Source organism: Chiloscyllium plagiosum, unplaced genomic scaffold (assembly GCF_037043375.1).
Source record: "Chiloscyllium plagiosum isolate Xiang-an unplaced genomic scaffold, Cpla_swu_hap1 HiC_scaffold_4, whole genome shotgun sequence".
In the NCBI taxonomy this organism is placed as follows: domain Eukaryota; kingdom Metazoa; phylum Chordata; class Chondrichthyes; order Orectolobiformes; family Hemiscylliidae; genus Chiloscyllium; species Chiloscyllium plagiosum.
The window spans coordinates 64,548,907-64,620,995 of record NW_028270142.1 but is presented as its reverse complement, the minus strand read 5'-3'; positions in this window follow the sequence as shown (position 1 = coordinate 64,620,995).

Below are 72,089 nucleotides of genomic sequence, written 5' to 3'. Positions count from 1 at the left end.
TTAGGTAAGGAGTAAATGTAGGGGTATGGGTGGGTTTCGCTTCGGCGGGTCGGTGTGGACTTGTTGGGCCGAAGGGCCTGTTTCCACACGGTAATCTAATCTAATTATTTTCTGACGAGGTTGTGTCTTTCAGGTCCTCTAAAAGCACATGAAACATCTTAATGAACATTTGTGGATACATAAAATTAAATTGAGCCAATATAGCCTGCTCCAGAAATATTAGCATCTGTTTCCAATTTGTCAGAACTCACTGAGTTGCCACGGACTCATTTCACTTCAGGAGGCCGGAATTGCAACCCAGCCCAGAGGAACCAAAAACTCCTTTCAGAGATGTACACAAGAGTACTTACATGAAATAAGTCTCAACTAATTGTGATGGATTGACACTGCCCAACTGGAATGGCAAGAAGGAGTGAGAAATGTTTCATAGATCTGCAGATGTTATTCTGAAAGGTTGAGTCAAGGATTAGATGTGCAAATGTAGCTTTGATTTAGATGAACACTTGCCCAAAAAGTCCAAAGGTTGGGCTGAGTTCTCAAAAATATCAACAAACCACTGTGGATGCTGGAAGTCTGAAATAAATACAGAAAATATTGGAAAATGTCAGCAGGTCTGGCTGCAACTGCAGAAAGAAAAATAGAGTTCATGAGTTTCGAGTCTGATCTCTCCAAAGATGCTGCCAGACCTGCTGAGTTTATCCAGCACTTTCTGTTTTTATTTCTGCTTTTGGAATAGTGGAATGCTGAATGGTGATTTTATGTCAAACCATGCCCAGCGATAATGAGGACTTGGGAATGATATATCAAATTGGAATCTACAAATCCAAAATTTCACCACCAGTACACTCGAGTTCCAGTTTTCAATTCCATGCAAATGCAATGGAAATTCAAAGGCTAGCATTCTTTACTGCTGATGCTGAAGGGAGAGAGAAATCTTGAGCTCCAAATATGCGTGCTCACATTCACAACCTCAAACTCATCATGATGTCAAATACTGCAACAATCCATCAACCCACTGTCTGTATTGCTCCTCACTTCTAATGTATGCAGTGTGATTTTCATACGGATCCGACTTCAGTTTGTACACAGCAATTGCTCATCTTATTATAAAAGTTTGGCAATGTTATCATAGCAGTTATCTTGCAAATGCTGAATCCTTGTATGCTAAAGTCAAATTTTGGATGTGGACTTATTTTATAACAATTAATAAGCTGAGGGTAACATCAAGGACACTATGTTGAATATTTGGGAACTTTTAATACTGCTCAGAACATGGAAATACAATTCAGGCAGTGTTATTGCTTGAGATGTGCTAAATCTGTAGAGATGCTAGTTTCAATCTGGATGGAAATGACAGTGTAAATTAGGCCATAGGTGGAGCTGTGAAAATGCCAGGCAGATAGCTTCATTATCACATAATGTTTGCATTGTAACAAATCTAGAAACACCTCAGTGTAAAAAGGGTTTGAGGAAAAGCTTCTGATTTTTTATTTGTGAGCAATTTTGATGAAGCCTTGTGAGAAATTGCTTTTACATTTAATATCAATTATGTGAAATCGGCAATCATGTAATCGATATCAATAACATACTTAGGCAATCATTTCCTTATACCCAGTCGTAGATGAACCTCCAGCTCATGATATCCCACAAGGGGACATCTGCAGACAGCAGATGGACAAAGCAGATGTGTTCCATTATCACCTTCCAAACACTGGATTCTGGGAAAGAATTACCTCAACTGATTCTGTCATAAGCAGAATGCCAGCACTTATACAAAGAAAACTTGGAAAATGTTTTCAGAATTTTTTTTATAATGAAAGCTTTAACATGATCGTGAATGGTGCATTTTATTGCCTTAAGAGACACAATAGTGTCATTGGCCAGGATGATAAATCAACCTTTGAATACGTTCACTTGAATAAAATAATTATTTCTAAGGAGATTTGGAGAGGATAGCATCATTTCTCAAAGTTCACTCATTAGTAATAATTTTTTTACTGTTGCTGATAAGAGTGTTGTTTAAATACATGGAGAGGGAGCAATCTTTTAATTACTTTTTATTGTAATTACCAACGTAAGAAATAACAGTGCTGAAACATTGAAAATGTTTTTATTTCAGGCATCCAGAAATTTCTCAAACCACCTCCACAACATTGTCTTCCATCTTTTGTTTACAGTACAAAAATTAAAGCTTGCATCTCCGTATGATAGTCTTATTCAGAATGACTGCTGCATTATCTTTGTTGAGCTGAAAATCCATGCTAAGGACTCATTCAATCATGTGACATGGCAATGAAACTGTGTGTAAATAGATTTAACTGCTCAAACCCAGGTGACAATTAGGCAGTGTTGATCATAATTGGCAGCAGAATTATATTCAGTTGCAATCGTTAAACAGCATAGGTTCACCATGTCCCTCACTCTGCCATTAGCATCAAGTTGTGGGACAAAAGTGGTTAAATGGAGAGCATAAATGATCACCACCTTACTCCTTAAATAAGGTAACAACCGACTGAAATAGCAACACAGAACCATATCCATGCTGAACAGCTTGAGCAGAATGTCATGGACAGAGCTAAGCAGTTCCACAGGCAATGCATCAGATCAAAGATCTGCAACCCTATCTAATCTACTGGTAGACAATTGAAAAAATTAACAAGAGGAGAAGCTTCCTGTGCATTCCCCCCCCAAGTCCAAAGAAACAAATTTAAATTGTTTATAAATACCTGCTGCCAGAGGAGCTGATGGATGATCTATTTCTGTCTCTTTTTGAGTTTTCCATCAGCATAGAAATCAGTCTTCAGTTAACTCAGTTCATACCATATGATGTGAAGAAATAGGTGTGTGTATTGATGCAGCAAGGACTATGGACTCTGACAAGACACAAGTTGTAATGATAAAGAATTGTGACACGAAACAACCTTGCCTCTCATCTAGCTGTGCCAGTACACTTATAACACTGGCATCTACATGACAAAGTAGAAAATTGCTCATGCATGTCCTGTCCACAAAAGGCAAGACAAATGCAATCTGGCCAATTACAACCCCATCAGTTTAGTCTCAGTCATCAGCAAAGTGGTGGAAGAGGCCAACAACAGTGCTATCAAATTGCATTACTCATCAATAACTTGCTCACTAATGCAAGTTATTGCATTAGTTTGGTTTCTGGCAGAACCTCTCAGATCCAGAAATCAATATAGCCTTGGCCCAAATGTGAAGCTAAATTCAAGAGGAGAGGTGCAAATGACTGCCCTTGACATCGAGGTAGCATTTGACTGGGTGCAGCACAAGAAGCCTAAGTTGTGAAATTCTATGATAAAGTAAGAACTCTGTGCTGTAGCTAAAACAGTATTGGTGCATTGATTCCAAAAATGTCCCGGCTGAAAGTGGGCACCCATCAATTTTGCTGGATGTGACAATAGGAGAGGATTGCAATTTGCACATCCATTATTCAAGAGTAAAAAATGCATTCTACATTACTCCATAATAAATCATTTGCTGTTAGAAATGATTAGGTAATTAAATGAATTTTCTTTTAATGAGCATTATATTCTTGAAGGATTTAAAGAAGATCAATACTGTACTCTGCAATAGACACCTAAAGGGGCCTAAATAATGTGGACTATGGTGAGACATAGAATCATAGAGTCATAGAGATGTACAGCACAGAAACAAACCCTTCGGTCCAACTTGTCCATGCTGACCAGATATCCAAACCCATTCTAGTCCCACCTGCCAGCACTGGCCCATATCCCTCCAAACCATTCCTATTCATATACCCAACCAAATGCCTTTAAAATGTTGCAATTGTACCAGCCTCCATCACTTCCTTTGGCAGCTCATTCCATATACATACCACCCTCTGTATGAAAATGTTGCCCCTTAGATCTCTTTTATATCTTTCCCCTCTCATCCTAAACCTATGCCCTCTAGTTCTGGACTCCCCCAACTCAGGGAAAAGACTTTGTCTATTTATCCTATCCTTGCCCCTCATAATTTTGTAAACCTCTATAAGGTCACCCCTCAGCTTCCGACGCTCCAGGGAAAACAGGCCCCAGCCTGTTCAGCCTCTCCCTATAGCTCAAATCCTCCAACCCTGGCAACATCCTCGTAAATCTTTTCTGAACCCTTTCAAGTTTCACAACATCTTTCTGGTAGGAAGGAAACCAGAATTGTACGCAATATTCTAAGAGTGGGCTAACCAATGTTGTGTACAGCCACCACATGACTTCCAACTCCTGTACTCAATACTCTGACCAATAAAGGGAAGCATACCAAACGCCTTCTTCACTATCCTATCTACCTGTGCCTCCACTTTCAAGGAGCTATGAACCTGCACTCCCAGGTGTCTTTGTTCAGCAACACTCCCTAGCACCTTATTATTAAGTGTGTAGGTCCTGCTAAAATTTGCTTTTCCAAAGTGCAGCGCCTCGCATTTATTTGAAATAAATTCCATCTGCCACTTTTCAGCTGATTGGCCCATCTGATCAAGATCCTATTGTAATCTGAGGTAACCTTCTTTGCTGTCCACTATACCTCCAATTTTGGTGTCATCTGCAAACTTACTAATTATACCTCTTATGCTCATATCCAAATCATTTATATAAATGACAAAAAGTAGTGGACCCAGCATCGATCTTTGTGGCACTCCACTGGTCACAGCCTCCAGTCTGAAAAACAACCCTCCACCACTACCCTCTGTCTTCTACCTTTGAACCAGTTCTGTATCCAAATGGCTCATTCTCCCTGTATTCCATGAGATCTAACCTTGCTAACCATGGGGAACCTTGTTGAACACCTTACATATAGTTGTATTCTGCAACAATGCACACTGATCCTGTTTGTTTAGTTTGCTGGTCAGCTTCTGTTGTAATGGATCCTGCATTGGAGGTTTGGTTGGAACATTTGGCAGGATCATGCCAGAATTCTGGCCAGGCCCATCTTGACATCTGGAGAAACTTGTTGCATCTGAGCATCGAGACAAGATTCTAACTAGGCAACTGTGACTTGCCTGTTAAGAGAGAATTATTGCTTGTAAATGACTTAATTAACTACATATCCCATCTTCCTAAAATGCAGTTTCCTCTCCTACCACTCGCCATGAGCAATCTAGATGCCAACAGTTATTGACATGTAAGTCAGAATGGGTACCTGGCAACATTAGCTCGTTGATTGCTCAAAAGAAACCCCATGGTGGACATAGAAATCAACATCTCAATTCGTGATCCATGTGCACTGGTCTTCTGCACACCATGTATGCAGATATTGGCATTCAATGTGTACAAACCTTTGAGAATCCTCATGGCACATCTCCAATTCACTTACAATACTTTTTTTTTACTTCGCTAGTATAGATGAATTGTCTTATGAGCTAAGCTTAAACAGGTTGGGACTCTACTCATTGAAAATTAGAAAAGTGAGAGATGATTTCATTGGAACATATAGAATTAAGTGGCTTGACAGGGTTAATGCTGAGAGCGCTTTCCCCTTATGGAAGCATCTCAGGCCTGAAAGCACACTCAGAACAAAGGGACGCCTATTGAATACTGAGATGAGGAGGGAATTCTTCTCTCAGAGCCTTTGGAACTCCATGTCACGGACAACTATGGGGGTGGAGTCTGTGTGTATACTTAGAACTGACCTAGATAGATTCCTAATCAGTGAGGAATTAAGGGTTATGGGCAAAGGGTTAAAAAGTATATTTGAGGAGTGCCAGATCATCCATGATCCTACTGAATGACAGATCAGGCTTGAGAGGCTGAATGGCCTGCTTCAGTTCCTGTCTTTTATAAGAACATAAGACCATAAGAACTTGGAGCAGAAGGTGGCTGTCTGGCCCTACGAGCTTGCTCTGCCATTCGGTAAAATAATGGCTGATCTTTTTGTGGCCTCAGTTCCACTTACCCACCCTCTCACCATAACCCTCAATTCCTTTACTCTTTAAAAAATTATCTAAATTAACTTTAAAACCATTTACAGAGGAATGCTCAACTACTTCACTGGGCAGGAAATTTCACAGATTCATAACCCTCTGAGTGAGGAAGTTCCTCCTCAATTCAGTCCTAAATCTGCTCCCGTTAATTCTGAGGGTATGCCCTCTTGTCCTTGATTCGCCTGCCAGTGGAAACATCCTCTCTACTTCTATCTTACCTCTTGACTTCATAATTTTATATTTTTCTAAAAGATCCCCCCTTATTCCTCTAAATTCCAATGAATATAATCTCAGTCTACTCAGTCTCTCCTCAAAAGCAAACTCCCTCAACTCCGGAACCAATTTAATGAACCTTCTCTGCATCCCCTCTCGTGCCAGTACATCCCTTCTCAAGTAAGGAGACCAAAACTGCATACAATACTCCAGGTGTGGCCTCACCAGCACCCTATCCAGCTGCAACATACCATCCCTGCTTTTAAACTCAATCCCTTTGGCACTGAAGGACAGAATTCCATTTGCCTTCTTAATTACCTGCTGCACCTGCAGACCAACTCTTGGTGATTCATGCACAAAGACACCCAGGTCCTCTGTACAGCAGCATGCTGCAACTTTTTTACCATTCAAATAATAGTCCTACTTACTGTTATTCCTAACAAAATGGATGACTTCACATTTATTAATATTGTACTCCATCTGCCAAACTTTTGCACACTCACTTAAACTATCTATATCTCTTTACAAAGTTTCACAGTCCTCTGCACACTTCGCTCTACCACTCATCTTAGTGTCATCCACAAACTATGGTACAGTACACATGATCCCCAACTCCAAATCATTTATATAAATTGTGAATAATTGCAGTCTCCACACTAATCCTTGAGGCACACCACTAGTCACTGATTGTTAACCAGAATAGCACTCATTTATTCCCACTTTTTGCTTCCTGTTGGTTAAACAATTCTCTATCCAAGTTAATATGTTGCCTGTAATGCCTTGCATCCTTGTCTTATGCAGCAGTCTTTTGTGCGGAACCTTGTTGAATGCATTTGGAAATCCAGATACACCACATCTACTGGATCTCTGTTGTCCACTGTGCTCATAATGTCTTTGTAGAATTCCAGTAGGTTAGTTACGCATGGGTCTGCCCAATTGGAAAATTTCTATCTCGATACCTTGATATTTGTTCTTTGATAATAGATGCAAGCATTTTCCTCACTGCAGAAGTTAAGCTAACCAGTCTATAACCCCCCATCTTTTATCTATCTCCTTTTTCAAACAGTGGTGTCATGTGGGTCTTCAATGCCACACCCCAGGGCATAATGCCAACTAACATTGTAATGTTGCCTCAAGGACACTGTGCACTCAGGGACACATTGTGGACTGGGATAAGTTGCATCTCCAGGCTCCATCACTTGCTGTTAAAGTACACATTCACTTTGAGCCTACCAGGATGCTCTGAGCATCTCTGCTTTTGCTTTGTCTTGTCTTGTCTTTTTGCATTTTTCCCCTTCAGCCGGAGATACCAGGTTGATGGTATTGTTGTCTTGTCATGATGACTAGTGCAGACACAAAGCCAGGAAGCTTGTCCTTTTTGTCAGCAGGCCTCAGTCAAGTTAAAGGTGATAGCCTTTGCTCAGGGGTTCCTGGCACAGTAAGTCAAGGGCAGCCTTCAAATCCAGCCCAGATTTGATCACTCAGCCACTCAAAGCAACCAGAGTCAGTGTTGGCTCCTCATAAGGTGTGAGGAGCCAAATGACAGGCATCGCATCGCCTGTCTGGACTTTTTCTGCCCTATTGTGGACTGGTTTCCTCCTGGAATATCAGAGAGGAGGTATTATAGGAGATGAAATGAGGTAGTCCAGATGATGCAGGCAATAGTGAGAGTGGCATGGCATGGTCTGGTGCGTGGACTTATCCGTCAGTCCTGAGGGAAGTGGATGTCCTGCTGGTGCACCACCCTGTCCAGCAGGATGACTAGATCTCCTTTGGCAAAGTGGGGTGATAATTTTCCCTTGCTGGACCAAATGTCAGGTACTGTGAAGGGCACTTCCAGTCTGTCAGCATCTGCAGAAAGAAAAGCTCAGCTGACATTTCGAGTCTGATATTGCTTTTCTTCAGTTCTGACTTACACTTCAGAGATGCTGCCAGACTTTCTGCTTTTATTTCAGATTTCTAATTTCTGTAGCATTTTGCTTTTATTTCATGTAAGGTAAAACACTGTGCATGCTTTTCCAGTTCAGCAGAGGATATCCTGGAAATCTGGTTCAGGAGTGAGAAAGCACCTCTGCAAACACATTAAGATCCTCGATCAAAATATCTCTGAGTTTTCCTACTCACTGCTGACCACTTCAGCCCTGCTTTCTGAATGCAACAGTGATTTGGCAATATCTATGCTCCTGGACAATTTCCATCCTCCACGCCTCATTTTATGACTATTTCCCAGGCTCACTATTTGGAAAGTGATGTTTGGGACGTAGTAATAAAGACATTAGGGTCCCTGGAGGACAAAACTGTCTCTCTCCCACCCTGTCCCTTTCTTAAATACCTGGTGAAGGCTTTGGTCTTGGCTGATGCCTTCAGTGGGAACTTTGATACCAGCTTTGGGGCACCTCTGCACCTTTAAGATCACTCTGTGGTTTCTGTGGTGCTGGGATTACGCGACACATATCAGTCTTTTCCACTTGTATAAAGCGAGGGACTTCATATTTGAAGTGAAGTATTTGTACACAGAATAAATCTTGACCCAGGAAAACCCAGTCAGGTTTTGGACGAACCTAGAAGTATAGATTCCATTGCATTAGAACTCTACAGATTGAGACAAATCCCCACCCTTTTGTAGAAGTGTTGCAGAATCTTAAGCAGTTACAATACAGGCCCATACAGGGCACAGAACAAATCTTCCTCATTATAATGGACCTTAATCCATTCCTCATTAGAAAATTCCCTATATCTGTCGTGCAACACTGTGCTTAATTTTTCCCTATTGACCATCTATCTTGTGTTGTCTGGATGAATTTGCCAACTCAAAGTTTTGAATAGCTTTGACTCTTGAGGCATGTTGTGTAAAATCAGTATTGCATTTTGAGACTTACCACTGAGAGATAATAGTGACATTCACCTCATCCATTGATATTAAACTTAAAAGACAGGTTTGAGACATGACAGGGCCACCTGCTGGCTCAGGGGACACCTCATTCCTGTTCATGTATTCTTCTGTCTAAATTTAGCCTGGCTAGTTTCAATAGACTTTAATTTAATCAGATTGTAATTAAGTTACAACGTAGAGGTTAGAGAAATTTCCAACAACTAAGATTGATTCATTCTAGGGTGTGGATTTTTCAATCCGCAGAGTCGAAATACATGATAGAAACTAGTCCTATGTTTCTTACAAAGAGCATGATTGACTGGCTATTAATGCTGTGATCTATTGCAACCCAGTGACAATGTTGTAAGTAGGTCATGGATGCTTTAATTACAACTCCTGACGATAACTCCTCTGGGAGCAATCAATCTCTGAACGACAAAAACAAAATGGAGACTTATCAAATTTTGTATCAAACAATGATTATAGCTGTGTGTGAAATGGAAACACACAAAAAGAGATACAGTTTTGATATTGTTGGGAGCCATGAGGAAAATATTACAATTTGTCAAGCTCAGAATTTATACTTCGTGTGTATTAAAAAGTGATTGTAGAACATAATTATCATGCAGAGCAGGATCATACAAATCTTTCACTTTTTTTGACAATTTTTGCTGCCCAAATACACATCATAAGCCTTGAATTGTCCTCTAATTTTTTTTTAAATCATTCTTTTACTGATGGTTCTGGCAATATGCAGAAAGGTGTTATTTTCACTGTTACTTGATACCATTGTGTTATGAGATTGATAATGACTTCAGTCATTGACAATTACTTTGCCACATCATTAAATTACCATGCACTTCTTTAAGAAGTTGCATCATGAGTGCAAAGCCACTTTAATTGCATTAAAAGCACTAACTTAGTTTTGTTATTTGAATTGAAAATTGGAGTTTCAAGTCCCTTTCTGTGAAAATAAAATAACATCCAATCTCTTGCAAATACTGCCAACCTCCCATTGTATACTGAGAGGGTCAATATTGTTGCTCAATTAATTTGGACAGACACAGCAGCCATTGATTTGTTGCAGCTAAAAAAGGGTTGAAAAGAGATTTCTTACAAGCATACTCCTACAACAAGTACTGAAGGCCTAGCATAGGATTGACACTGGTAATAAGTTATAAAGAAACAAACATCACCATTAGCAGCCAAGGAATCTGCAATTAACCTTGTCATTTGTCAACATTAAACTTATAATTTACTAACATTAACCTTGTCACTGTTAATTGAAGGAAAGGAATAAAATGACCTTTATTTTCACCTTATGTTTGATACTTTTGATCCTCAGATCACCACCTCATGAACCCTGTTTGAAAAGATGATTATTACATTGTCCTTTCATGTTGAAAATCACATCAGCTGCATCATCTTTCAGCTACAGTTTCCCTCATCAAGCACACTTTATGAAGAATATTGGTGATTTTAAGATGAGGTGAATATGAGAATTTGTGCAGAGGAATTTATTACTGCTAGGATCCTTGATTCAATGAAAAGTATTTAAAGCTGATGCAAATGTGAGAATTTCCACAAGGAATTTATAACTGTTAGGGTCCTTGGTTCAATGCAAATGAAAGTACAAGCGATCCTTCATTTCCCCAGTAGCATCAACAGTGCGCATCTGGGGAAGCTTGTTGCCTGGAGAAAATGTGTGTGCCTGTCTCTATTCACATTGCATCTAGTAATAAGTAAAGCACATATGGAAGTCCAGGAGAACAATTATTCTCTTGCAAAGCACAGAGCAATTACCTAAAGAGCCTGGGATTTACTTTGTCAGCTGTAAAATTTTTAACACTTTGAAGACTGGAGAATTTGTCCTTGGTTTCTGGGTGTCTCTTTCTTCACCTGCGAAAATCATATCATACAGAATAAAAGATGCACTATTACAATGATGTATTTTCGGACTTCATTTTAATGCAGTAAAAAAAATGCAATACCTTTTTGTCTAAGTTACAGATCAAAGAGAACAGAAAATTATAGCCTTGGCAGATAAAAAGTAAAATATTTAGTATGAACATCAAAGGGCTTAGAAAAAGAAGAGAGTGAATCACCTAACAAAATTAGACAGTGCCATTTATTCTTCTCATCTGATCCACAGCTAAACCTATGATTTTGGAGTTGAATTCTGTTGCATCCTTGAATTGAAATAAGTAATGGTTGTGCTGGTACCAGTATTTTGTTTTCTTCTAGAACATTCCAGAATTGTATGCTTGAGCTTTGATATTTTAGTGAAATGATTAAACCTGCTCCTTACTTCGAGCCAATGGAGTAACATTTGTCATTAATTATTTCTGTCACTTTGACCTTGAGAAACTTAGAATATTTTGCTCTTCCCAAAAAAGGTGGAATTGGCTTGAAAGCATGCAAGTAGATTAAATTGCTGGTGTGGTTATGTGGTTTGAAACAGAGAAAAGGTGGGTGTGATAATATCATCTTTATTTGTCTGGCTGATGACAAGGTTGACCCACAGAGGGTGTAGGACAAGATCCTGAGAGCGCCCTATACCGAATAGAGACTGGATGCCATGCTGTTAGTGCCAATCTGATCCAAATCAGCTGTCAAGCTGCCCTGGCCCAGCAGTGACAGCATATACTGTTAGACAAATGTTGGAGACTGCAGCTATTCAATTTCCTTCCATTACAATGATTGCAGTAGATAGCATACAATAGTAGCTCACCATCACATTCTCAAGAGCAACTAAGGCAGAGCAATAACTGCTGGCCAGCCAGAGATGCTCACATCCTACAAATGAATAAGATCAAAACAAAAGCAAAATTGAAAAGAAGAAAGCAAAATATCTGAGGAGGACAAGAAGAAGATTTTATAACTATTTTACTTAATCGTATGACAGTTCAGAACAGCCCCTCTTTAAGCACCATTGACTCATATTTAAGTTCTAAATTAAAGCATCAATCCAGGTTTTGAGCATGAAAATTAAGTCACAGTTAGAAATGCCATTGGATGAAGCATTAACTGAAGGATTTGTTCCCCCCTCCCCCACCCATGTAGATGTAAACTATTCCTTTGTAATATCTTGAAGAAGGGCTGGGGAGTTCTTCCTGGATGATGCTCATCAAAGGCCTGATTTCTTGTTTCTAGATTGTGAGTGCAGTGCTGAGGCTGCATTCACCTCCCAAAAGTGACATCAAGAGAAATTGCCCAGAAGATGGAATTTTCGTTTTGAAGGTGTCCAGGTTTCATTAACAAGCCCAGAATGAGTGGAGAGGCTACTAGGTCCCGAGGTGGGTTGGGTGAAAGACCAGCCTTGGTGCTCTGGCAGAATATTGAAGATTTATTTAAAAATCAGTCGGATTTAAACAACAGAAAACATTCACTGTGACAGTGGAAGATTATGAAGTCAGCCATGCAATACTAATCTAGTAATGATAGCCCTTATGCTTCTGTTAACAGACAGAAATAAATAATCAGCTCAATCTTACTTTTTTTTGCCCAAGTGCAAGTTATGTCAAGATTTTTGGAAGAAGTCCCATCATAAGGTTTGGTGAGATTTCTCGCCATGGTTTACCAAAATAATCTCATTAATGATCTCATTTCAAAGCTCCTTGGATGCTGCCTGAACTGCTGTGCTCTTCCAGCACCACTAATCCATAATCTCATTAATGACCTACTCTACCTCTGTGGCATTCCTTATGTTTGATTTGAGTCCCATCTTACCACTTGCATTTCCCAGAAGAACTCACCACTCACCTGCCAAAATACTAGCCATCCCCCTTTTACACCTCGATCATTTTTGTGAGGCCACAGTGGGCCCAGATAAGCATATCATTCCAGTGTCATCCCTCACCAGCAATGCAATGGCAAAACAGCGAAAAAGCTATGCTACTCAAGGCAAATCGATGGCATGGCTGACACTCCTCCGCACGTAGAATCGTATTCACTCATCCTAGTCACCATTTAAATACCACATCATTTTACCTGTTCTTGGATATATCCCACCTGCAGATCCTCTCTGAATCCCTGGTACCCTTTCTCCAACACTTAAAAGTCACTGTAGTTTGTCATTGTCTAGTGGGGGAACTATTCGACGATTCCAAACGCGAGCTTTTAATCACAGCCAGTGAAAGATAACATCAAGGAAATGAATTCAAACTGTAGTTTGCAACCTCATTGCAAAACAAATACAGCATCTTGATCCTGAAGTCCATGATTTCAGCAGCCAGCTCACATCTACTGGAATGTGATGTCAATCAGACTCTGGCAGCCTTACAGGGTCCAATACAGTTCAGCTCTGACATCCACCAAGGAGAGCTTCCTCCAGCTCAATATCCTCATTATCTACCATATCAGGTCATTGTCTGTTCCAATTTTGCAAAGCACAGCACACCAGGATGATGCAGCACACTCTGCCTGGACAACACAAGACAGTTCCCTCCCCAGATTGCTCAGAATCATTGAATTATCACAGTGCGGAAGCAGGCCATTCAGCACATTGAGTCCACGCTGATGCAGAATTAGGTTTGCAGTTCAACACAATTTTATTAACAAAATATTCCTTATTAAAAACATCATGTGTGCATTTCCCAAGTTCTCACAATATTTACTCTATATTTAGTCACAGCTGTCTGAGAAAGGATATTATTCACAACGATCCACTTGTTTGAGCTGGAATCTCCTTCCTTTCCGATGTACAGCTGGCTCTCTTCCACAAAGGTGGGTCTTGAAGGTCATGACGGATCTTCTCCTGGGTCTTCATGGGTTGCTGCACACGTGGTCTTCAGCCACATGTCTCGCTGTGAATCTTCCCTGAGGTGTGGCTTCCAGATCTGTACTTTTATCTCCCTCGCCCTGGGCCTTCCCAAATGCCCTGTGGCCTAGGTTCAAAGCATCCAATGAGGTCATACCAACACTTTTCACTGTTGCCACACCAGAGAGATATAAAGTGCACAACCCCAGACACTGGATTGAAAGCCACGTGCCAGAAATTGTGATTAATACTTCTCCAATGCACAACACTCAAGCTGGTTGTTACTGGTATCCCCTGAACCGCTGTGACTTCTTTGACCTTAGGTTCTACTTTCCTCGGTAGCTGATAGCTGCTGGCTGCTGTTTAATTTAGTTTTGCCAATTTTCTGGTGGGCTTTACTCCTCCAGCTATCAGCCAATTTAGAATGTCCAATTTTATACCATTCAATGTCTTAATATTCAGCAGATGTAGAATCTCACATTTTTGGCCACCATAGTGATACGGACACCGCTCACTCCAGGCGTTTTACCGGGCACCTTCCAGTTGCATTGTGCATCTAGAGAATGGTAAGTGACGGCAGGGGATACAACAATTAGTGGACACCATTATAACTGTGATTGGCTTGGTGCCCAGGTAGCCAGAATTTTTATATTCCCTTTTACCTTGCACTGCTCCAACAGCCCATTTCCACGCATCCCCTAGCTGGAGATTCACCACTTTGAACGTAATCTACAATAGTCCTCCTTTTCCCTAAATCCCAACATTGCACCTTAATGATAACCACACTGCTCCACAATGCTCCCTCCAGTACAGGACACAGTAGTTGTAATTGCAAATAATATCCCCATCTATAGCCTATCTTACCCTCAATGCCATTCCACACATCTCCCCATTCAGTTTCACATTGGTCCATTTTCATTCTGGGTTCTCTCAAGCCTCCACAGATGCATCAATTTTTCACCAAACCCCTAGGCTTGACACCGTAACCCTTTTGAGAGTGATTTTGGGAGTGATGCCCACCTACTACCACTACAGGCAACCCCCTCCTTTTCAACCTCCCTTACACACGATAGACACACCATCATGAATGTCACTTCCTGAAATGATATGGACATCATTTCAGCGTCTAAGCACATCACAAAGTCAGACTGAACCAATTTTGCAACGGTCAGTACCAGATCACTTGGCTAAAGTACTCTTCCAAAATCAGTATTTGCCTGATCATTGGAATTGATAGAAATATGAGCATACATATAAGGAGCAGGAGAAGGCCAACCAGTTGCATGAGCCTGCTTTCCCATTCAATAAGATCATGGTTAAGCTGGTTGTAACCTGAAATCCATATTCCTGCCTACTCCTGTTAATCTTTCAACCCCTTGTTTAACTTTCTCTGCCTTCAAACTATGCAATAACTGCTTCCACCAGCTTTTCAAAGAGAGAGTTTCAAAGGCTCACAGCTCTGTGAAATTAAAATGTTTCTCATGATCTCTGTTTTAAATGGGTGATCCCTGATTTTTAAACAGTAAGCCTTCATTCTGGATTCTCCCAAAAGAGCAAACAACATCTCTATATCCAAAGCCCCTCAGGATTTTTCTATTATGTTAATTCTTACTCTTCCTAACTTCAGTGGATATAAGCCTAGCATGTGTACCCTTCATTACACGTATTTATCTGGTAAATCTCTAAATTGTCTCCGATGCATTTACATCCTTCCTTAAATAAGGAATATTATGACACACTTCTGGAACAGGTGGGACTTGAACCTTAGTCTTCTAACATGGATGTAAGACACCAACACTGAGCCACAGAGTCCCAGGAGACCAATACTGTTCACAGTATTCCAGATATGGTCTCACCTGTACTCTGTACAAATGAAGCATAACCTTCCTACTTTTGTACTATAGGTTGCTTTAGCTGCTGCTAGTGGTATTTGTAACTATAGCAACCCATGCCTGGCTCCTGAGCAGTACCGACAGCACAAATGAACCACATTTGCACAGTATAACTGATGTAATGTAACAAATCAGCACTTTCACCTTATCTTGCAATATCTGCAGAGGCTTCACGTTATTCTCTTTGAAGGCCGTAGATATTTCATATAATTTCAGAAATGAAGTAAGTTAATAAAATGAGACAGACTTTAAGGTAAGTTTTTGTTTATTTTTGGCAGAACAAGATGAAATTACAACTAGACTGCAGCACAGACATCTTTTGAATGAGGTATGCTGTTTTTCTGCTTTGTCGTTTACTGGGGAAGGAGAAGAACTCAAATGTGGATTAAATACAATTGGTTTAAAATTACCAGTAACTTATTTTTTAGAGAATCTTTAGAAGCAAGTTGAATCACTATTAATTGCATAGTACTTGCAATTAACTTATGCATGATACACAGATGTGAGGTAACCTGAAGTCACTACACATATGTTGTTGTCGTGGTGAGCTTGCTACATACTCTAACCTCTATTGTTGGTGTGGGGATGGTATAACAGATGGACTGCATCAACCAATGAAGACAGCATGGCCAGCAAACAAGGTAATTTTGTCCAGTATCATAAGCTAGTCATTCCCCAGTAACCTCCTTCACTAGCCCTTCCATCAATGCACACAGATTAGTGCTGATAAAAACGATTTGCAGCAGTCCCTTGAATCCACTTCAGTAGATACACCTGAATGAGAAAACTTGAACAATGATCAAAAACCTTTTCAATTACAAGTGTGATTGAGTGTGATATAATATCCTCCTGAGGACTCAAGAGAATCATAAAACTTCTCAAGTGAAGCACAGATGGGCTTTTCTAACCCCTGGAGCATGGTTAACTCTTGTATCAAGTGTCCAGACTTTATTATTCTCAATACAATTGAGATCCAAAGTGACAATAAGAAGACAGAGGTGTGACAACTAAAATAAGACAGGAATTAAGTGTAACACTCAGGGAAACTATTTTATATATCGAACTGTAAGAGTCTATTTACCTGAGTCGACTGTGGGATAAAACCATAAAATGCTTCTGTGGTCAATCAAGTTATTTATCTGACCCTTAAAAGATTCGTACTCCCTTTAATGTAAATTTTAAATTAATATGAAGGGATTTGTACAACATTTTCATCAATGCATTCTATTTTTTAAAAATGAATAATTCCATAATTGCTCATGAATGAAAACAAAATATTGACTTGTACAATCATTTGCTATCGTACATCACTTTTGACCACCATGGAAGCTCTGTCAAATGTACTGCAAATTATTAACTGGCAATCGGATTAAGTCAACTAGAAAATAGATTATTTTCCCTTTATTGAAATAATTAGTTCACTCTCCTGCAGAAGGCATACTGCCAGTGTCAGCTCTGGACCTCATCACAATCTTAGTTCAAAGTTGGAAAAAGGAACTAAATTATAGAGGTGAGGTGAGAGTGGTTGCCTTTGACGTCAAACAATACAGTATGCATCAAGGAGACGTAACAAAATTAGAATCGGCGGGAACCAGAGTGAAAAACTCTCTGCTGGTTAGTGTCATACCTAGTACAAAGGAAGATAGTTGTGCAGCTCGAGGTCAGTCAGCTCAGCTCTAAGACTTCTTTGCAGGAGTTCCTCAGGTTCGTGTTCTGGGCCCAACCATTTTCAGCTGCTTTATCATTAACTTTCTCTTTATGTTGATGATTGCACAGTGTTCAGCACCATTCACAAAACTCCTCAGTTACTGAAGCAATTTGTGCTCAAATGCAAAAAGACAATGGCATTATCCAGACTTGGGCTGACAAGTAGCAAGTAACATTCGTGTTACTCAAGTACTAGCCAGTTACCATCTCCAATAAATGACTGGATTAGCCATATAAATATAGCAGCCACAAGCGCCAGTCAGAGGATTGTAATTGGAGGGGAAAACTGTCCACGAGTTAGTGTCAAACCTAGCTCAAAGGAAGATAGTCATGGTTGTTGGAAGTCAGTCATCTCAGCTCCAGTAAATCTCTGCAGAAGTGAGTAACTCACTTTCTGGCTCCTTAAAGTCTGTCCACCCTTGACAAGGCACAAGTTAGGAGTGTGATGGAATATTCCCCACTTGCCTGGATGAGTGCAGCTTCAATAACACACAAGAAACTTGACACTTTCCAGGACAAAGCAGCCCACCTGATTTGCATGACATCCACAAACAGATACTCAGTGGCAGTTGTGTGCACTATCCACAAGATGCTTGGCAGAGATGTATGAGGCTCTTTAGATAGCATCTTGCAAACACCTGACCACTACCATCTAGATAGTCAGGGAGGCAAATACATGGGAACAGCACGACCAATAAGTTCCCCTAAAAACTACTTACCATTTTCTTGAAATATACCATTGTTCCTTCACTGCCACAGGGTCAAAATCCTGGAACTCCTTCCTTTATGTCATTGTGGGTGTATCTACAATAAGTGAGCTACAGCAATTCAAGAAGGCAGCTCACCACCACCTACTCAAGGGCAATTAGCAGGGGCAATAAATGTTGCCTGAGCTAGTGAAGCTCATATCCTCTAAATGAATGGAAAAAATGTATAGGATACAGACCAACTAATAACAGTAAAATTCAAAGCACAATTACTGTCTTGCAGTGATTGCATGTTCTTTTTCTAGCAGTCAACACAGCAGACAAAACATGAACACTAGTACAAGATTAAATTACAATTCAGAATAACGATGTTGCATGATTAAATAAAATGCTATTTAAGGCACAATTATTCACTTACTTTTAAAGTTCTATGGTAATAAATTAAAAATGAGTAGCCTCATTAACAAATGAGTATTGCTGTGCAACATACTGCACAGCACATTGCGTTAAACACTCATTTTGATCTGTGACCTGGGTTAAAGTCCATGAGATCAAAATCACTTCTTTCTGCTGGCTATGTAAATGTTCTAAACGATGCTTATTTATCAGTTGATAAAACAATTGCTGACACTAACGATTCAATGGTAGAAAATTGTATGTAATTCAGCACCGACTGATTGATTCTCAGTTGGCTCTGATAGTTGATGAAGAAAACAGCTGTCACACTGTCCTAGTTTGCATAGAGAAAGATAAGAAATTATAGAATAATCATTGAGTTCCTTCATTCCAATGACCACACACACACATTTAATGTCACTTCATAACTTAATTTGATATTTGCCTTTATTAGCTGAGGTTAAGAGCAGAAAGGTGAAGCTGGAATTGTGCGTAATGTTGGTGAAGTCATAGCTACAGTATTGCGTGCAGTTCTGGAATCCACATTATAGGAGGGATGAGACAGCACTGGAGAACTTGCAGGGGGGACTTATCAGGATTTCACCTGGGCTGGAGAGTTTTAGTTAGGAAGAGAGTTTGGATATACAGGGGCTGCTTTTCTTAGAGCAGAGGAGACTAAGGGGGACATGATGTAGATGTACAAAATTATAAAGGACATTGCCAGAGTGAATGGGAAGAAACTTATCCCCTTGGTAGAAAGATCAATAACCAGAGACAGAGATTTAAGGGAAGAGGCAGGAGGTTAAGAGGGGATATGAGAATGGTGGTGAGAATCTGGAACTCACTGTCTGTAAGAGTAGCAGAAACTCTCGTAACATTGAAGAAGTACTTAGATGTAGATATTTTATAATTGATTTGTTCAGAGATATCATTGCACAACACTGAAACATGTGGATTTGAACCTGGGTCATCTGGCTCAGAGGTAGGGACAATACCACTGCATCGCAAGAACCCCAATATTTTCTCCAAAATCAACTGTTCAGCAATGTTATTACAAACCACTGGAGCAGGTGACTTGAACCTGGACCTCTTGTCCGAGAGGTAGCATCACTACACTGTGCTATAACAGCCCATTAGTTAGATGTTTAGTTGTGATACTAAGGCATACAAAGCTATGGGCTAACTGCTGGAAAGTGGGGTTAGAATGGTTAACTGGTTGTTTTTGTACAGACTCAATGGACAGTAAGGCCTTTTTATGTGCTGTAGGCCTCTATGACTCCATAGCTTCCTATCTTCCTAATTGTGTTTAGAAGGTATTGTCTAAGGAGCCTTGATGAATTTCTGCACAGCATCTTGTAGATAGTGCAAATTGCTGCAACTGAGCATTGATGGTGGAGGGAGTGGGTGCCTGTGGATGCCTATCATGTGAGCTGCTTTGTCCTGGAATGTATCAAGCTTCATGACTGTTGTTGGAACTGCACTAATCTAGGCAAATGGGGAGATTTCCATCACACTCTAGACTTGTGCCTTTGTAGATGGTGGACATATTTTGGGAAGTCAGAGCGTGACTTGTTGCAGCAAGTCTAGCTTCCGACCTTTAAGTACATTTAAGTCGTCATTGGATAAGCATATGAACGTACATAGAATAGTGTAAGTTAGATGGGGTTCAGATTGGTATGACAGGTCGGCACAACATTGAGGGCCGAAGGGCCTGTACTGCGCTGTAGTGTTCTAATGTTCTAATGTTCTAATGACCTGCTCTTGTAGACATTGTACTTATATGGCAAGTCCATTTGCGATTCTGGTCAATGTTGGTAGTAGGGATTTAGTGGTGGCAACACTATTGAATGTCAAGAGGCAATAGTTAGATTGTCTCTTATTGGAGATGGTCATTTCCTGGCAGTTGTGTGGCTCAAATGTTACTTGCTCCGTTTCTTGGATTTTGTCCAGGATTTACTTGTTGCATTTAGTCTTGGACTGATTCGGTGTCTGAGGAGTTATGAGTGAGCTGAACATTGTGCAACATGAGTGAATGTTCCCACTTTTAGCCTTATGATGGAGGGAAGATCACTGATGAAGCAGCAGAAGATGGTTGGCCTAGGATACTACCCTGAGGACCTCATTGCCTTAGCTCCATCATTATGTTACAAACTCACTGTGATTTGCTGCTAAGATATTTGAACTAATCTTCAATTCAATTATCTATCAATTCATGCTTAACACTGTTTTTGATTTTGGTAATCTAACTCTATTTTATTGACATCAGTGTCCGATTGAAGGATGGGACATAGAGCAGGGGACTATCTGCTGACAACCATACACGCACCTACAACTTTATTCAATTCAATTTTCTATCAATTTCAGCAAAGTTCTCCTTCATTTTTCTATGTCCTCTCCTGTCCTGTTCTCCTGTTTACAGTTCTTATACATCCTTCACGGCCAACTGCCACATTCATTACCCCCACTGTAAGATTAAATCTTAGCAGTAAATCTGATATATTAATGCTTTGTCCTCTAGTTATATCGGAACCAACTGCACAAGGTTTTAAACCAAAGGATAGAATCTTGTTGAGGCAATGGGGATATTGGCAGCCAACTGCAGGTCTGGCAAGAGATCCATATTGTGTCTTCCAGGGAAGGCCAGTGAATCTAATGCTAGTGTAATCCCACTAAGCTTTTGCCTGGAATTAAGACCCTGGGGTGGAAATGGCAGTAATTGAAAGCTGCTGACTAATCAGAGACTGGAAGCTCTGACTCTCAGCATCACCACAGAGGATGCCGTGATTAGAAGAGAGTCAAACTTTTAGGTATGTTGTTTTTGGTGGGGGAGAGGGGGCAAGCTAAGTTATAAATAAAGTTGTAGGGGTGTGTATGTGGTTGTCAGCACGCAACCCCCTGCTCTACGTCCTGGCCCTCAATCGACACTGATTGTCTTTGATTGAGGATCCTAGCCCTTCCTTAAAAGCTGCCAACACAGGTTGATCTGTCAGTCATACCACATGTCGATAGGCCTCCACACAATGGGTTACTCGGAATGGAGATGGGGGCAGAGACCTGCAAGTAATCCTAAATTGGCCAATTAATGGCCTCAATTGATAGTGGAGCAGGAAGCTTGACCATGGAGCTTCCTATCCCAGATTTAATCCTTTTAGAGGTGGAAGATGATGGCCTTTGACTACGTCACTTCCTCACCTATTTAAGTGTTTTTTCCACCTCCGAGTTCATCATCCTCGGGAGCAGAAGGTTCCGCCTATGGTCTGCCTACAGTCCAAATGTTTTAATGTTAATGCTTCTTTGTTGCTTCATGTTTTCACAGAAGAAGCAAAGCCATTCATGCCCAGACCATGTTATTTTATTTGAATGTCAGAGCTGTGTCTTACTGCTGTGAGTGCTTTTATTCACATGTCTAGGAATTGGTAAAGCTTCTTGACACCTGCTTCAATACTTCAAAGAAGGCTATTGTAAGATCTCCTGCTGGCTGAAAGTATAACAGAAGCAAAAACCTTCAGCACATTTAAAAGTTGACTGGGAATGCATCTCAATTGTTGTAACCTGCGGGGCCACGGTTTCAATGCTGGGCAATAGGATTAAGCTCGGAGGCTCTTTTATGGCTGGCACAGATAGAGGGATTGACTGGCCTCTCTCTGTGCAATGAAATTTATATAATTCTCAGATTGATATCTACCAGGATATCCACTGGGTGAAAACTCTTCTGATCCCACAGTCAATCAGTACTGGATATAAGCACTATCAATCAGTATAGGCGTTACATATATTCTGACTGGAACAACATTCCCATGTGTCAATCTTAAAATGAATTGCCCTGTTCAACCTGTTTCACCAGCAGGATTGGTTTTAAACCTTATTCCAGAAAGACAGGGTGAATAGTTCAGAATGCTCTTTTAAGATTCAGCAGAGATTCTATGTTTGATGCTTCTGGTTTCTTCAGTCTTGGTTGAACCCACCCATTTGGGAATGTTCTGAGGATTGATATTATAAAGTAGTCAATTGGAAAAAAATCTGAGCTATGCTTTTCAGTTAAGTGGCTCACAACATGTACCTGTCAGGTTTGTGATTTCAAAGCTACCCTTGAACAGCATACCAAGGATAGAATTTTTTGTGACATTATAACAGTGTTGGTGAAGCTAATCTGTTCCGGTGTTAGAAAGTGCAGATCACTTTAAGGCTCAAATGGAACATCTCCAGTGTTGGTTGAGAGTGGGCAATGCTTTTTGGACTTTGTAATTAAGAATTAGCGCTTTCCCATAGAACCATAGAACTATTGCAGCACAGAAGGGAGTCAATTCAGCCCATGTGTACAGGCTGACCCAGACACACAGAGGCCCTTTCTAATTACATCTTTCTACACAGCCCGTAGCCCTGCAGTTTACAACACTTTGGGTACAGATCCAGGAACTTTTCAAAAAGTGTTTAGGGTCATTACCTCCACCAGCAACTCAGTCAGCAAATTCCAGTCACCGACAACCCTGTTCTTCTTTCCGGAAAGCTCTTCCAACCCCATTTTGATTTCACCCCCTCCCTCTACCTATCTCTCTTCACCACTCATGGTCTGCATTGCCCTTAATGGGTTTTGCAAATAAATTAATCAATTGAAAAAAATGGGTGATTTACTGGTGATGATTAATAGATTAAAAAAAAGGTGATTTGGTGATGAGGAAGAAAAACATCAGTTGTATGAAAGAACAGTTCTGGATGTTAAAAAAAAAACAGCTGGTCCTTTCAAGCAGTACTTTACAGGGAAGTGCCCACCAACCACATTTTAAATTAGTCCCTGTCTTGATTTTTGCTTTGGTCACATTACTCCTGGTAGGCAGTACTTGCACCTTGATTAATTGGGTGTTTTGTTAATTTAGTAGTGAATCTTTTAAAATCTTCTAAAAAGAGCTGGGTTCTTAGCTATTAACAGATTCAGTGAGCCATGGCAGGGGTTGTAATACTCCATGGCTTGCCTCTTTCCCATGGTTATGTCTATGCTCAGGTGTCCGTGAGAACAGAAGACATAAGAGCAAATGTTGGCTCTTTAGGCCGTGGTTCAATTAGATCAAGGTGATCTGATAACTGCCTACAATTCCCTCACTGATTAAAAATCTGTTATATCTCAGTCTTGAGTAAATCTAATGACTCAGCTCTCCTTGGTGAAGAATTCCACAGATTCACTGCTTTCTGAAAAAAGAAATTCCTCCTCATCTCAGTTTTATATGGGAGACCCCTAATTCTGAGGTTATATCCTCTAGTCCTAGACTGTCCCACAAGGGGAGCAACCCTTCTGCATCTATCCAACCAAATCCCCTAAGAATTTCATGTGTTTCAATAAATCATTTCTCATTCTTCTAAATTCCAATGAGTACAGGTGCAACTTACTCAACCTCTCCTCATAAGAATATCCTTCCATACCCAATATAAACTTAATGAATCTTCTCTGGACTGCCTCCAATAACAGTATATCTTTCCTTAGATATGGAACATTCTGTTTGCCTTCCTTATTGCCAGCTGAGTTTGGATGCTAGCATTTTGTGATTTCTGAATGAGAACTCCCAGATCCTTCCATATTGCAGCTTTCTGTAGCCTTTCCCATTTAAATAATATTCAATTTTACCTGCAGAAGTGCATAAACTCACATTTCCCACTTATATTCCATTTGGTAAGCTTTTGTCCTCACATACAGCCTGTTTATATCCCTCTGCAGATTCTTTGTGTGATCCCGCAACTTGCCGTCCCAACTATTTTTCTGTCATCTCCAAACTTGGCGATAGTACATTTATTGTCCTCATCCAAGTCATTAATAGATATTGTAAATAATCGTGGACCCAGCCCTAACCTCGGGACACTCCACAGCTAGCCATTGTGTTGTTTAGGGAAGGAGCATGCATTGTCCACTGGTAGCCTGAAAACTTTTTGATAGGTCGACATGATTAGGCTGAGATACACTATTGCCTGCACTTGTGCTAATTTGATTTATTTCCACCCCATCTTGCCATTTTAAGAAATTTTACTTCCTTTATCATACTGCTGCCGGTAGTGCCCTCGTAGTCAATGTTTGTAATCTGTGATTGACTGATTTATTAATTTAGTAGTGCATTTATTTATTTTTTAAAGCCATCAATGCAATGTGGCATGGACAGAGTCATAATTCCTGACTGCCTGCCTCTCTTCTACAATTACATCCATTTCTGGCATGGCTGGAAAGACACCATTTCAGTTTCTCGTCAATGGCAAACCCCCTCCAGGATGTTGATCATGGAGGTTTCAGTGATGGTTATGTGAATGAATATTAGGGAAGAATATTGGATCCAATATTGTAAGAATCTTGGACATGGTCATTTAACAGTACTCATGTTGTTTAAATGTTATTGACACTTATCAGCTAAAGTCTGGATTAGAGTCATGCTGGAAAAGCACAGCAGGTCAGGCAGCATCCAAGGAGCAGGAAAATCGATGTTTCTGACAAAAGCCCTTTAGCAGGAATAGAGGCAGGGAGCCTGCAGGGTGGAGAGATAAACCCCCAGGTCATTTCCTCTGCCCTGAAGCTCCTCAACCATGTCCTGATGCTACTTTCTCCCCACCCCCTCATTTATCTCTCCACCCTGCAGTTCCCTGCCTCTTTTCCTGATGAAGGGCTTTTGCCTGAAACGTCAATTTTCCTGCTCCTTGGATGCCGCCTGACCTGCTGTGCTTTTCCAGCACCACTCTAATCCAGACTCGGGTTTCCAGCATCTGCAGTCCTCGTTTTTACCCACTTATCAGCTAAAGTTTGAATGTTATCAAGATTTGCTTATTTTGGCATTACTGCTTCAGTGTGTGAGAAGTAGCAAATTGTATGGAATGTTGTCCGGATTTACAGTGGACATCCTAAATTCTGAATTTATGATGGAAGAAATATCACAGGTGAAGCAGTTGAAGATGGTTGTCTTAAGACAATACCGTAAGAGTGAGATTGATTGGTTTCTAACAGCCATAACAATTTTCTTTTGTGTTAATTATGACTTCAATCTCTGGGAAGTTTTTCCCATCTCCCATGGTTTCAATATTGCGAAGGATCATTGATTCTACACTCAGTCAAATGTTGTTTTGTTGTCAAGGGCAATCACTGTCATCTCACTTTTTTTTAATTTAACTCTTTTGCATTTGTTTTGACTAAGGTTATAAAGAGGTCAGGAGCTGAGCTGCCTGGCAAAACTCAATTCAGCATTAAAAACAAAAAAAAAGGAGTTACTAGAAAACCTCAACAGATCTGGCAACAGCTGTGCAGAGAAATCAGAGTTAGCATTTTGGGTCCAGTGACCCTTCCTCAGATGTTACCAGATCTGCTGAACCTTTCCAGCAATGTCTGCTTTTGTTTCTGATTTACATCATCTGCAATTCTTTTGGTTTTCAATTCAGCATCAGTTTGCAGGTTATTGCTGTGCATTTGTTACTTGTTAGCACTGTCAATACCTTCCATCACTTCGCTGATGATCAAGTGTTGGTTGATAGGGCAGGTATTGACCATGGTGGATTCTGGATTAGTGGTGCTGGAAGTGCACAGCAGTTCAGGCAGCATCCAAGGAGCTTCCATGGTGGATTTGTCCTGCTTTTTGTGGCAATTTAAGGGCAATTTTCCACATTGTTGGGTGACTGTCAGTGTTGGAATTATCCAGGAACAGCTTGGTTAAGGGCACGCCTAATTCTAGAGTACAGATTTTCAGGACTATTGCCTATATGTTTCAGGACCCATTGTCTTTGCAGTATCCTGCATATTCACTATTTCTTGATATCACATGGAGTGAATCAAATCAACTGGTGGTCAACTCCTTTGCTGTTGAAGTTTCCAAACATTTCTGAAGATAAACATAAAGCATAGTACTTGATAAGTAATGCTACTAAGTTTTAATGTTGGGCCTGAGGTCTTATTGAATTTATGGCACAATACCTGAGGGGAGATTGAATAGTCTGACAGAAAGTGCAGGATTGTCAGATTCTTTTAACAGTAGTTGAAAATGTAGCATCTTCAGTGCATTGTGCTGTTTAACCAGGATGTAACAGTGGGAAGTTTCTGCTTTGACAAGCACTGTATATTGTACAATGTTGCAATGTTTCAGATCTATATCTTGAACCTTCTCTTGCTATAAAGCCATTGTGGTTCTGACCCAGCATAGCTCCTATTGGATACACGATGCAAGAATATTGTGTGCTGCTGTCCTCCCATCCTTCATTTTAATGAGCTTTGAAAAAAAGCCAGAGACAAGAAAAAAAGCACTGTTCAGAGAGCCAGTATCATCTCTGGTTATGTCTGGGACTTTACTTGCTTTTAACAGCCATTTAGACTACTCTGTTTATCATTTGAATGATTTATACTAAGACTAACAAAAGTGCGTTTGCATCACCAAACAAATAATGCACACAATATGACACAGCTGAAAGCGACTGAATACTTCCAATCATGTTCAGTTATTTAGAATTAGAACCCCGACAGTGTGGAAACAGGCCCTTCAGCCCAACGAGACCACACTGACCCTCCGAAGAGTAACCCATCCTACCCCATATTTACCCCTGAGTAATGCACCTAACCTACACATCCCTGAACACCATGGGCAATTTAGCATGGCCAATTCACCTAATCTGCACATCTTTGGATTGTGGGAGGAACCCGGAGGAAATCCCACACAGACAAGAGGAGAATGAGCAAACTCCACACAGTCAAGGGGAGAATGGGCAAACTCCACACAGTCAAGAGGAGAATGAGCAAACTCCACATGAGGCCGGAATCAAACCCAGGTCCCTGGCACTGCGAGGTAGCAGCGCTAACCACTGAGCCACTGTGCCGCCCCTATGTCATACGGAGCAATTTTTTTAAAAATTAGTTGCTGTCCTACAATAATCAATGCTATGTGAGGTCATAAAACACAACTTATAGAATGCATAATTTGGACATTCCAAATGTCTTAAGATCTATAGCACTGATTAATTGGAACATAAATATCAAAGGAAGCTTGTAGTGAAAGAGACGTTTTTGAAATATGTGAAATAGTATATGAGACAGACACGGATGGACTAAATTGCAAGCTTCCACATTGTAGGGATTCTATGATTGCATGAACTCAAGTGGGGGATTGGAGATAACATGTCAGAATGCAGAGGGTAAAACAACTGTAAAGGGGAGCAACTTGATACATAAAGGGTTGGGGGGGGGGGAGACAAGACAACATGGAGGAAAATGTGTAAAGTAGGAGGGGAGTTCATCAACAGTCAGTAGTCCCCTGGTTTTGATGAGGGGACAGTGCATTTTGACTCCAGTTTCCTGGAGCTGAGGTAGGAAAGTAGAGAGGTGAATAGTAAGGAAGACTAATTGGGTTAGGAGCATGGGAAGTTCAACGCTAGTGGCATTATCACAGTTTGCTACTAAGGGGAATGGATCCATTTGGGGTTCATCAAGGGTTAGATGCTGAACCTGCACCATGTGAGGAGTGATTGCTATTTCCTTCCATCTTGATGCAAATAGCCAGTGTGTAATGGAGCTGAAAATGGCTGCCACCACATCCAGACTGGGTGGAATTTTTTTTTGATTTGTGAGAGAGTGCAGTTAAATTTCAAGCCATGTGAGGCTTTTTTGGAGGGCAATTGGATGACACAAACACAGTCATGCAACATTGGTGAAAGATACCAGTGTGGAGTCAAAATCCTTACCTAAAACACTTTTGACCACATTATGCAACATTAAGAATTAACCCCACTAACTGCCTGTGGTGCACAGATAATGTCGTGTGGCCAGGAAAGGTCACACTATTTTTCAAGCTCCTAAAACCCATGTATGATGGAGGAATGGCTCATTTCTCACCATGAACCATAAAACTTTGCACAGTACTAAGGCTGACTAAGCTTCAATATTGTAATTTGCTTACACAGCTGATGATGAAAAATGAAAATCTATCTACAAATATGATGATGTATTTTCACGAAGTGTCTTCCATTCTACTTATGTGCCCTCAGAGGTTTGGCTTCTCCCTTTCCATCCCACTATGTCTCGGTGCATTCCCAGAGTCTGCAGCTGGGGTGAAAGGACCCTGCTCTATAATGGAGCTCATTTAGCTTGGTCAGTTTTGGTCAGGTGATATTGAAAGAATTTGAGACTTGAGGGCCCAAATATGTTGAGTGTGTTGAGCCCAGAGGCTACTGTATGATCTATAGTTTGTATTCTCACAGAGCTGAGGCAGGCAGACAGGGTGGAGGTTGAATGTCTGACCTCCTCCAGAGAGGAGACTTCTGGAGGGCATGAGTACTGTGTGTGGCTCCATCTCCAGCTGAGTGTGTACTGGTATCACCTTGTCTCCTTATGAGAAAGAGGCAACTGGAGTGAGATAAGGGGGCCTCATCCTTGTCACCTTGCCATTGATGCTGGGGAGCAATGGATAAAGAGATGTGGGTGAAGGTCTGTGTGCACATTCAGCAGACTCTGACAGCACTGGACCTAGCTCTCTATGACAGCTGCAATCTTGTCTATGAAGGCAGTCAGGTGTTTGCATGTCAGAAGCAGCACTGTACAATCCTTTCTGCCATAGACTATTTATTACATGACAGTTACATCTGACAAATCTATCTGCTGTTCATGTGTTTTCTTGTGCATTTCAATGAATTCTGAATTGCTGATACCATGGTTCCTCTCCTGTCTGAGGTTGAGCTGGTACCTGGTCTCCAGTAGTCCTTTGAGTGACCTGGGATCTTTTCCTTCGTTGGCAGTGGAGAGGTGGACTTGGTATGTTCACCAGACTGTGCTCCCAACTCTGATATAACTGATGTTTCCACCACGGCATCAGTATCTGAGCTGTTGGAAGGTGCAGGAGGCAACCTTGCTGATGGAACCTCAGAGGGATGTATGGCCTCCTTCTCAGAGGTGAAGGGGGTGATGTGATTTGAGCCGCATTGTTGACTGCTGACACTGTGCAGATACCAGTTTACCTGTCAGAGATGAGATTGAGAATTGTTTCTCTCTTTACAATGTTATTTCTTCAGCACTTTCTGTTTTTATGAACGATAGAATTAATTTTGAACAAGGATAAGAACTTTGAGCATGTTATTAATACATTCGCAGTGGTCGCAAAAGGAGAGTAGTATGGTAATGGAAGATGCTTCTTAGAACATTATAAGGAACAGGAGCAGGAGTAGGCCTTCTGGCCCACTGAACCTTATCAACTGTCTATTCCTCCTCACAAACTCTCTCAGATCATTATTTTTAAATATTCAATTATCACATCCTTTCTCACAGATTCTAATGTGCTTCTTACTTTTGATGACAGGCTAACAGATCTGTTGTTCACAGTTTTCTCTCTCCCTCAGTTCTTAATTGCCCAAGAATCCTTTGATTCTGAAAAAAAATCTCAAATAACTGGAAAATAGCTAATGAAACTCAATTATTCAAAAGGGAGAGGCAGCAACAATCAAGTAACTGCAGGCCAGTTAACTTAACTTCCAGAGTCTATTATAAAGGATGTAACAGCAATGAATTTAGAAATACATGAGACAATCAAGTATGGCTCCATGAATGGAAAATCATGCGTGATTCATTTAAAATTATTTAAAGAGGTAAAGGCAGGATAGATGAAGGGAAAGGAGTAGATGAAATACATGTGAATTTCCAAAAGACATTTGACAAGGTACCACATATAGGCTATTGAATAAAATAAGAGCCTGTGATGTTGGAGATATATCAGCATGGATAGAGAATTGGCTAACTAATAGAAGACAGAGACTTGGATAAATGAGGCATTTTGATGGCTACGTACATGTAACTGATAGAGTGCCACAGAGGTCAGTTCTGGAGCTCCAATTATTTACAATATACATGAATAAATTAGATGATAGGTGAATTTGCTATTGACAGGTTTATGAATGACATAATGGGAAGGCACATGATGAGGATGACACAAAGAGTCCACAGAAGGAGGAGCAAGTATATGTAAGTGGGAAAAAAACACTTGGCAATTGTAGTATAATGTAGGAAAATGCAGCTTTGTACACTTTCACAGGATGGATAAAAGAGCTGAATAGTAGTTAAATTGAGAAAGACTATAGAGAGGTCTAGCACGAAGGGATTTGGGGGACCTTATGCATGAATAACAGAAAGCTAGCATCCAAGTTCAGCAAATAATAAGGAAGTCAATGGAATGTTGGTCTTTATTTCAAAGTGAAAAGTGTATGAAAATAGGGAAGTCTTGCTAAAACTATTCAAGATACTAGTTAAGTCATACCTTGATTACTGTGAATTGGTTTTGTTGCCCTTATCGAAAGAAGGAAATGTTCGCATTAGAGGCAGTCGAGACAAGACTCATCAAGGACAGAGGTACTGTCTTACAAGGAAAGGTTGAATAGTTTGGGCCTATACTCAATGATATTTAGAAGAATGAGAGGCAACCTTATTGAAATTCATTCTTTATGGACTTGACATGGTAGATGTTGAGATATTATTTCCCCTTGTAGGAGAATCCACGACCACAGACCATAACCTTAGAGATAAGGGTCATCCATTAAGGACAGAAATGAGGAGGAATTTCATCTCTCAGAGGGTAATGAAATTGTGGAATTCTTTCAGTAAAAGTGTGTTGAGGCTGGGTCATTAAATATATTCAAGGCTGAGATAGATTTTTAATAAGTAAGATAATCAAGAGTTATGGGGATAAGGCAAGAAAATGGAGTTGAGGCTGATTAGATTAGATCAGCCCTAATCTATTTGAATAGTGTAACAGACCTTATTGATTGAAAGCAACCTACTTCTGCTTTCATAACTTATGGTCTTTAATTGTGGGGTTTTTGAAAAGAGTCCACAGAAATCAAAAGTTCAACTTCAAGCCTGATACAGTTACGTTTGGTCTGTAGCCAGCTGAATCTGGGCCTAAAATCTCACTCAAGGATGATATTTCTGTGAATGGGGTAAAAAGCAAAAAATAAGTAGATGTAAACAACATAGTGGACAAGAGGAACAAAACAGAGCTTATATCTTAAAATTGATTTCAGCACCAAATTATGCCTATATCCAGTAATCATAGAATCCCTACAGTGTGGAAGCAGGCCTTCCAGCCCATCGAGTCCACACTGACCCTAGAAAGAGCATCCCACCTCAACCTATCCTCCTACCCTATCCCTGTAAGCCTACATTTCCCATGGCTAATCCACCTAACCTACACAACCCTGAACACTATGGACAATTTAGCGCAGCCAATCCACTAAACTTGCACATCTTTGGATTATGGGAGGAAACCAGAGCACCCAGAGAAAACTCACACAGACATGGGGAGAATGTGCAGACTCCACTCAGACAGGCATCCAAGGCTGGAATCAAACCCTATCCCTGGCGCTGAGAGACAACAGTGCTAACCACTGTGTCACAGTGCCAGCCTAATGAAAGGGAAGAAAGGAAGTAGTAACGGACCAAGCATCTTGGGGGCTATTCAAAATGATAACTGCATTGCTGAAGGGGGAAATAATATATATTTTGAAAGTGAGTTCAAGCTCACATTAAAGGTCATGCCAAACCTGACAGAAATTGATAGATTTTGAGGCATGGGGAAAGATGAGGCAGCTGCCACTATAGTTACACTGGTTTCTCCTGACAGGATCATTGGACCTAAAGACTGTTATGTTTGCCAATCCTAACTTTAAAAATATATAGCAGATAAGTCCATTCTTGATTTGAAAAAGCAACACTTTGATTCTCTGTGGCTAGATAGATAAGACTGATCAGGAAATCCACTGGAATAGAGACAAGGGAGCAGGAGGCAAAAGTTATAGACAAGATGAACCCACAGAGGACATGAGGAGAAAATCTAGAGAAATATGTAAGATTTATGGCCAGGGCTACAGAAGGTGGTGGAGATATTTGGCCCTCTGGACAACAGCACCACCAAAACAGCTAATCTTGAGCTTAGCACTAAAATGTCCACAGGTTCATGTTGAAAGCAAAGGTATTGATGCAAAGTGTTAGAGGCAATGCTTAATTCTGGGATAGAGAAGTTGGAGGGCCATGATTTCAGCATGATTCATGGTGCAGGCACCAGTTTCCTCAGAGAAGATTGGAAAATGACAATGATAGATCGTTCCCACTGGATCTGGTGATGATTGGAGAAACCAGTTATTCAGCAGAAATATGTGTTGTGTACCAGGGAATAATTAATTTGGCTAAGAAGGTTCAGAGTATGGTGAGCTTTGCTGCAGACTGTGCTGAAGGCAGAACATTTAGACCCTTTTCTGTGGGAAGAGGTGAATTGATCATTAAAGCAAAGAATGGCACAAGGAGCACAGTGGAATTAACTCCGAGAGTGTGGTGCTTGAAAAGCATAGCAGGGCAGGCAGCATCCAAAGTGCAGGACAATCCACATTTTGAGTATAAGCCCTTCATCAGGAATGCTGTGCTTTTCCAGCACCATACTTGCAACTCTGATCTCCAGCATTGCTGTCCTCATTTTCTCCACAGTAGAATTAACTCCCTGCCTCTCCACAGTTCAAGGTGGAATTCTTTCTCAATCTCCTCACTCAATTCATCCAGGTCGTCCCCTTCATTGTCTGAAGTTAATATTATTTGTTTTGTTCCCTACCCCAATAAATTGCAGAGTTCACATTCCCCTTTTATGAAATCTCCTGCCCCAGCTTCTCCTCAGCTTCTTTTCCCATACAAGATGTCACTTTCTCCCCATGTTTTTTTTTGCACTTTCATCTGTAATTTTCACTTCACCTTCCAGAATATACAAATGCTTCCACTTATGATGTATCAAGGGCTAGAATCACGTTAAATAACATGAAGGCTTGAGTATTGAAATTGCACCAAACGGCCAAGGATGATTTTAGTCTGTGCACACATTGAAAGTGTTGAAATTTGAATCATCAAATGAATATAATCAATAGCAGTTTTTAGTAATTCTTTTCACACGTGGATATCAATGTATTGTAACATGAAAGGATAAGGAAGTAATGGAACAGAGAATAATAATCACTCTTTCATTTTGTGTTTACATTTCTAGCAATGTAATCTTAATGATTGAAGTTGTGGTACGTGTTAGCAGAATGGTTATCATTCATTTTAAGTGCCAAATTGGAGTTTTTGAAATTTAAATTATTCATGATATGTGAACTGAGTTCATTTATTCCAAAGAAGCTGCACAATATTTATAGGAAATGTGCATATCAGGGTCAACTCATGTTTCTTTTTAATGCTGCTCATTATTTTATGTTTTCACTAGAGCTTGGCTTTGATGAAAGTAAAAAGATTTGCTTTAGGAACCTCTGAGTAGCAATTAGCTAAATAGCCATATTTAATTTCTTTATTCAATTTTCTTTGGTTGTATTTTCAATCACTTTCTCCTCTCCCAGTAGATAATTCTGTTTTTTAACCCCATCAGCACCTTTCCTTTACGATTGTTGGTCTAGATCAATGCTCTCTCAAAGATGCATTCCCACATAGCAAGTTAAAATATATCATTCTTTGAGATAAACAGATTATTCAACATATTATCCATTCTTTTTGAACTATTTTCAGGAGAATGTCAGTCACAACTGTTAAAATGTTAACAGCGACAAAATAAAGAATGCTCAGCACACAAACAGAGTTTGCTGGAGAAACTCAACAGATCTGGCAGCATCAGTGGAGACAGAAACAGACATGACATTTGGAGTTTCTTGTGACTCTCCTTGAGAACTTCAGTGTTCTTATAAAGTGGCATACTGGACACTAAATATTACCCTCTGTTTCTCTTTCCACCAATGCTGCCAGACCTGCTGAACGTCTTCAGCATTCTCTATGTTTGTCTCAGGTTCTCACCAACCATGGTATTTTGCTTTTATTCAAGTGCTCAGCAAAGTTAAAACTCACCCAATAACAAAGAGCATTTAGAGAGCATTTTAATTCAATTAGATTTAGGCAACTGTCCGAGCTTAATTTTATTCAAGTAAGAATATGTTTTTAAATAATCAATTGAATATGAACTCTCTCTTGCGTATTTCAACTAGCACCTTGCATGTTATGTCAAATGTGGCCAAAAAAAGAAACTTTCTTGTGCTTTCCTATCCTCACTCTATGTGGATTTCCTGTTTTCTTTACTTTCAGATCTGAGGAACTAGGGATGTAACTTTTAGTTGCCAGCTAGACCTTTGGTTTGAAGATAGATTGGACTTCTGCCCTCTTACCGTGACCATGAATTATATAGGACCGCAAAATTAAATGCGAAAATAGTTGAAGGAGGCCATACATCTCATTTTTTGCAGGTCAAAATTTTCTCTTAAGAGACATACATCATGGACCATTTGAACTTGCCTGCCTTCAAAAGGGAGATATAGGGCAGCAATGGCAGGCTGTCTGATGCCAGGATTCAAACACCTATCAAAACTGTGAAGTGCGCTTCATGGGGGAATTGGCTGCAACTCTATTACCAACCCCAGTATCACTCTGTAGTGTGGCCAGCTACCTACTTGTCTCATCCCTGCAGTTTCTTCATCTGGAAGGTATTCTTTTGTTCAGAAATAAAATGGGGGATCTGCCAATAGTCATGGAGAGTTCACAGAAATCAAAGAAAGGACAAAGAACAGTAAACACAGGTACAGGCCTTTTGGGCCCATGAAACTTGTGTCGACACATGACGCCTTTCTAAATTAAAAGCCTTTTGCCTCCATATCCTGCTCTGGCAATGCTTTCCATGCACTTAGTCCTCTCTGTATAAAAATACTTGCTTCCCAATTTTCCTTTAAACTTTCCGATTTTTATCTCAAACCTATGTCACCTCGTAACTGACATTTATACCCTGGGAAAAAGATTATCCATTTTATCCATGCCCTTTATTTTTTTGTAAACTTCTATCATGTCACCTCTCGGCCTCCAACATTCAAGTGAAATCAAACCAAATTTCCCCAAGCTCTCTTCACAGCTGGTATCCAAAACAGGCAGTATCCTGATAAACATTTTCTATATCCTTTCCAAAGTCTCCACATCCTTCTAGTAGTGTGGTGACCAGAATTGTGGGCAATATTCCGCATGTGATCTAAACAAATTTCTATATAGCTGCAACATGACTTGCCAATTTTTGTACTCTATGTCCTGACTGATGAATAATGAAAGCAAACCATATGCCTTGTTGGCATTTTCAGTGAAATGTGGAAGCCGAGACCCCTCTGTATGTTAATACTTCTAAGTGTTCTGCTATTGACTATACACTTCTCTCCATCATTCAACCCTCCAAAGTGCATCACCTCCAATTTGTCTGGATGAAGCTCCATCTGCCATTTCTCCACTCCATGTCTCCAGCCTATCTATATCTTGCTGTATCCTTTGGTAATCATCCTCATTATCAGTAGCTCTCCCAGTCTTCAAGCTGTGTGCAAACTAATCAGATCACCTATGTTCTATTCTGAGTCAATTATATATATTACAAACAACAGGGTCCCAGCACTGATCCCTATGGTGCAACACTGACATAGATCTCCAGTCAGAAAAATACCCTTCCACTGTTGTTCTCTGTCTTCTGTGACTAAGTCAGTTCTGTATCTACCTTACCAGCTCAACACAGATCCTACGTGCCTTCACCGTGTAAAAGACTTTACTAAAGTCCACATAGACAACATCTATCTCCATGCCCTCAATCACCTTTGTCACTTCCTCAACAAACCCAGTCAGACAGGACCTTCCCTGGACAAAGCCACACTGCCTATGAAAGACTGATTAGGGATAATCAACATGCCTTTGTGTGTGGGAAATCATGTCTTGATTGAGGTTTTTGAAGTGGTGACAGAGACGAATGATGAAGGCTGTGTGGTAGACCTTGTCTATATGGACCTCAGCAAAGTGTTTGACAAGGTTGTGTATTGTAGACTGGTTAGCAAGTTTAGATTACATGGAATCTAGGGAGACCTAGCCAATTGGAGACAAAATTGGCTTGAAGATAGTAGACAGACTGTGGTAATAAAGAGTTCCTTTTGGACTCTAAGCTATGACCGGTGATATGCTGCAAGGATTCACGGCATTTAATCACTTATATAAATGATTTGGATGTGAATATGAGGGATATGCTTACTAAATTTGCAAATGACACCACAGTTAGTGGCTTAGTGGGCAGTGAAGGTTACCTTATAGTACAATGGGATCTTGATCAGATGGGCCAATGGGCTGAGGAATGGCTGATGGATTTTAATTTAGATAAATGTGAGGTGTCCATTTTGGTTAAGGGAAACCAGGACAAGACTTGCATAGTTAATGATAAGGCCCTAGAGACTGTTGCCAAGCAAAGAGACCAAAGTGTGCAGGTGAAAAGTTTCTAGAAAGTGGAGTTGCAAGTAGATAGGGTGGTGAAGAGGTTGTTTGGCATACTTACCTTCATTGGTCAGTCACTGAGTACAGGAGTTGGGATGCCATGTTGGAATACTGCATTCAATTCTGATCTCCTTGTTATATGAAAGATGTTGTTAACCTTGAAAGGATTCAGAAAAGATTTACAAGTATGTTGCTGGGCTTGGAGGGTTTGAGCTATGTAGAAACATTAATAGGCTAGAGCTTTTTACCTTGGAGCTTCAGAGGCTGAGGGGTGACCTTTAAGAGGTTTATAAAAACATGAAGGGTGTGGATGGAGTGAATAGTTAAGATCTTTTTCCCAGGGTAGAGGAATCCAAAACTCGAGGGAATATATTTAAGGTGAGAGGGAAAAGATGTGAACCCTCTGAGTTAAAGACCTAAGGGGCAACTATTTTGTGCAGAGGGTGGTGAATGTATGGAACAAAATGCCAGAGGAGGTAGTGGAGGTTGGTACACTTATAAAATTTAAAAGTCACCTGCAAGGACAAGGTCTGGGAGGGTTTAAATGGATATTGGCCAAATACTGGCAAATGGGACTAGATCAGTTTAAGATTTCTGGTTGGTACAGACGAGTTGATTAAGAGGGTCTGCTTTCATGCTGTATAACTCTATGACTCCATCGCTAATAAGTCAGAATTTTTCCAAATGTGAGTAATTCCTATACCTAAGAATCTTCTCCCTACCACTATTGTAAGGTATGTAATTCTCTAACTTATCCCTGTTGCCCTTCTTAAACAAAGGAACAACATTTGCTATTCTTCAATCCTCTGGGACCTCTCATTTCTCCTCTTGCCTCCCTCAGTATTCTGGGATTGATCCCATTAGGTCTTGGGGACTTATCTAACCTAATGTTTTTCAAAACATCCAACACTTCCTACTTTTCCATATAAATATGCCATGGAATATCAACATACTGCTCCTCAACATCCACCATGTCCTTCTCCTTTATGAAAAATGAAGCAAAGTATTCATTAAGAACCTCAGCCACTTCTTCCAGTTTCACTCACAAATTCTATCCTTTGTCCTTGAGTGAACGTACCCTTTCCTTACATACCTTCTTGTTCCTTATGTATGTATAAAACGCTTTGGGATTTTCCTTAATCTTGTTTGCTATGGACATTTCATGGCCTATTTAACTTTCCTAACTCCTCGTTTATGTTCTTTCCTGCTTACTTTGTATACTTTTAGGCCTCTGCCTGTCTTCAGTTTCCTAAACTTTGCACACGCTTCCTTTTCTCTGAGTTCTCAATTTCTCTTATCATCCAAGGATCATGAATCCTGTTATCTTTATCCTTCATTTTCACAGAAATATGCTGGCCCTAAACTCTAATAATTGGCCTTTAAATTGCTACATGTCGCAAACAGCTGCTCTCAATCTAAATTCCTCAGGTCCTCCCTAATATTGTGGTAGTTAGCCTTTCCCCCATTTAATACTTTCATCCAGGGATTACTCTTCTCCATAAGGAACTTAAAATTTACGGAATGATAATCGCTGTTTCTGAAGTGCTCCCACACTGAAATTTTGATCACCTGGTCCAGTGGGGTCCTTTCTCTCATTGGATAATTTACATGTCACATCAAGAAACCTCTTGGACGCACCTAACAAATTTCCTCCCATCCAATTTGTTGGCACTAAGATAGCCCCAGTCAATATAGGGAAAATAAAATTACCCATCATAACAACCTTATAGTTTATATATTTTTCCATTGTCTGTCCACATATCAGTTCCTCTATCTCCTGCTGGCTGCTGAGAGGTCTGTAGTAGAATCCCAGCAATTTTACCGCAGTCTTCCTATTCCTAACCTCTGCCTATAAGGCATCACTGGATGAGCCCACTATGGTGTTCTTCCTCAGTATGGCTATGATATTCTCCCTTATCAGTAAAGCAATTCTCCCACTTCTTTTTTATCTCTCTCTACCATGATTGAAACAGTTAAATCCTGGAACGTTAAGCTAACAATCTTGTTTCTCTCACAAGTTTCTGTAACAACATCTCCAAACTCTGAGTTCATCCGCTTTACCCATCATACTCCTTACATTAAAACACGTACATTTCACACTGCCAGACCTGTTGTGATCAGTAAACATTCACTGATTGTTCTTCCTCTTAATCTTACTGACATTAATCTCTAGCTCCTCTTCGGTCACTTCATTTGCTGACCCGCTGCTCTGGTTCCCAACCCTTTGCCATACTAGTTTAAACTGTCCTGAGTGATATCAGCAAACATCCCTGTCAAGATATTGGTGCCCCTTTGGTTGAGGTGCAATTTATCCTTCTTGTACAGGTCCCAATTGCCCTGGAAGACATCCCAAAAATCCACAATCCTTCTACACCAGCCACACATTGAAGTGTAGTGTCTTCTTGTTCCTGGCCTTACCATAATCCTAAGATTACACCTCCTAGAAGTCCCTGATTTCCCTTTTCAAGACTTCATCACTCTTCCTGTCTATGTTGTTAGCACCAATGTGTACCATGACCTCTGGCTGCTCATTCACCCTTTTGGAAATGTCCCCTGCCCACTCAGAGACATCTTTGACCCGAGTACCACAGAGGCAACACACCACCCTGGAGTCTCTTTTGCAGTCACAGAAATGCCTTTCTGTGCTCCTGCTTATAAAGTCCCCTATTAATAGTGCTGTACTGTGCTTTAACCCTCCCTGCTGTAGTAGAGAGCCAACTGAGGTGCCACTGTTCTGGCAGTTGCATATTGCCATTTCCAGATAGGCAACCTCCCCCCATCCCACCTCCACCATCAGTATCTAAAAGGTAAATTTGTTAGAGACAGGAATGGCCATAGGGGTCCCTTGCAATATCGGCCTGCCCTTTCTAGTGGTCACTCGTCTATCTACCTGAAACTTCTGTGTGATCCCTTCTCTAAAACTCCTGTCTAGGGTGCTTTCCATCTCCTACATATGACTAAATGTGTCCAAATTCGCCTCCAACTAATCCATACCATCTGACAAGAGCTGCAATTGAACATGTTTCCTGCAGTTGTAGTTCTCAGAGACGTTCTGATTTACCACATTCCACAGAAGAAGTATACTACAATTTCTCCCCTCTAGCATCTACTTAATTAAAAATAAACTTCTATTAAATTAATTTACATCCAACTAGATAGTCCCTAGTGTTTGATTCTCACTAAAAAAGACTAAATACACAATTCTATAAACAACAGTCTATGTACTTGAAATCCCAGTACTGTACTGGTCTGCTACTAGCCTAATTCCTACTAATCTAAAATATTATAGGTATGAAATGAATGGAAATTGAAGATAAGTAAAAAGTCACCTGATCATGACTGACCAATTAGGAGGCCCTCAGTCCAAATGATGCTTTTGAAATTGTGATGTCATGAAGTGCAACTCCAACAATACATTGCACATAATGAATAAATGTCAATACCCTGCTCTTAAGTTTTTTTAACCTTCATTTCAAAAATATACTTTATTTGAAAAAAGTCTATCTATATAGATATGGTCAATAGAGCAGTTCGGTTCTGTACAGTCTTTGCATATGGAGAATAGATAAAACTCAAGGTATTTACTAATTACATGTGTTTAACGCACGGGTAGGCTCCGATAATTGAATGAACTCCCATTGTACTTTCGCTGAAAGACCTTAAATGGTGGTCTTTCCCCACTTCACCTTGGTGGCAGCTGCCCCAAGCTTGAGTACATCCCTCAGCACCTAGTCCTGGACCTTGGAGTGTGCCAGTCTGCAACACTCAGTCAAGGTCAACTCCTTGCACTGGAAGACTAATAAGTTTCAGACAGATCAAAGAGCATCGCTCACTGAATTGATAGTTTTCCAGGTGCAGTTGATGTTTGTCTTAGTGTGCATCCTGGGGAACAAGGCATAGAGCACAGAGTCCTGTGTCACAGAGCTACTCAGGACAGTGGTGGTGGCATCCGTTAGTCTCATGAGTCCATGGAACTGCACCTATGAAGTCTTGCATCAATCTTTATTGGTAGAACAGTGTCTGGTGTGGTAGTCTCTGCTGCAGCGACTGTACTTGAATGCGCTGTCCTCCAGCGTTGTCTTGCTGCTGTTTTGTCGGCCAGTGCGCTTTTCCTCAGCAGCAAACCTTAGCTTCTCTTCTCCTATTTTTAGATCTCTGCAAATTCCAGCCTGCAGCAAGAGCGATCGCTTGCAATGAACTCCCACCTCTTGATGTTCATGTTCAGTGACTTCATGTCTCACTTGCAGACATCTTTGAAATGAAGATGGGGCCGGCCTTGTTCTCTCTTGCTGGAGACCAGTTCCCTGTACAGCAGGTCTTTTGGGATCCTGACATGCAGTGTACGTGGCCCAGCCAGCAGATACGGCATTGTTGGAGCAGGGTGAAGAGGCTGGGTATCTGGGCGTGGGCCAGGACCTCATTGTTGGCAACTTAGTTGGTTCACTTGATGTCTCAGACAGCAAAGTTGGAAGGTGTTGAGACACTGCTCTTGTCTGGAGTAGACGCTCCAGGTAAAGCACTGTGCTGAGGATGCAGACCCTGTAAACTGCAACCTTGGTGTGCATTGTCAGCTTTCTGTTCTTCCAGACTCTCTGTGTCAGCCTAATGAATGTTGAGGCTGCTCAGCCATATCCATCTGTTGGTCTCAGAGTTGAGGGAGAGACTGTCTGTGATGGTGGAGCCAAGGTATGGGCTACCTCCAGCTTGTAGTTGTTGATGATAATGGCAGGGAGGTGCTCAATGCCTTGACCCAACACGTTGGTCTTCTTCAGGCTGATGGTCAAGCTGAAGTCCTGGCAGATTCTTGAGAAGCTGTCCATGAGGCATTGCAATTGCTCTTCCGAGTTTGTTGCCAGTGCTGCATCACCTGCAAACAACATGTCCCTGATACGTACCTCACGAACCTTGGTCTTTGCCCTCAGCCAGGACAGACTGAACAGTCTCCTGTCTGATCTGGTGTGGAGGTAGATACCATTAGTTGATGTTCCAGAGGCATGTTTCAGCATGCGAAGAAGGTGCTGAACAGGGTGGGGGAAATACACAGCCCTGCTTTACACTGCTGCAAATGTTGAATGCCTCCGAAGAAAAGTCGTCCAACTGAACAACTCCGTTCATGTCTGTGCGGAATGACTGAACTATCCTGAGGATCCTCAGGGGACAACCAATACTGGCGAGGATTTTGAACAGGTTGTCTCTGCTCACAAGGTCGAAGGCCTTCATGAGGTTAATGAAAGCAATGTCGAGTGGTTGTCTTTGCTCTCTGCATTTCTCTTGTAACTATTGAAGGGAGAAGATCATATCAATTGTGGACCATTCAAACCTGAAACAGCACCAAGACTCGGGATATACCCTTTCAGCGATTTTCTGCAGTCTGTTCAGGACCATGTGAGTGAAGACCTTCCCAATGATGCTCAGCAAAGAGATTCCCCTGTAGTTGCTACAGTCGCTTCTGTCCCCTTTGTTCTTATATAGGGTGATAACTTTGCAATCTCACATGTCTTGTAGCTCTGCTCCCTCTTTCCAGCACTGATGCAGTACTTCATGCAGGTGGTTCAGCAGGGCTCCTTTTGCATACTTAATGATCTCTGATGGAATATCAGCCGATCCTGTTGCCTTCCAGTGGGCAGTCTATCAATTGCTTTCCTCAGCTCTTCAGCAGTCAGTAATGCATCCAGTTCCTCCATGACAGGCAGGCATTCCATGGCAGTCTAGTGCACTGTCCAAGATGATGTTTTCTCTGGAGTAGATTTCGGAGTAATGCTCCAACCATCTCTCCAAGTAATTGATGGTTTTTGTCTTTGATGGTTTCATCTGTTATAGTTTTCAGTGGTGAGGTCTTTCTCTGGGTTGGACTGATGGTTTTCTTGATCCCCTCGCACACTCCACAAATGTTGCCTCTGTCAAATGATGACTGAATGCTTTTGCTAGTTGTAGCCAGTAACCATTTGTGCTGTCTCTCACTGTTTTCTGGGCCTTGCTCTTGCTGTCTTTAGCACTTGCAGTGTTGCCTGGGTGGGTTGGTGTTTGTGCTCTTGTAGTGCAACATGCTTTGCCTCAGTGACAGTGGTGAGCTTACTTGAGCTTGCTTCAAACTAGTCTGTGTCTTGCCCTGTTTCTTCCCAAAGGCCTTGAGTGCAGTGCTGTGGACAGTGTCCCTGAGAGAGTCCCATCTCTGCTGAGCATCTCCTACTGGTGGGTCTGCAAGGAGTGCATCTTCCAGTGACTTGATGAACTCTGCTGCTTTTTCTGGGTGTTGGGTCTTACTGGCATTGATGCACTGCTTGCCTGGAGGCTTGGTGTAGAGCATCTTCTTTGGCCAAAGTCTGATCTTGCAGCAAACCAGAGAGTGATCCGTGTCGCAGTCAGCACTCTAAAAGGAGTGAGTCATGAGCACGTTTCTCAGGTGGTGGCACTTGTGATTATCAGGTCTATCTGGTGCCAGTGTTTGGTGCGGGGATGTTGCCAAGACACTTTGTGCTGAGCTTGGGTTTGGAAGTACGTGTTGGTGGTATACAATTTGTGAAGCGTGCACAGCTCAAGCAATTGTTGCCCATTGTCATTCATACTGCCAATCCCATACCACCCCAGGCAGCTTGGCCAAGGATCGTTGGCAGCACCCACTCTGGTGTTGAAGTTGCCAAGTAGCAGCAACTCGTCCTTTGATTCTTGTGTAGAGTAGAGGGTTCAGGTATAGACGCTGACAAGGTTGACAGGCCCGTCGGATGTATGGAGTCAAAGTGAGAAAATCCACTCCGTCCCATTCTCACTAGGCTCTACCATCTTCAGCAATGAGTTCATGGCAAAGCCAACACCATGCTCTCTGGTCTCATCTGAGCCCTTTCCCTGCCAAAAGAAGGTAAAGCCTCTCTTATGTAGGATTCCTGATTCTGTGAGGCATGTTTCTTGGAGTCTTGCGAAGTCCACTTGGAGTCTCAGCAGTTCACTGTTAATCACTGCTGTCTTGCCTGTGTTGCTGATCTCTCGAAGGTCATTGATATACCAGTGGTCATGGTCCGTATATTTCAGCATCCTAATCTGAGTGCTGGTTTCTTTCTTTGTCTTCTTGCTGTGCTTGGTGCAGTGTTTACAGATTTCAGTTTGGGCTGCTTGTATCCCTAAGCCCCATGCACCCAGTGGAGCAGACGGACTGTGGTGGGGCAGCACGTAATTGGCTGGGGGCTGCCCAGCTGGAGGTGGGCAATAGCTGTCCAGTGAGGTGCTGTGGCCTCTCCCTCCATCAAAAGCATCCCCTGGCGCCTTTCTCTATGCCAATCAAGTGCACGCTTATAGCTAGTAGAGTGCTGCTTTTCATGTTGCGTCATCGCAGTGAAGCGATGCTGGAATGTCCTCTCCAGGGCGCAGTTGTATGGAACTCCAGCAGTTACACAAGCAGCAAGTCTCCCTTCTCCATGCCACCAATGTTGTCCAAGGGAAGGGCAAGGGCCGATACAGTTTGGTACCAGCATCGTTGCAGGAGTTGCCTGACCGAGGCTGAAGACAATGTCGGACTGCCTTAGGGACTCAAGCTTTGGATTTGTCCTCAGGGTTTATTCCCAAAGTCTTTCCTATGAGTGGGTATGGCTACAAGGCAGCAGAGGCTGAAATCAAAGTTCCTTACAACCCCCCCCAGTAAAACGTATCCCTCCATCACCCCCCCCCCCACCAAGTAAAAATATCCCCCTTCCTAACCAACCCCCCAATAAAAATGTCCCCCTCCATCACCACTCCCTCCCAGTAAAATCATTCTTGTTCCTCTGGTGCAGAACTATTACCAGAACTATCCTATGCTGAGGTGCAGATGCTGCTCCTTATGGCAGCCTGACCCATTCCCTGAGCCTAGGCCCTGAGCGACCTGACCTTCTCCCAAGACCCAAGCCCCACATCACCTGAGCCACTCCCCAAGCCCGAGACAACGGTCTCGTCACAAACCACTCACTGGCCACCCCGAACCCGCGACCTACTCTCCCCCAGTCAGCCGATCCCAGCTCAGTTTGAGAAGCAGCCTCCCCCTGCTCAGGATAAACCTCAACAAAAAAACTTCCTTTCCATAAGCACCTTCCAGAAGAAGATATGTGACGGTCTTTATGCCCTGCAGTCGCTTCAAGGGCAGCATGTGGCGGTACAGAGAGTCTGGGTGTACATAGACAATCTCACAGGTAAGGCCCTTCTCACCACCAGCCAAGTCATGCCTGAGTGTTTGTTGGAAAGTTCTGATGGTGAGGCATTCTGCCAAATGACTCCCTTTTTCCTTTACAGTTTCACCAATACTATGTGTTGACCACTTCCTGATGGACTTGTGGTCAAAGGTGCTTTACTTTGCAAATTTCTCCACAAAGAATAGGTGATTGGGAATAGTCCAACTACTTAGAGTGTTCTGCGATGCCAAGGCCAGCTCCATCCTTCACAACACCGGGGAAAAGTCGAATCTCAGTGTGTAGTGACAGTTGGTGTTTTCATATCGAGGATCAATGTACAGTTTAATGCAGCCACACACAGAGGTGGACATCATGATGAGGCATTGGGTATGTGCTTCCCCCACTTATCCAAGCTTTGTACTTGGTGTCCTGGCTGACACGGTCCATCCTAGACCTCCAGATGAAATGGAAGATGGCTCGGTGACTGCAACAGCATAGCTTCTGAGAATGGGCCTTACCTCTGCCCAATAAAATCACACCATCTAGTGACCAGATTTTTACCCACAATGGAGAGGCAGTGGTGTTCCCAAAAACCCAATGTCTGCCTCATCTTGGCTATACACTCCTCTGATGTTTTTGTGCGCACCCCAGCCTCTCTGAACCATATTTTCAGCACTTTCAGGTAAACTAACCTGACAGTGAACGGATAAATGATCGGTTGGCCCACTTCCCAAAGAACTTCGCTCTTTACTTTGCCTCCTGAGGCCAATTCGAACTGGTTGTTCATGATCTGTGCACTGACAGTGCATCTTAACAGAAAACGGTGATGATGTCCATGGATATTAAATTTAAATTTCTATTGAATTAATTTACATCAGACTAGATAGTCCCTAGTATTCAATTCTCACTCCAAAATACTAAATACACATTCAATGAATAACAGTCTAGATACTCTAAATCGCAGAACTGTACCAGTCTACAACTCACTTAAATCCTACTCATCTACAATATTATGGGTATGAAAATTAAGTGAAATTGAAGATAAGTGAAAAAAAAAATCACCTGATCATGACTGACCAATCAGGAAGACCTTTCCTGATGAAGGACTTATGCCCGAAACATTGATTCTCCTGCTCCTCGGATATTGCCTGACCTGCTATGCTTTTACAGCACCACACTCTCAACCCTGACCAATCAGGAATCATTCTGTCCCTTTGTATTCATTTAATATCCATATTCCAGGGACACTTTGACTTGTAGGTCTCATTGCCTGGAATAGTCAACCCTTTCCGGCTTGCACCTTTCCTGATGGACTCAGCAAAAGACTCATATCTGGAGTCAAACAAGACAAGGGGACAGTGAGCAGATCTGCCTGACTCCAGATATAATCGGGAAGCTTTCTGATTTCCCACTGATTGATTGAGACTGAACTACTGATGTTAGTGTTGAGCAGTCGGATCCAATTGCAGATACCCTCCCCAGAGCCCATTCTGGAGAGTACATCCTACATGTAGGTGCGCGATTTCTTGTCAAAGGCTTTCTCTTGTTCCATGCTGACAAGACAGGCATCCACCTCCCCCCGTCATGCACATAGGCAATTGTGCCCCTGAGAACAGTGAGGCTCTCAGGGCTCTTCCTGCCTGTACAGAACAGCTATATTCGGCGTGAATCACCGATCCCAGAGTACACCTAACCCAATGAGGTTGACCTCAGACAGGATTTTGTAATCAACATTCAATAGTAAAATTGGTTGTAAATTTCTAATTGCCTCCCTCTCCCAGTTCTGCTTGTAGATGAGGGTGGTGATGCCCTTTCTCAGAGATTTGCACTTGTTACCTGTCACAAGCTTATTGACATACACCTCCAGCAGGCCCTGGCTAATCAAGTCCCACAGATCTGAATACAACTCAGCCTGTAAACCATCGCTTCTTAGAGTTTTCTGCTTTTCAAAGGGTTAAAGGGGCTTGGTCAGCTCATCCAGAGGTAACAGCTGGTCCAACCACTCCCATATGCTATTGTCTGAGACCTTTGTGATGAGAATGTCTGAGAGGCTGTGCTATCTGTGGGCTTCACATCATACAATCTGATACAGAAGAGTTTGCTGATCCTCAAGATGTCAGACTGAGATGACGTTACCGAAACATCATCTTCCTTTGCGCTGTTCACAGTGCTTTCCCTGTGCACTTTCTGAAAGAAGAAATGTGAGCACATCCCTGCTGTGTTGTGTAGACCTTGGACCGGAAGATTATCTTGGAGGCCTCCAATACAAAGAGCTTTCTGGCTCTGCACCTCCTGGTGATTCACCTTGACATCAATGCCCATCATCTGCAGCAGCAGCATGTTCCACATGCTTTTCTGGATTTGGGACAGTTTCCCCTGTCTCTCTTTCATCTTTTGAACATCTTTGAGGATAAGGAATCTCTTGACGTTCCCCTTGACTGTGTCCCACCAGTCTACTGGAGACTCCAAAGGTGTTTCACAGTTCTCCAACCAACGTCGTTAACATCACGATGACCACCTTTGTGTATGGCTGTGTTAAGCTGTATGTAGATCCTTGGTACACAAACACTTAAGTGTCACTACATATTGAGGTTCTACCTGTTCCTGGTTTTGTGAAGTTTGGGGCTGGCCTTGGCACCATGGAATGTTGCAAGTACTTGGACCATTCCATATCATCTGTCCTTTGTGAAGAAATTTGCAAAGAAAAACATTTTTGACCACAAGTTCATCAGGAAGTGGTCAGCATGTAGTGTCCTTGACACCCTGCGGGAAAAGGAGAGGGTGGATCCCACGGAGAGGGGAATGCCTGACAGGCTATTTTTCATCCTTAATAAAAACCAAAAGAACTGCAGATTCTGTAAATCAGAAACAAAAACCAAAGGTGCTGAAAAAGCTAAGCATGTCTGGCAGCATCTGTGAAGAGAAATCAGAGTTAGCGTTTTGGGTCCGGTGACCCATCTTCAGAACTGATGGTGGCTTGGAAAATGTTGATATATATTGCAGAAGTTAGGGTGGGGCAGAGGGAGTAAGTAGTAAATAATAGATGGGGAGAGAGCCCAAAGAGGGAGCAGACAGTTGGACAAACAAAGGAGTGGATAACAATCTGGTTAGGGGGTTGAATAGCTGTTAGTTAAGACTGTTAGTGGCTAACAATAGGTAGTGTATAATGGCAGACTATGTGATATCAAGGCCTGGTGTGTGGGCTTGGGGCCGAGGGCATGGGAGAGTTCAGACCCTAAAATTGTTGAACTCCATATTCTGTCTGGAGGACTGCAGTGTCCCCAAGTGAAAAGTGAGGTGTTGTCCTTCCAGCTTGTGCTGAGCTTCACTGGAAAACTGCAGCAAGTCTGAGAGGGAAACATTGACCAGGGAACAGGGTAATGTGTTAAAGTGGTAGGCAACTAGAAGATCAGGGTCTTTTTTGTGGGCAGAACGTAGATGTTCTGTAAAGCACTCACCTAGTCTATACTTTATTTCCTCAGTGTAGAGGAGACCACATTGTGAGTCGTGAATGCAGTAGACTAGATTGTGTGAAGTGCAGATAAAGTGCTGATTCACCTGGAAAGTATGTTTGGGCCCTTGGATACTATGGAGGGAGGAAGTAAATGGGCAGGTGTTACACCTTTGGCGGTTGTAAGGGAAGATGCCGTGACATAGTCTGCCATTACACACTACCTATTATTCGCCACTAACAGTCTCCATTGACCGCTATTCAGTCTCCCAGTCAGATCATTATCAAGCGCTTTGTCTAAATGTCTACTCTTGCCTTGGGGTCTCTCTCCTCCTTTTCCCCGCCCCCAACCTATTTTCTGCATATAAACTAACATTTTCCTAGCAACCATCGATTCTGAAGAATGGTCCCCGGACCTGAAACGTTAACTCTGATTTCTCTTCACAGATGCTGTCAGACCTATTGAGCTTTGTCAGCAACATCTATTTTTGGATCTTTCATCCTTACCTGGTCTGGCTTTTAAGTGAGACTCCTGACCCAGAGAAATCTGGTTGACTCTTAACTGACCTCTGAAAAGGCATTCAGGTCAAGGGGCAATTGGAGTTGGGCAACAAATGATGCGCATATGCATGTGTGAATGAATAAAACACTTTCACTGTTCTTAAATTTGCAATTCCCCAATAGGTGACAACATTGTGTCCAAGGTCAAAGAGGTGGGTACCTGCTCCAATTTCAGAAAGATGTTGCTGTTCCTTTGGTATATTTGTGAAAGTCTCATGTCATTAGCGATGTGTGTGACTACAATCCCTCACATAACCCAAAGAACCATCTGCATTTGGTCATTGCAGTCAAAACTATAGGTAAAGTCTATAAGCCACAGATTGGAAAGTATTTTCATAGTTGAGGTTTCCACAGCCAAACTAGCCATTTTCAGTGTGTGAGATTAACAATAGATGCCTGAAAGGTGACTCTCACCATTCCTTTGGATGTGGAGAGGAAGAATAGATACTGACAGCTTAGTCACTGCAAATCTGCCAACGTTGCAATAGTGCGGTGTTGGATGTTGACAGGAGCGGAGGGAAAGAGAGGGCAGATTGGGATAAGTAACATGAGGCAGGATATCAGGGTAGCATTGCCTTTAATGTAGGGGTGGCCTAGAATATTACAATCTTTCATGAGGTCCTGGCTACAAGAATAGTTCAAGGGATGACGATCTTCAGTTATGAGGATAGAGTGAAGACATTGGGACAGTTCTCCTTGGAGAGAAGAAGACTGAGAAGATTTGTGACAGATCAAGATCATGAGGAGGCTGGATAGAGTAGAAAGTGTGAAACAGCTTGCCCATAAAAGTTACAAGAACCACAAGGTAAAGATTCATTTGCAAAAGAACTAAATGTGAGGTGAGAGAAAAAAATTCACTCAGCGAGCAGTTAGCATCTGGATTGCAGTGACTAGAAATGTGGTGGAGATCGGTTCAATTAAGATATTCAAGAGGGCATTGGATAGAAAGTGTACAGGGATAAAGCAGGAAACTAGCAGGTGCTAATGATGCTTATCTGAAGAGCCATTGCATGCACAATGGGCTGAATTTTCTCTGTTGGCACCACAACAGTTCTATAATTCTGTGAGGGTTTATCCTGTTTAATTTGAAGGATTATTAAACAGTCGATATCTCCTGAGTTTGAACCCATTTCCCTACATGTTGGCCATTATTTCAATTCCAAACAGGTTTAGTTCCAGCTGTGAATGCAGTTTTACAAGTCACTGGCAGAAGGTCGCTTCAGTGCTGAAGCAACAGCATCTGCTGTTCTGCCTGAGGATTATTGCAAACATGATGTGGAGAAGGCTCATTAGGAACCAATGCAGGGCATAGTCTATATGGGCTAAGTGTTTAGTAGCAGCTAATAAGAATACTCAGGTTAGCCATAAAAAAAATTACGGGCCTTTGCCAAATGGCAGTTTCAGATTGTGGTATTTCATGTCCATCAGAATTGGACATGTTCCAGTCAAATGCAATAGCCCACATCTTTCACTACTTGTTCTAAGTTTGCAAACATCAAGCAGCCAATTATGTTTTCGATCATAATAAAGGGTTTCTCTAGGAACCTATAGGAACATTACTGTGGTGTAATGCATTCAACATTACAGCCCAAATCTTTTGCTCAATTGATTTGTCAAAAAATGACCCATAGATCTTCCCACAAATTTCCACTGCAATTTCTGATGCAGTTCAGCAAACTGGGCATCAGAGTAAAAGCCATTTTTCTCATTATGGTAATAGTTGACTATTTACTGAACTTTAGAAGAAAGAGAGGAATCTTATAGAAACCTATAAAATTCCTGCAAGACCAGACAGAGTAAATGTAACCGGGATGTTCCCAATGATCAGAGAGTCCAGAACGAGAAGTTATAGTCTAGGGATTTGACGTAGGCCACTTAGACTGAGATTCAGAGAAATTTCTTCACCTGGAGAGTAGTGAGACTGTGGAATTATCTGCCCACAGAAAGTGATTGAAACCAAAATACTTAATGGGTTCTAGAAGGAATTAGATATAGTTGTTCAGGTGAAAGGGACAAAGGATATGAGGAGAAAGTGGGAACAGAGTACTGAATTGGATGATCAGCTAAGATCATATTCAATGGTGGAGCAGGCCTAAAGAGTCAAAAGGCTGAGTCTTCTTGCTATTTTCTATGTTTCTGATGTAGTATGATGAGTAAATAGCTTTGAAACATCCCAAACGCTTTTCAACAACTACAGAGAGAAGGCAAGTGTCTAAAGTCAGTTGATTATGGAGTAGTGTGTGGGTGGGTAAGGGGATAAGGTAGCAGGTAAATGGGTGAGGGGTAAGGTGGCAGTTAAGTATGTCAGTCTCTTACATCTTTATTGACAGTCAGTGTTTCACAAGCAACAACACTGAAGAATGGTTGACAGGCAGAAATAATGCACCAATCCAGAGGCAGGTCAATGGGGGCCTCTCAGATGAAACCAAATTCCCTCTTCTGGGATTCTGTGTCAGTGTCGAACGTGTGGCGCTGGAAAAGTACAGCAGATCAAGCAGCATCTGAAGAACAGGAGATTCGCTGTTTCGGGCATAAGCCCTTCATCTGTGTCAGTGGTGGAGGTGAATTACTTACATGCATTTAAAGGTCAGCTAAATGCGTGCATGGACAGATATGAGTATGAGTGTTCCCTAGTGGGGTAATATGAAGAGGAGAGAAGGAAAGGGGTTGGTGAAGAGCATAATTTCCAATTTTGGAAGTCTAAGACAAATTGACTATTTCTATACCATTCCTTCTGTAGAGTTTTATGTTTCCTTCAATCAAGGAATATATATGTGCCATGAAAACAATTTTAAAAACATTCCTGGATAGATGTGCGGTTTTATGGAAGATTTGAAGTATAGGGAAATTAGGGTTGCAGTAGTGGCAGTGGCAGTGAGAGCAGAATGGGCATGCTTATGTTTGTGTGTTTGAGGAAAAGGGAGTGTGGTAGAGAATAGTGCTGGGATCACAGACTGAAGGGAAGAAAGAGTGAGGATGGAGCTTAAAAAGAAATGAGGACATGAGAGTTAAGATTCTTGCCTTCTATTAGTGGGCGGCACGGTGGCACAGTTGTTAGCACTGCTGCCTCACAGTGCCAGAGACCCGGGTTCAATTCCATCCTCAGGTGACTGACTGTGTGGAGTTTGCACGTTCTCCCCGTGTCTGCGTGGGTTTCCTCCGGTTGCTCCGGTTTCCTCCCACAGTCCAAAAGATGTGCAGGTCAGGTGAATTGGCCATGCTAAATTGTCCGTAGTGTTAGGTAAGGGGTAAATGTAGGGGTATGGGTGGTTTGCGCTTCGGCGGGTCGGTGTGGACTTGTTGGGCCGAAGGGCCTGTTTCCACACTGTAAAGTAATCTAATCTAATCTAATCTACTCTGATAAGGCCCTTGATTTTATTCCAGATTGGGAGCTATGTTCCTGATAGTAGTCTCCTCCTATTGTCAGCAGAGGTCTTGTTTGCTGGAATGTCAGCCTTCTTGAGGGAACAGGATCGTCCTTTGTCTTTACTTCAATGGTACAACATATAAACTTGGTGCCGCTTCTTTCAGCTATTTCTTTAATTAAAAAGTTTCACTGTATTGGAGTGCACACTCTTATGTGGAGATTCATTTGTCACAGAATATTCAGTTTCTGACCTGCTCAGGTTTTGGAAATCATACTATTTCTATGCTTGATCCGTTGTGCTTCTCCTTACTGGTGATGTTAGGGGACCTGGCAATAGCTATGTCATTGTATGTTCAGAGCTTTCTTTTGTTGGAGTTATTGATTTCAAGATCTTGTGGGGCATTACGTTTGCTTTCCTCCTCTCTCTACAAGAATCTCAGGGAGTCCCTCTCCCACTGCAACTCCCAAGGTCATTTCCTCTGCCCTGAAGCTACTCTCTCCCCACCCCCACCCTCCCCTAGCTTATCTCTCCACGCTTCAGGCTCTCTGCCTTTATTCCTGATGAAGGGCTTTTGCCCGAAACGTCGATTTTGCTGAAGCTCCTCGATGCTGCCTGAACTGCTGTGCTCTTCCAGCACCATTGATCTAGAATCTGGTTTCCAGCATCTTCAGTCATTGTTTTTACATTGTTTGACACTTATCAGGCAACGTGTCTTGCTGCTTTCAGGGATGGACTGCTTTATCAAAGCAATTTTTTGACAGACATATTTAGGTAATTTTCTAGAATCTGGTGTATGACTAGGCCATTCAACCCCTTGAGCCTGGTCTATCATGGTTGATCTGATTGTGACCTTGACTTTCATCTGCCCCCATAACTTATAATGTTCTTGACAGTCAAAAATCATTCTAACTTAGCCTTAAATCTATTCAATAGTCCATACTCCAAAGTTCGATGGGGAAGAGAGTTTCATATGCTAACAACCCTCTGAGAGAAAACTCTCTCCTTATCCCAATTTTAAGTGGAAGTTCCAACAAGCCTCCAACACCCTTCACATTTTCTCAGCAGCTATCTTGTCAAGTCCCCTCAGTCCTCTCATTCCTCAAGCTTAAATGGCTATAAGCCAAAGCTGCTTGACATTTCCTCAGAAACTAATTACAGAAATCAATCGAGTGAACCTCCTCTGAACAACTTTGAACGCTGTGTCAAATTCTAAAATTCCTTCCCCAACACCACATGGACAGGAGCAGTTCAAGAAGGCAGCTCACTACCACCTTCTTAAGGGCAACTAGGAATGAGGAGTAAACAATAAATGCTGGCCAGCCAGCAATGCACACTTTCAACGTGAATAAAAATATCCCATTTTATTGTATCTGTGTAAAGAGATTAAGACTGTTCAAATGACTCACCTGAATGCAGTCTCACTAAGGCTTGAAAAAGCTATTCCTGCACCTCTTGATTGCTCTCACAATAAATTCCAACATTTAATATGCCTTCCTAGTCTCTTGCTATTACTAGTGATTCATTTGTCAGGAGACCCAGAACTCTCTACTGCAGAATTCTGCAACCACTTTCCATTTAAATGAATTTCTGATTTTCTATTCTTCCTGCCAAAGTGGACAAGTTCATGTTTTCCCATATTATATTCCTTTTGTCAATTTTTTTGCCCTCTCAGTTCATCTGTCTGAATAACTTTATAGAATAGGGTGTAGGTTTGCTCGCTGAGCTGTAGGTTTGATATCTAGTGTGAGAGACGATTTCGGTACAAACAATTGAGATGTGCATGATCCCAAAGTCTAAGGGGAATAGAGCCATAGGGGTAGGGTAAAACATGCTTCTCTATAATAAAGGACGAGACATCTGCTGCTACGGATTGATAAGACCACTCACATAGACAGAGTAGAAAAACAAGTCCTTGACTGATAAGACTACAGGGTAGAAAAACAACTCGGGAAACGTCTGCTGCAGACTTTGTGATAAGGATGGAAAAATACTGACTGTTTAGAATGTGAACCTCGTGACTCTTTAGAGCTATAGAGGGGAGGGACTTGTCCTGTATTTAATCAGATACATTGTTAGCCTCGGGGCGCCTTTTTCTCAGAAGGGTGCCCAACTCTGCAGACTTGCTAATAAAACTTTGTTTTCCTGAATTTGTCTAGAGCGATTATTGAGAAGCGATTTTCGTTTCTAACATCTAGATATTTCATTACCTGGCTAGGTAACATCATTAGTGGTGACCTCCAAGTAAAGCAAAGCTGTTGTCTCCTGCTTTCTATTTATATGTTTGTCCTGGATGAGGTTCCTAGAGTTTGTGGTGATGTCATTTCCTGTTCGTTTTCTGAGGGGTTGATAGATGGTATCTAGATCTATGTGGGATAACACATCTATCCTGGGACAGACTAAGCAAAAACATGCCAGAGAATTCCTAGAGGCCTGGCACTCCAACCACGCCATAAACAAACACATAGATCTAGATACCATCTATCAACCCCTCAGAAAACGAACAGGAAATGATGTCACCACAAATCCCAGGAACCCCATCCAGGACAAACATATAAATAGAAAGCAAGAGACAACAGCTTCGCTTCACTTGGAGATCACCACTGATGATGTTATCTAGCCAGATAATGAAATGTCTGGATATCAAACCTACAGATTAACGAGCAAACCTACACCCTAAACCTCAACCTGAGCTACAAACCTTCACAAACCTTGCAACTTTGTAGAATCTTTGTGTCCTCTTGATAATCTACCTATTCTGTGTCATCAGCAAATTTAACTAAAAACCTTTGGACCTTTCATTCCAAGTCATTGTTACAGATTGAAAATAGTTGAGTTCCTGGTACTGTTCCTTAAAGCACTCCGTTAATGACAGCTAGTCATCCTGAAATTGACACATTTGCCCTTACTCTCTGCTTGCTGTTTGTCGTTTAATCCCACACTACAATCTTCACATTGTAACTATTGATGGCGCAGCTTATTGGATGCCTTTGCACATTATCTCAGTAACTTTGCTATATTAGACCAACTTGGCAGGAATTAGTTAGTTGGCAGTTCTTAGAAATTTGTGTCTGATGTAGTTCGCCTTAACCGAATCATGTATGTAATTGTTTCATGATATCACATGGAGGGATTGAGATTAGCTAAAGATTCTCATCAATGTTGATGAAAACCTCAGACACAGGCAACAAAACTTCCCCATTAATGTTCAATAGAAATCGTGATGCTTTCATAGTAGAAATGCTTAATCACCTTGATATACATACTGCAAGTTCAGAAGTCTTCTAATATGCAGTATCAGCTGTGAGAATGATAAGCTTGCTTTGCTGCAGTCTTACTTAATAGAACATGCAAAACTTTTACTTAGGTAAAGCTGCTTTACTCATATAGATTGAAATCAGAATCACTCTTTGTCTCAATTCTATTATACTCATCAATGAAGTCACCATAGGCTCAGCAGACCAGAGGGCTGCTCTCTCATTAGAGAGACAGAGAGAGACGACTGGTAGGATTTAACCTGAGGGCCACTATACCTTAGATGAAGGGAATGTTTCAGTCCAGAGAAGGTACACTCGGTTGATCCTGGATAGAGAGAAATTGCCCTCTGAGGAAACCTTTAAATAGTGAGGGCTTGTACTTATTGGAGTTTAGAATAATGAAAACAGATTCTATTGAAACATAAAATTCTTAGGAGGCTTAACAGGGTAGATTTTGAGGTGTTCTTTGAGAGTTTGAGTTTAAGATCAGAAGACATAATCTCAGATTAAGAGGTTGCATGTTTAAAATACAGATGAAGAGGTTTATTTTTCTCTCAGAAGGTAATGAATCCGTATAATTCTTTCTTGCAGAGGATAGTTAAGATTGGGTCATTAACTGTATCAAGGCTGAGAGAAACAGATTTCTAATTATTAAGGAAATCCAGGGTTATGGAGAAATGTCAGAAACATAGTCTTGAAGATTAACAGATCAGCTATGAATTGTTGAGGAGACTTAATGGTCTCCATTTTATGCTCTTATCTATAGCCAATTATGTAGTCAATTCTGTTTTGTAGCTGTAATTAGTGTTTTGATTTAAAGAGTTGCAATAATTGTATTCTGCAGATATATGTACTAAAGCATTCATGTAATTCCATGAATGCATCAAATCAGATTTATTTTTTGTTTTAATTAAAGGGCTTTTCCTTCTTTGTTATTCAAAGAATTAAATGAGGAGACAACCTGAGACCAAAGTGTAAACAAACCACAGTGTGTATACAACGTCATATCCTGTTTTCTTTAAGGACTCCATTCCATTCTCATAGTTTCTCTGTCAAATCTGTTCTTACGATGTCACCTTCTGCAAGGAGGCCTCAAAAATGTCCACCTTCCTTCCTATCCAAGTATTTCCCGCTACCATGATTGGCAGGGCACTTAGCTGCCTGACTCATTTCCTGCACTTCTGCCCTGACCCTTTCTTTTGCCTCCCACACCAAAAAAGGGTCTCATTGGTCCTCACTTACCACCTACCAGCTTCCACATCCAAAGGACCATACACTTCCATTTCCATCACCTCCAGCTGGATGCCATCATCGGACACATACTTCCCTCCACTCCCTTGTCAGCATTCCACAGGGACCAATTATTCTGAGACAACATGGTCCACTCATCCTCTGTTCAAAACACCTCCTCCCACTCCCAAGGTACTTCCCACATAATTGCAAAAGGGGTAACACTTGCCAATTTACTTCTTCCTTCCACACTATCCAAGGCTGCATACTCACCTCCCGGTGAAGCAGCAATTTACTCAATCTAGTCTACTGCATGGGTTGCTCACAATGTGGTCTCCTCTAGAGGGAGATGACACAAAGACTGGGTGACAGCTTTCCAGAACACCTACTTTCTGTCCATGAAAATGACCTCAAGCTTCCATTTGTCTGCCATTTCAAGACATTAATGTGTTCCGATGCCAATGTTTCTGAACCCAAACACCTTCTTTCATCTTTTTTACTCATGTCCATACATTAGTTCCTGTCATGACATGGGTTGCTTTCTGCATAGGCAACCCATTTTAATACATTCATAGTCCCTGTCCTATAGCTCTATACAGCTTCTCTTCTTCCCTGGCTTATTATCAACAATCTCTTTATCCACCTTTTTAAAAATGTCTCTCTCTCTTTCTCTCTTTTTCTCAGGGCTCAGTCTGTACCTATGCATGCACTCCTTCTCCCCCCATTCGCTGTCATCACCATGAATAACACTAGTTCCTGGATGCTACCAGTTCAGAAGAAGTGTTACTGGACTGAAGAAACAGTAATTCTGTTGCCAGACTTGTTGAATTTCTCCAGCAATTTCTGTTTTTGTTTCTGATTTCCAGCTTTCACAGTTCCTTGTTTTATTCTGTGTTTAAAGTAATACAGTCTAACTAAATTGCCCAAGATCTTGTATAATTGGGTCTTGAGTGCAATTATCTTTTTATGCTGACACTATTGATCCGCCAGCACCTAGTATATTTCCACAGGCAGCTCCTGAACTCGCGAATCATAAAAGCTAAATCATGAGAAGGTGTTGGTGCAGACAATGATAGTGGAGGGCATTGGTATGGAGTCAGGTAAATGCAGAAGCTACTTCTGGCTCCACTGATACAGCTTCTGTAAACATTTGCATTTACTTATTCTGTAACCACAAAGACCACTGAAGAATCCTGATATTCTAACTGGTGTTCTATTCAGTCCAAAGATGTGCAGGTCAGGTGAATTGGCCATGCTAAATTGCCCGTAGTGTTAGGTAAGGGGTAAATGTAGGGGTATGGGTGGGTTGCGCTTCGGCGGGTCGGTGTGGACATGTTGGGCCGAAGGGCCTGTTTCCACACTGTAATGTAATCTAATCTAAATTCTGCAAGTGATGAGTACCAACAAGTACTGAGTGCCATAATTTCCTGAGTAATGGACTTAAAACAAACTGCAGGTATCGATTGGTAACATGTTAAAAATGTCCAGACCAAATTTCAGGTCAGATATTTTCCAAGCGCTTTTGGAAAACCAAACAGGGACTTGATGTAACAAAATGAAGCTCATCAAAGAGCTCAGCAAAGCCCAAAGTCAAAACCTCAATATATTAACAAGAAGCTACAGACAGCATAGAAAGAATGGCCACAAACTTTATTGATACACTTTCATTCATCATTCTGACCTGACAACAATGTAAATTTGTTCAGGTTTGAAATATTCAGTATATCACTTCCAACTATTTTTCCTCCATCAAAAACTGTAAAAGAATTTGTAAAACAATGACATTTTTATGTGGCACACTTGTTTTTACTTTAACCTTGTGCGTATTGATTTCTGTCTCTTTGAATGATGACGTGGCACCTGGAATTGTGACATGGGCAATCATTTATAGAATCCCATGCCTCTAATCATTGACAAAGTATGGCTTTTGTCAGTACTTTGCATGTCAGATCAAAGCTCAGTTCCTGGAAATGTTTCATTACACACAGTTCAAAATCGAATAAGTATGAGAAAACGTGTTGCTGTTAGAACACAAAGCTGAAACTTAGCCCAGTTTAAATGAATTATATATGGTGATGAAATGCACAGAGCTTGCTGCATTCCCTTGACCTTGTAACTAATTAATTTAAGGTGAGTATGAGAGGAGTTTTAAGTAAAATCTCAAAGGATGAGATGGTTAGTCAGGGAGAAGGGTGTATGGTGACTGGCTGAAGATTTGATGCCAATAGCAGTAGTTTAAAAGAATCCCATATTAGTATTTAAATAAGAACTGGGGAGTGATCCTTCAACCAACACCATTAAAACAGAGCAACTCTATCTACTATGATCTGGAAGATAACATTCTTCTCTTTGTTAAACAAAATCATAAACTTTGATTTAAGGTTTAGCAAATGCATCAGGCAAAGCATACAGACAACATTCTTTCCTGTTTGAGATTACACAGCATCATCACAGGGCAGCACAGTAGCCTTACAATGCCAGGAATGTGTGCTTGATCCCACAGTGTCTATATGGAGTTTGCATATTCTCCCCATGTCTATGTGGGTTTTCTCCAGGTGCTCTGATTTCCTCCCACAGACCAAAGATGCACAGGTTAGGTAAATTGGCCATGTTAAATTGCCCAGAGTGTCCAGGGATGTGTCGGCTGGGTGGATTAGCCATGGCCATGCAAGATTATAGGGGTGGGTCTGGGTGCTGGCTCTTTCGAAGGTCAGTGTGGACTCGGTGGGCCGAACAGCCTGCTTCCACAATGTAGGAATTCTATAATTTGATATAAGGCTTTCACAAAAACCAAAGCAAAAAAACTCAACTGATCCGCCTGGACTGGGTTTAAAACACAAATGTCCAAAGATTTTTTTTTGAAAACCACTAATTAACCTGTTGTAAAACAGATGTCATCTGAATCATTTTTCAATTGCTTCCTTTTTTTTTGTTATTTCCTATTTGCTGTTAAGTATCTAACAAACATGATACTTAACACAAACAGGAACAAACATGTACTTTATTGTTCTTGTTATGCTAGAGGAAGGTTTTGTTTAATTCCCTCCTAATGGGTAAATAGGCAGCATAATTATCACCTCCACTGAATTGTAAAAACAGTCATTACAGAAGGGAGGCTGAGTCATTAAATTTGATTAAACTGCAAAATTGTTCATGTTAATTAGTTGTCTGAGGAAAGTACCACTGATCTGAATGATACTCGTTGTGATATTTCAATTTGCTCAAATATCTGAGCTGGGGACTACACAATGTTTCAATTTGCAGTCAGTTTGTGCACTGCTACATTAAGGCAAACAGTATGCAAAGTTTTTGCTTGCATCCTCATTTGGATGACTGATGTTCAGATGATGGTGATCCATTTGAACTGCTGAAAATTCTGGTGAAAAACTGACAGCAAACCCATTGGTATGCGTGGTTAGCACATATTCCTGCTTGTCTGCACTGCTTAATGGAAATGCAACCCTGTTAAAGCACTCACTGTAAAGAAATGACTAATTGTTTATAATGCAAGGGGCTGTAAAGTAATGGATACAAAATAGGCCAAATTAGTACCATTTCAGACATGATGTGTTTTAATGGCTCCCCTTTGTTCAGATAAGGCAAAAGGTCACATCCCAGAAGGATCATATCCACGTTCTGATAACTGTTCATTGGCCTTTTTCTAGAAAGGGGGGTAAATCTGTGTTGTGTGATTAAAGATAGCCATGTATTACTTCAATGAAATTCACGCTATTTTGGTATTCAAAAAAGTAAAACTTTTCAAACAATTTATGATCTTCCTTCAACTTTTGTGGACATGTGGGTGGTAGCAAATGGAAAATATTCAGCCTGGAGCTCGGTGACCAGTGGTGTTCTGCACAGATCTGTTCTGGGACCTTTGCTGTTTGCGATTTTTATAAGTGACTTGGATGAGGAAGTGGAAGGGTGGGGCTTACTAAGTTTGCCGATGACATGAAGATTAGCGGAGTTGTGGATAGTGTGGAGGGCTCTTGTAAGTTGCAACAAGACATTGACAGGATGCAGAGCTAGGCTGAGAAGTGATAGATGGAGTTCAAACTGGAAAAATGTGAAGTGATTAATTTTGGAAGGTTGAATTTTAATGCAGATTCCACAGTTAAAGGAAGGATTCTTGGCAGTGTGGAGGAACAAAGGGATCTTAGGATCTATGACTATAAATCCCTGAATAATTGCCAATCAAGTTGATAAGGTCGTTAAGAAGGGATTTAGTGTGTTGGCTTTCATTAGCAGGAGGATTGAATTTAAGAGCCGAAAGGTTATGCTGCAGCTCTATAATAGAACCCTGGTTAGACCACACTTGGAATATTGTGTTCAGTTCCAGTTGCCTCATTATAGGAAGGATATGGAAGCTTTTGAAAGGGTGTCAAGGAGATTTATCAGGATGCTGCCTGTACTGGAGTGCATTTCTTATGAAGAAAGGTTGAAGGAGCTAGGGCTTTTCTCACTGTAGCAAAGAAGGTTGAGAGGTGACTTGATAAAGGTGTACAAGATGATGAGAGGCATATATATAGTGGATAGCCAGAGACTTTTTCCCAGGGCAGAAATGGCTACCATGAGGGAGCATAACATTAAGATGATTGGAGGAAAGTTTAGGGGTGATGTCAGAGCTAAGTTATTTACATAGAGGTAGATGCATGGAATGCAATGCCGGCAGTGGTAATAGAGTCAGATACATTAGGGACATTTAAATGATAGTAAAATGATAGTAAAATGTAGGGTATGTTGGTTAATTTGATCTTAGAGTATGATAAAAGGTCAGCATAACATCGAGGGCCAAAGGGCCTGTACTGTGCTGTACTGTTCTATGTTCTATGTTCCATGTCTCAAGAAAGCCCAAGGTTTTCACAACAGACATTCACATTTTTGAATCTTCACAGTAAACTAGCAGATCACAATAAGTTTAACTTGGTGTGATGAGCACATTTGGCCAGAAAATCGAAATTTTTCACAGATGACTCAAGAATTATTATACTTTCATCCACACCCTGGGAAATGTTGTTGAACAGAGAGATCTAGGGTGCAGGTAGATAGTTCCTGGAAAGTGGCATCACAGGTAGACAGGGTGGTGAAGAAGGCATTTGGCATGGTTACCTTCATTGGTCAGAACATTGAGTATAGGAGTTGAGACATCATGTTGAGACTGTACTAGACATTGGTAATGTTACATTTGGTCGGTATGGAAGAGTTGGGCCTAAGGGTCTGTTTCTGTGCTATATGGTTTCATGACTCTTTATGGTTTCATGATTCTTCTCTGCAGAATGTCAAATCCCTTAACTGATAACTTTCATAAATTGCAAGATAAACCAGCACTGCAGCATATAATTTCATGTTGTCTACCTTCAAGGCTTTTTCAGTACCTGAAAAAGAATTCTTATACGTATTCATTGCTGATGCAAAAAACAGAGTAATCAAAATGTGCAATGTCTAACTTTTATTCACCTTATCCATTTGATTTTGGATAAGAAAGTATACTGGTGAGGAACTGGAGGAAATTAGTTTGTAATTTGTTGAAAAGATGGTAATTATGTAAAGAAAAATCTTCAGCAATTTGTTTGCAGACACAAACAAGCACTCAAATAAATTGTCATAAAGAAGTTATGACATTTCTGAATGTGCGGAAATAGTTCACACAAGGGATGAAAAAAATGCAAGTGTATTAGAAAGAAATGACTTTGCAAATTATCTCAAAAATAATTACCAGCCTAAAGTAATGGTGAGTGCAGATCCATTCTGTGTACCAAGAATGTCAAACATCTTCCCAATAATAGTACCATATTGCTTTTATTCAGTGAATCTTCTATGATAACTTCCATTGGGGTGTAATCAGCGTTTCCAATAAAATATATTCATATACAATGTTGCTAAAATCCAAATAAATTCCTAAGAAACTTTAAAAGAAATTGTTATGCAATATAGATGAGAAATAGAACTCTATCCCAAAGCACTCACATGACGGCAACATCTTCAACTTATAAGCGATAAATTGGCAGAGCTGTTTAAAATAAATGAAGGGATCGAGCAGGGTGGAATAAAGACAGATTCTTTCCAATTGTCTTGGTATTCAAAATGAGAGGGCATGCATATTTAGGGGAAAGGTAAAATATCCCGATCAGAGAAATGGATAAACTTTTCTTAAATAAAGGAATATGAAGCTTTGTAATGAATGACCAGAGTTAGTGCTTGAAGAAGAGACCGTGGCTTATAAAAAATAAATGGAAAGAGGGGAGAATAAGAGTATGGAAACACATGGACACATATGTTTTAACAGTACTTGTGTGGAAGACTAACATGATCTAAGTGGACCAAGTGGTTTCTTTCCTTTAATTTAGTTTTCCTTAAAATAAAATTCAAATTTAAAATAATTTTCTGTCACTTGTCACTGCATGAACATAATATCTCCCCGATTTTCCAAAGAGTGTCGGTTAAAGATGAATGGGTAGTTAAAGACCTTGCAGTGATCCAAAGTTTAGATTGGATATTAAAGTTAAGGTTAGCTTTAAAAACATTGTTACAATTGGTTGCTTTGAACATTTATATTATTTTCCCAGTTTATTTTTCAAAGCTTTCACCAATCCAGCAATGATTCTTGTCAAGTAAAGGGTTGGGTAAACCTTACTTGAAGTGTTGCAGCTTAGCATGTGATAAAAAAAGAGCTGGATTATGGTGACATGACCATACTGACTGGATCCTGGGTCTGTGGGGTGCAGGTAAGATGTCACCTCTTATTACCATTTCCTATATATAGTTCATAGAATCACAGAACTATTATGAGGCTAAAAGAGGCCATTTTGCACATTGTGCCTGTAATAGCCCTTTCATTCTGTCCGGCTCTATTGTCTACTGTCAATCTCTTGTCTTTTCCCCTGGATACATTACTGTCCCCAAAAAATCTGATTCCCTCTTGAATGCTACAATTGAACCTGCTTCCACCACAGTGCATTCCATACCTTAACTACTTGCTGTGTGAACAAAATTTTTTTCTCACGTCACTCTTGCTCTGTTGGCCTATCATTTTATTAAGTATGATCAATAAGCACCTGTTGCTGTTCACTCACAGGAGTGTAAGGTCTCACATTATTATATTGGTCACAACGAGTCAACGTTTACAAAATATTGCAGGGAGCATTACTTGTGTTATGAAGTGATCACTTCCAGTGAAATAATTCAGAAAAATGCTATGAGATAAAAATTTTCTGTGGAGCAATGAATGCAGAGTGCAAGATTTGTATCTGTAGTGCCACTTTCCTGAGAGTAGGTCAGCTGCTGTTTGTGCAGTCTGAATAATATTTTCAGGATATGGACACATTTAAGTGAGTTGCTATGTGCATGTTGAATTGATGCTATCATGATGTCACACTATCTGATCAGCTGATGTGACACCAGAATCCTAAATTTCAATAATACCAGTCTAATTGAATAGTTATTTTTAAGCCTAGGCCAAGTACTTACAGTTATATAGTGCCTTCAAAACATAGCAAGAGATGTCAATGCATTTCGCCAGTCAAATTGTGTCCATAAGCTAAAGAGAAGATATAAGGACAGGTGACCAAGATGTTGATCAAAGAAGGACAGAAAAAGGCGCTGCAGTCTTCCCAATATTTAGATAAAGGGAAGTTCTATTGATCCAATATTAAATGCGAGAAATAATGTTAATGCGTCAGAACTATGAGAGAGAGAAGATGGATGGAGCTAAATGTTGTAAGTGCATACATTGGGAACATGACACAAGTGTTAGGGAGTTATTATCTCCATCAAAAGACAATATAATAACGACCTTTGAGACACAACAGCATTGCCATTCCCAAATTCCCCACCATCAACATCCTTGGGCTGACCAACATTTCGACACCTACATGAACTGGCCACACAAACACTGTGGTTACAAAATTAAGTCAGAAACTGTGTATTCTACAACAAATACCTTGTCCCCGACTCCCCAAAGCCTGTTGAGCATCTTTAAGGTACAGTCAAGAGCATAGCCAAACATTCCCGATCGCCTGGAATAATACAACTTTAACAATACTCAAGACAATTGACACAACCTGTGGTAAAATGATCCTTGATCAGCAGCCCATCTGCCAGCTTCACCATTAACTCCCCCATTCATTGACACATTGTGAAGACATTGTGAACTATTTCAACATGATAATGTCACTGAACTAGTAATCCAGAAGTTTAGGACAATGCTCTGGGTGTGTGGGTTCACATTCTACTAAGGCAGCTGGTGAAATTTCATTTTACTTAGAGTCATAGAGTCATAGAGATGTACAGCATGGAAACAGACCCTTCAGTCCAACTCATCCATGACGAACAGATATCCTAACACAATCTAGTCCCACCTGCCAACACCCAGCCCATATCCCTCCAAACACTACCTGTTCATATAACATCCAGATGTCTTTTAAATGTTGCAATTGTACTAGCCTCCACCACTTCCTTTGGCAGCTCATTTGTGGGCGGCATGGTGGCACAGTGGTTAGCACTGCTGCCTCACAGTGCCAGAGACCCGGGTTCAATTCCCGCCTCAGGTGACTGACTGTGTGGTGTTTGCACATTCTCCCCGTGTTTGCGTGGGTTTCCTCCGGGTGCTCCGGTTTCCTCCCACAGTCCAAAAATGTGCAGGTTAGGTGAATTGGCCACGCTAAATTGCCTGTAGTGTTAGGTGCAGAGGTAAATGTAGGGGAATGGGTCTGGCTGGGTGCGCTTCGGCGGGTTGGTGTGGACTTGTTGGGCCGAAGGGCCTGTTTCCACACTGTAAGTAATCTAATCTCATTCCACACACATACCACTCTCTGTATAAAAAGGTTGCCACTTAGGTCTCTTTTATATCTTTCCCCTCCCACCCAAAACCTATGCTCTCTTGTTCTGGACTCTCCCACCTCAGAAAAGAGACTTTGTCTATTTATCCTTCTCATGCCCATCATGATTTTATAAACCTTGACAAGGTTACCCCTCAGCCTCTGATGCTCCAGGGAAAACAGCCCCAGCCTGTTCAACCTCTCCCTATAGCTCAAATCCTTCAACCCTGGCAACATTCTTGTAAATATTTTCTGAACCCTGTCAAGTATCACAACATCCTTCCGATAGCAAGAAGACCAAAATTACACACAATATTCCAAAAGTGACCTAACCAATATGCTGTACAGCCGCAACATGACCTCCCAACTCCTGTACTCAATACTCTGACCAATAAAAGAAAGAATACCAAATGCCTTCTTCACTGTCCTATCTGCCAGTGACTCCACTTTCAAGGAGCTGTGAACCTGCACTCCAAGGGCTCCTTGTTCAGCAACACTCCCTAGGACCTTATCATTGAGTGTATAAGTCCTGCCAGGATTTGTTTTCCTAAAATAAAGCACCTCAAATTTATCTAAATTAAACTCCATCTGCCACTTCTCAGCCCATTGGCTCATCTGATCAAGATCCCATTGTAATCTGAGGTAACCTTCTTCGCTGTCTTCTGCACCTCCAAGTTTGGTGTCATCTGCAAACTTACAAAGTATACCTCTTATGCTCACATCCAAATCATTTGTATAAATAATGAAAATTAGTGGACCCAGCACCGATCCTTGTGGCATTTCACTGGTCACAGGCCTCCAGTCTGAAAAACAACCCTTCAACACCACCCTCTGTCTTCTTCCTTTGAGCCAGTTCTGTATCCAAATGGCTAGTTCTCCCTGTATCCCATGAGATCTAACCTTGCTAACCAGTCTCCCATGAGGAACATTGTCAAATGCCTTACTGAAGTCCATATAGATCATGTCCTCCTCTCTGCCCTCATCAATCCTCTTTGTTACTTCTTCAAAAAACTCAATCAATTTTGTGAGACATGATTTCCCATGCACAAAGCCATGTTGACTATCCCCTAATCAGTCCTTGCTTTTCCAAATACATATACATTCTGTCCCTCTGGATTCCCTCCAACAACTTGCCCACCACCGACCTCAGGCTCACTGGCCTATAGTTCCCTGCCTTGTCCTTCCCACCTTTCTTAAACAGTGGCATCACATTAGCCAACCTCCAGTTTTCCAATACCATTGATGATGCAAGAGGCCCAGCAATCATTTCTTTAGCTTCCCACAAAGTTCTAGGGTACGCCTGATAAGGTCCTGGGGATTTATCCACTTTTATGTGTTTTAAGACATCCAGCAATATGTAATATGGATATTTTTCAAGATGTCACCATCTATTTCCCGACATCCTTATATTTTCCATGTCCTTTTCCACAGCAAATGCTGATAAAAAATACTCATTTAGGATCTCCCCTATCTCCTCCGGCTCCTTGTCTGCTTTGCAAGGCCGTCTTACTGATCTTTGTAGGTGCTGTATTCTCTACCTAGTTACCCTTTTATCCTTAATGTATTTAACCCTTTGGATTCTCCTTAATTCTATTTGCCAAAGCTATTGCATGTCCCCTTTTTGCCCTCCTGAGTATACTCCTACTGCCTTCATGCTCTTCTAAGGATTCATTCAATCTATCTTATCTATACTTGACATATGTTTCCTTCTTTTTCTTAACCAAACCATCAGTTTCTTTAGTCATCCAGCATTCCATACACCTATCAGCCTTTCCTTTTACCCTAACAGGAATATACTGTCTCTGGACTCTCGTTATCTCACTTCTCAAGGCTTCCCATTTACCAGCCATCCCTTTATCTGCGAACATCTGCCCCCAATCAGCTTTTGAAAGTTCTTGTAATACCATCAAAGTTAGCCTTCCTCCAATTTAGAACTTTAACTTTAGATTTGGTCTATCCTTTTCCATCATTATTTTAAAACTAATAGAATTATGGTCGCTGGCCCCAAAGTGCTCCCCAGTTGACATCTCAGTCACCTTCCCTGCCTTATTTCCCAAGCGTAGGTCAACCTTTGCACTTTCTCCAGTAGGTACATGCACATGTTGAATCAGAAGCTTTTCTTGTGCACACTTAACAAATTTCTCTCCAGCTAAATCCTTAGCACTATGTCAGACTCAGTCTATGTTTGGAAAGTTTAAATCTCCTACCGTAATCACCCTATCATTCTTACAGATAGTTGACATCTCCTTACAAATTTGTTTCACAATTTCCCTCTGACTATTAGGGAGTCTATAATACAATCCCAATAGGGTCTTATCCCTTTCTTATTTCTCAGTTCAACCCAAATAACTTCCCTGGATGTATTTCCGGAACATCCTCCCTCATTACAGCTGTAATGTCTCCCTTTCTGTCCTCCCTGCAGCATTTGTATCCTGCAACATTAAGCTGCCAGTCTTGTCCATTCCTGAGCCATGTTTCTGTAATTGCTATGATATCCCAGTCACATGTTCCTAACCATGCCCTGAGTTCATCTGCCTTCCCTGTTAGGCCTTTTGCATTGAAATAAATGCAGTTTAATTTATCAGTCCTACCTTGTTCTCTGCTTTGCCCTTGCCTCCCCTGACTGTTTGATTCACTTCTTTTCTCACCTGTACCAGCCTCAGATTGGTCTCTTTGCTCACTCTCTCCATGGGTCCCAATCCCCCATCTTACTAATTGAATTTCTCCTGATCAGCTCTTTCTTCCTGTATATTAGTCCCCTTCCAATTTAGGTGCAATCCGTCCTTCTTGTACAGGTTACTTCTACCCCAGAAGAGATTGCAATGATCCAGAAATGTGAATTATTCTCCCATCAAACAGCTCCTCAGCCATACATTCATCTGGTCTATCCTTCTATTCCTACCCTCACTAACTCGCAGCACCAGGAGTAATCCAGATATTACTACTCCAGATATTGCCTAACTCTCTATATTCTCCCTCCAGAATCTCATTCTTTTCCCTTACTATGTCATTGGTTCCAATGTGTACAATGGTCCTTCTCCCCCTTGAGAACATTTTGCACACTCTCTGAGCCATCATTGATCCTGGCACCAGGGAGGCAACACACCATTACGATTTTTTGCTGCTGGCCACAGATATGTCTGTCTGTGCCTCGGACTAGAGACTCCTCTAACACAATTGATCTCTTGGAACTCGACATACCTCTCATTTCATTATTGCTAGTCTTAATACGAGAAACTTGGCTGTTCTTGCTGCATTCCCCTGAGAATCCATCACCCCCTACACTTTCTACAATAGCATACTTGTTTGAAGTGGTGATAGCTACAAGACTTCTGCATGACCTGCCTACCTCTCTTACCTTTCCTAGAGTTAACTCATCTATGTGACTGTATCAGCGACTTTTCTCCCTTCCTATAACTGCCATCCATCACACCCCCTTGCTCTTGTAAATTTCTCATCGCCTCTAACTGTTGCTCCAACCAAACCATTCGATCTGATAGGATTCACAACCAATGACATTTATTGCAAATATAATCCTCAGTAACACGTAAACTCTCCCTAAACTCCCACATCCAACAAGAAGAGCATATCACTCCACTAAAGGCCAGTTTTGCTTCTTCCAATCTACAGATCCAGAAAATAGCACTGTCTTATTCCTCTCCAAAACACTGATCCAGGCTAACGTAATACTTATGGATTATATTTTTAAGTTTAATAAAGAGACATATCCCAATAAAACATATAATCAAGAAAGAACCCACCCTACTCACTTGTTTGTTTTTAAAAACTTAAGTAATTTGAGAATTAAAAACTCTTCTCAGCAATGTTGATCATGAAACCATAATTATTTATTATAAAACCAAGTGGTTTTAATATAATTGGTCTAATAATGTCCTCTGGTGAAGAAAATCTGCCATTCTTACCTGATTAGAACCTGTAGGTTTGTGCAGGCCAACAGCAAAGTGTCTGACTTTGAACTGACTCTTCATTGATGTAGCAAGGCAATTAGAACAGGAAACAAATAGTGCTTTTGCCTGTTACCCCCACATCCTACAAAAATCCTTGACTGCTACAACTTGTCATGGTCCCTTCAAAGATGCACACTCTACCACCAAGAATAAAAGGACCACCAGGTGGATGGGAGCACTACTATCTTGTGGTTCCCACTAACTTGCACATATCATTGACTCCACAAGATTCGGCTAGCCCTTTCCTACACTGTATTGAGTACTGAGTAACTTATCTGCATTGGTGTGGTATAATGAGTGGCTTGCTGGACCACTTCTAGGGTCAATTAAGAACCAACCAGATTGCTGTGAATCCAGACTATCATCTTAATCAGACAAAATAAGATTTCCTTTTTTTGAGGGATGTCAGTGAACAAGATGGGTGTTTCCAACAATTTGAAGATTCATGATCATCAAGATTAAAACTGTGACATTTATTCAATCTTCTGATACCATAGGAAGGCAATATTGGCAAAACGTCTTCTCATTACAGCTAAAGTGGGTATTCTGGAATTTCAATTGGGGATGATAGATTCAGGATTCAATTGTTGGGCAGCTTGTGGTGTGTCTTGCATGGGTGATTTATTTGAGGGAGAAACAATTATGTCCTTTGATCAGTTAGCATAAAAATACAAGCTATCTAACAGGGACCTCTTGCGCTTTTTACAAGTTAGGGATTTTATTCAAGAAAAGACTACACTTTTTACTGATCCCTACAAATCCGACATAGAGAGCAGGGTGCTCAGTGCTAAGAGTACACGTACTGTTAGCACTTTATATCATCAATTGAGGGGTGCCCCCTCAGATGAGTTAAATCGACTCTACAGGGAGTGGGAGAGAGAGCGAGGCATTGAGATCTCCTCAGAGGCATGGGAAGATATTTGGGAAAATGCAAGAAATATATCAATTAGCAATAGGACCCATGCTTTACAGTTGAAGATTCTCCACATGGTCCATTTGGCTCCAGATCATTTGTCAAAATTTAAACTAGGGGTATCTTCAACATGTCCCAAGTGCAAGGCCTGTACGGGTACTCTCACCCATTGTCTCTGGTCCTGTGGTAGGCTTCAAACATACTGGAGCAGTGTGGTGGGTGCAATGGAGGGGACTTTGGGTGTAAGAGTGGAGAAGGACCCAATCTCTGTTCTTCCTGGCCTGCCCAGTGTTGCCTGTAGGTCCGCATAAGAAAATACTTTTCAACACGCTCACTTTATGTGCAAGAAAGAATATCTTGTTAGGTTGGGAATTCGAAAATCCCCTGGGCCTGCCGGGTTGGCTGAAGACTGTTATGGAGCATTTCCCCTTGGATTTTCTCCTAAGTACAGTACACCACAAAACTGAGACATGGCGGCCCTTTTTGGAATACCTGGACACAGATTTATCTGCCACACTAATAAGGGCTTTTATATAGTCGTAACAATTGTGTTTTATGATTCCTGTATCCAGGGAGGAGTGAATGTATGCGTGTTTTGTTTAGCTGAGCTGAGTTATTACTATTTATTAGTTGGTTGTTGGTTATTATTTATTTATTTAGTTGGGCTTTTTTAAAAAAAAATATTTTTCTATATATTTATACAATTGTACATGAGGGCTTGTTGGGATTTTAAAACATTTTTTGGTGCTCTTTCTTTGTATTGTTTTGAATTGCATTGTTTTGTATTTGTTGTAATTTTTTAAAATCTATTTTTCAATAAAAATATATTTTTCAAAAAACATTTTTTGGTGCTCTTTCTTTGTATTGTTTTGAATTGCATTGTTTTGTATTTGTTGTAATTTTTAAAAATCTATTTTTCAATAAAAATATATTTTTCAAAAAACAGTCAAGTAAAATGGCAGTTCTCAAAAGGCTCAAGAAGTTCATTGACAGCATCTGGTGCTATTATAGACTTATAGCAAAAAAAACATGTTGCAAACTGGACTTGATAGGCAAGAAAATGGGTAAACTCAAAGGTTATTGAACAGACGCATGCAAGATGCTTGTGAAAATAGAACAAAATAACCTAGAATATTACGCAACTGTAGAACCCAGGCTGCAAGCATATTTTAGGATGAATAGTTTTTACAATGCAAATTCATTTGGTCTTCATGAATAGATGAAATAATTAGAAAACTCAAAAGTTAACATCGTTTGCCGTTTTCCCTTTTTTTCTCAAAAACTCTGCAACACTGTTTCATGTATTTATGAAAAAGCCTTACAGAAGCATTTTCGAGTCACGATGATATTCCCAGCCTGTCCTCTTTCTTGTACGACAATAACATAATCGTTTTAAGTTTGCAGGACAAAGAAACAAAATGAACGCAAGTGCTGCATCCATTTAGAATGCAGAACAAAAATTAAAGATTCCACTTAGGAATGTGGCATTTTATTTTATCATTTCTCTTTCATGTACTATCTTGAAATATCCCATTGCATGTCATTAGACGATGAGTAAAATTATCTCCAACGTTTTAAGTCATCTATGATATGAACACGTTTGCAATTATTTTCAAAGTTCTAATTATTTCTCTG